Source organism: Periplaneta americana, chromosome 2 (assembly GCF_040183065.1).
Source record: "Periplaneta americana isolate PAMFEO1 chromosome 2, P.americana_PAMFEO1_priV1, whole genome shotgun sequence".
In the NCBI taxonomy this organism is placed as follows: Eukaryota; Metazoa; Arthropoda; class Insecta; order Blattodea; family Blattidae; genus Periplaneta; species Periplaneta americana.
In genome coordinates, this window is record NC_091118.1 from 59435476 (window position 1) to 59507564 (window position 72089).

Consider the following 72089-nt stretch of genomic DNA (forward strand, 5'->3'; position numbering starts at 1 on the left):
GAACAAGGGCAACAAAAGGAGAAAAAGAGCAACACGAGAAATATGAGCGTCAAAAAGGGAACAAGGAGAATAAGAGCAACACGAGGAATAGTAGAGTCCAAAGACAACAAGGGCAATGCTAGGAGAAAAAGAGCAACACGAGAAATAGGAGAGTCCAAAGAGCACAAGGAAAAAATGAGCAACACGAGAAATAGGAGAGTCCAAAGAGAACAAGTGGAATACAAGGAGAAAAAGAGCAACACGAGAAATAGGAGAGTCCAAAGAGCACAAAGAGAAAACTAGCAACACGAGAAATAGGAGAGTCCAAAGAGAACAAGGGGAATACAAGGAAAAAGGAGCAACACGAGAAATATGAGCGTGCAAAGAGAACAAGGAGAATAAGAGAAACACGAGGAATAGGAGAGTCCACAGAGAACAAGGGGAATACAAGCAGAAAAAGAGCAACACGAGTAATAGAGTCCAAAGAGAACAAGGAGAATAAGAGCAACACGAGAAGTAGGAGAGTCCAAAGAGAACAAGGTATAGGTGTAAGAATGGAATATAGACATATAGTGAAAATGAAATGATTGAAGATAAACAGAAAGTTAGGGATATTGTTAATGCAAAGATAGCAATGATAGTAGGAGGAGGATTAGCTACACATAGATGGTAGAAGAATTGTATAGATATCAGGAATAGGACAAAGGGATGACAAAAGAGGGTACTATTACTGACACTACTACTACCATTACTTACTACTACTTACTACTACTAAATACTACTAACTACTAACTTACTATTTACTACTACATTACTTCTAACTTACTACTTACTACTACTAACTTACTACTTAATAGTAACTTCCTACTTACTACTAACTTCCTACTTACTACTAACTTACTACTTCCTAACTTACTACTTACTACTAACTTACTACTTCCTAACTTACTACTTACTACTAACTTACTACTACTAACTACTTACTAATAACTTACTACTTACTAGTAACTTACTACTTACTAGTAACTTACTACTTACTACTAATTTCCTACTTACTACTAACTTACTACTTAATAGTAACTTCCTACTTACTACTAATTTCCTACTTACTACTAACTTACTACTTCCTAACTTACTACTTACTACTGACTTACTACTACTAACTACTAACTAATAACTTACTAATAACTTACTACTTACTAGTAACTTACTACTTACTACTAAATTACTACAAACTTATTACTAACTTTCTACTTACTACTAACATACTACTAACTTATTACTAAGTTAATAATTACTACTAACTTACTACTTACTACTAATTTACTATTTACTACTAACTTATTACTAACATACTACTAACTTACTAGTAGCATGTTACTAACTTATTACTGAATTACTACTCTCTTACTACTATCTCACTATTTATTACTAACTTATTACTAAATTACTGCTAACTTATTACTAACTTACTATTTACTACTAACTTACTACTTACTGCTAACTTACACCTAATTTACTACTTACTAATAACAAACAATATACTATTAACTTACTACTTACTACTAACTTACTAATAAGTTACTACTAACTTACTACTAACATTACTAACTAACTTACTAATAACTTACTACTTACTACTAACTTTCTACTAACGTATTACTAATTTACTACTAACTCATTACTAACTTATTACTTACTACTAAATTAGTGCTAACTTATTACTAACTTACTACTAACTTATTAATAACTTACTACTAAATTATTACTTCCTACTTTCTTACTCGTTACTACTAACATACTACTTTGTACTAACTTACTAAATACTACTAACTTAACACTTACCAGTAAATTACTACTAACTTTTTACTTACTATTAACTTACTACTTACTAGTAACTTACTACTAACTTATTACTAACATACTAATAACTTACTACTTACTACTAACTTAGTATTTACTGCTAACTTACTACTTACTAGTAACTTACTACTAACTTCTTACTAAATTACTACTTACCACAAACTTACTACTTGCTACTAACTTAGTAATAACTTACTGTATACTAGTAACTTACTACATAGTAGTAACTTACTACTTACTACTAAATTATTACTAAATTACTACTAACTTACTACTAACATATTACATGATTACTACTAAATTACTACTTACTATTAACTCTCTAATAACTTATTACTAACTTACTACTAACTTATTACTAACTTACTACTTACTACCAAATTACTACTTACTGCTAACTTACTACTTACTAGTAACTTACTACTAAACTATTACTAACTTAGTACTAACTTATTACTAACTTACTACTTACCATTAACTTATTACTTGCTACTAAATTACTACTTACTACTAACTTACTACTTACTGCTAACTTACTACTAACTTACTACTTACTAAAAACTTACTACTAACTTATTCCTAACTTATTACTAAATATTTTTTAATTTATCACTAACTTACCACTAACAAACTACTAACTTACTCCTCACTACTAATTTACTACTATTCTCCTACTAACTTACTACGAACTTAATACAAACTTATTTGAAACTTACTACTAAATTACTACTAACTTATTACTACCTTACTACTAACTTATTACTAACTTACTACTTACTACTAAATTACTACTAACTTACTAGTTACTAATAACTTACTGCTAATTTATTATCAACTTACTACTAACTTAATAATAACAACTAACTTACTACTTACTAGTAAATTACTACAAACTTATTACTAACTTACAACTAACATTACTAACTTACTATCGACTTGTTAGTAACTTACTAATTACTAGTAACTTACTACTTACTAGTAACTTAGTACTAACTTATTACTAACTTACTACTTACGTCTAACTTACTACTTACTACTAACTTACTAACTACTGCTAACTTACTACTTACTAGTATCTTACTACTTACTTATTACTAACTTACTTCTAACTTATTACTAACTTACTACTAACTTCTTACTAACTAACTCCTACTAACTTACTACTTACTAGTAACTAACTACTTATTACTAATTTATTTCTAACTTACTTCTAACTTACTACTAACTTAATACTAACTTACAACCAATTTATTACTAACTTACTAATTACTACAAACATAACATTACTACTAACGTACAGCATACTACTAACTTACTAACAAATTAATACTTACTTCTAAATTACTACTACATTATTACTAACTTACTAACGTATTACTAACTTTCTACTTACTACTAACTTACTACTTACTGCTAACTTACTACTCATTTACTGCATACTACTAATTTTCTACTTACTACTAACTTACTACTTACTATTACCTTACTACTTACTACTAATTTACTACTAACTTATTACTAAATTTCCACTAAATTACTACTAACTTATTACTAACTTACTAACTTACTACTTACTACTAAATTTTTACTAACTTCTTACTACTAACTTAGTGCTAACCTATTACTAACTGACTATTAACTTATTAATAACATACTACTAAATTATTACTTACTACTTTCTTACTCCTGAATACTAACATACTACTTAGTACTAACTTACTACTTATTACAAACTTACTACTTACTTGTAACTTACTACTAACTTATTAATTACTACTACCTTACTACTTACTAGTAACATACTACTAACTTCTTACTAACTTACTACTTACCACTAACATACTACTTGCTACTAACTTACTACTTGCTACTAACTTACTACTTGCTACTAATTACTAATAACTTACTACTTACTACTAACTTGTTACTAACTTACTACTAATATATTACATACTTCCTACTAATATATTACATACTTTCAACTAACTTACTACTTAATACTAACCTACTACTTACTAGTAAATTTCAAGTAACTGATTACTAACTTACTACTAAGTCATTAATAACTTACTACTTTCTACGAACTTACTACTTACTACTAACTTACTACTTACTTCTAACTTACTATTTACTAGTACCTTACTACTAAATTATTACTAACTTACTACTTACCACTAACTTCCTACTTGCTACTAACATCCTACTTTCTACTAACTTACTACTTGCTACTAACATCCTACTTGCTACTAACTTACTATAAATTAGTACTTACTAGTAACTTATTACTAACTTACTACTTTCCACTAACTTACTAGTTACTACTAACTTACAACTTATTATTAACTTACTAATTACTAGTAACTTAATACTATCATATTACTAACTTACTACTTAATAATAACTCACTAATTACTGCTAACTGACTACTAACTATTAACTTACTACTTACCACTAACTTATTACTAACTTACTACTAACTTACTACTTAGTACTAACTTACTACTTACTACTAACTCACTACTAGCTTACTACTAACTTATTACTAACTGATTACTAACTTACTACCAAATTAATACAAACTTATTACAAACTTACTACTAACTTACTACTAACTCACTACTAACTTACTACAAACTGACTACTAACTTATTACTAACATACTACTTACTTATTACAACCTTGCTACTAACTTATTACTAACATACTGCTAACTTAATACCTACTACTAACTTACTACCTTTTTACTACTAACTTATTAGTTATTTCTAACTTACTACTTACTACTAAATTTATACGACCTTACTACTAACTTACGAATTACTACTAATTACTACTTAGTACTAACTTATTACTTACTGCTAACTCACTACTAACTTACTACTATCTGATTACAAAATTACTACCAACTTAATACTAACTTATAAAAAACTTACCACTAACTTATTACTAACTTACTACCAACATACTACTTACTACTAACTGACTACTAACTTATTACTAACTTACTAGAAACTTATTACAAACTTACTACTAACTTGCTACTAACTTACTACTAACTTCTTACTAACTTACTACTAACTTACTACTAACTTATTACTAACTTACTACAAATTCATTACTAACATACTTCCAGCTTACTACTTACTACTAACTTATTACAAACTCACTACCAACTTATTACTTAGTACTAACTTACTAGTTACTAGTACCATACTACTTACAACTAACTTACTACTAACTTATTACCAACTTACTACCAACTTAATTAAATGTTATTACAAACTTACTACTAACACACTACTAACTTACTAGTTACTAATAACTTACTACCTACTGCTTACGTACTTCTTACTAGTAACTCACAACTAATTTATTACTAACTTACTACTAAATTATTACTAACTTTCTACTAACTTATTACTAACTTACTACTAACTTATTACTAACTAACTATTAATTTATTGCTAACTTACTAACTTGTTACTAACTACCTCCTACTAACTTACTACTATCTCACTACTTACTACTAACTTACTACTTACTAATATTTTATTACTAACTTAGGCCTATCTTACTACTAACTTTTTACTAACTTACTTCTATCTTACTACTTACTACTAACTTAATACCAACTTATTACTAACTTACTACTAACTTACTAATTACTACTATCATAATAATTACTACTAAATTAATACAAACTACTAACATACTACTAGCTTACTACTTACTACTAACTTATTACTAATTACTACAAAATTATTACTAACTTACTACTTACTACTAACTGCTAACTTACTACTAATTTACTACTTACTACTTACTATTAACTTACTACTCACTACTAACTTACTACTCACTACTTACTACTTATTACTAACTTACTTACTTGCTACTAACTTATTACTTACTACTAACGTATTACTGATTTACTACTGACTTATTACAAACTTACTACTTACTACTATCTTAGTGCTAACTTATTACTAACTTACTACTAACTTATTAATAACTTAATACTAAATTATTACTTACTAATTTCTTACTACTTACAAATAACTTACTACTTAGTACTAACTTACTTCTTACTACTAACTTACTACTTACTAGTAACTTCGAACTTATTACTTACTACTAACTACCTACTTACTACCATCTTACTACTAACTTTTTACCAACTTACTACTAACTTATTACTAAGATACTACTAACTTATTACTAAGTTACTACTAACTTATTACTAAGTTACTACTAACTAATTACTAACTTACCACTTACTACTAACTTACTACATATTACTAACTTACTACTTATTACTAACTTACTACTAACTTACTACTTGCTACTAACTTCCTACATACTAGTAACTTACTACTTACTAGTAACTTACTACTTACTTCTAGCTTATTATTAACTTACTACTAATTTATTACTTATTTACTACTAACTTACTACTTACTACTAACCTACTACTTAGTAGTAACTTTCTAGTGACTTATTACTACCTTACTACTAATTTATTACTAACTTACAACTTATTACTAACTTACTACTTATTACTAACTTACTACTTACTACTAAAGTACTACTTACTGCGAACTTACTACTTAATAGTAACTTACTTCTAACTTCTTACTAATTTACTACTAACTTATTACTAACTTACTACTTACCACTAACTTACTACTTGCTACTAACTTACTACTTACTTGTAACTTACTACTTACTACTATCTTATTACTAACTTAGGTCTATTTTACTACTAACTTATTACTAACTTACTACTATCTTACTACTTACTAACTTAATACCAACTTATGATTAACTATCTACTAACTTACTAATTACTACTATCTTAATTACTACTAACTTACTACTAGCTTACTACTTAATACTCACTTATTACTAACTTACTACTTATTACTAACTGCCAACTTACTACTAATTTACTACTTAATACTAATTTTCTACTTAGTACTTACTATTAACTTACTACTTATTACTAACTACTAACTTACTACTAACTGATAACTTACTTAATACTTATTACTAACTTACTTACTTACTACTAACTTACTACTTACTACTAACTTACTACTTGCGTATTACTGATTTACAACTGACTTATTACAAACTGACTACATACTACTAACTTAATGCTAACGTATTACTAACTTACTACTAACTTATTAACAACTTACTACTAAATTATTACTTACTAATTTCTTACTCCTTTCTACTAACATACTACTTAGCACTAACTTACTACTTACTAATAACTTACTTCGAACTTATTACTTACTACTGTCTTACTAACTACCAACTTACTACTTACTAGTAACTTAATACTAACTTTTTACCAACTTACTATTAACTTATTACTGATTTACTACTAACTTATTACTAACTTACCACTTACTACTAACTTACTACATACTACTAACTTACTACTTACTAGTAACTTCCTACTAACTTATTACTAACTTAATACTAACTAACTGCTTACTACTAACTTAATACTAACTAACTACTTACTACTAACTTAATACTAACTTACTACTTACGACTAATTGCTTACTTACTAGTAACTTACTGCTAACTTCTTACTAACTTACTAGTATCTTATTACTAACTTACTACATACTATTAACTTACTACTTACTACTGACTAATTAGTAACTTGCTACTAACTTACTACTAATTTATTACTAACATACTACTAAGTTACTACTTACTACTAACCTACAACTTACTAGTAACTTTCTAGTAACTTATTACTAACTTACTACAAACTTATTACGAACTTACTACTTATTACTAACTTACTACATTTTACTAACTTACTACTTTTTACTAACTTACTACTTATTACTAACTTACTACTTATTGCTAACTTACTACTTACTGCTTATTTACTACTATCTTACTACTTGCTACTTACTACTAACTTACTACTAACTTAGTGCTTACTACTACTACTACTACTACTACTACTACTACTACTACTACTACTACTACTACTACTACTACTACTACTACTACTACTACTACTACTACTGATACCATTGCTAGTACTGTTGCTGCTGCCACTACTACCACTACTATAAATTGTTGCTGCTTTCTATTGGTTTTTACATTAAAACGATTTTAGAGCCATAATCAGGTAGTTCCCCCTTCTCAATTCCCCCCCCCCAAAGAAAAACATATTAATTTTCATTAATATATTACCAAGTGCATTCAACTGAAATTTTTTGTGCGCTGAAATTTTTTGAAAAAATTTACACAACTACTCACCAACCGTGGGTTTAATAATGTTAAAAACAAGACCAAGAAAAAACGTGGACCCCATTCCTGTTGCTTGGCCATAAAAGTATTATTATTTAGTAAGATATAGCTCCAAACATTTCTAAGCGTGAGGAGAAAATAGGAGATTACAAGGAGAGTAGGGACCATGTAAAGAGAACAAGGAGAGTACATGGAGAACAAGGAGAATACATGGTGAACAAGGAGAATACGCGAAGAAAAGAGAGCATACGACTAGAATGCGGGATACTACGAGAACAGGAGGATATGAGGAAAATCAAGCTAACAAGGCGAATATAATGACAGCAAGCAGAATTCAAGGAAAACAAATGAAAGAAAAGCAAAACAAGAACAATACAATAATAAGAAGAGTAATACAAGCAGAAGGATAGGAAGACGAAGAAAATATTGGGAAGTTATGGTGAAAATTTTTAATACAAGGAGGAAAAATACATGCTATGATAACTTGGAGATGCTAGGAGAATAAGATGAATAAAAGAAGAAAGATGGGAATAGGGAGAGAAATGGAAAGAGACTAGTAAACAAAGAATAGAAGGTGAATAAGAGGAATTGAATGAGACAGAACGGAATGAATACATGCAGAACACGTGAAATACAAACAGAACCATGAGAGTGCAAGGAGAAAAAAGAGCGACACGAGAAATAGGAGAGTCCAGAGAGAACAAGGGGAAAACAAGCAGAACAAACAAGGAAAACAAGATAAAACCAGGAGAACACAGGAATAACAAGGGACATACAATGGCAACAAGCGGCATGCAGGAATAGCAGACGGAAAACAGGGAAATACTCGGAATTCTAAGAGAGCAACCTGGATACAAGGATAACATGGGAACTGCAAAAAGAAAAAGAGGAAGGCAGGAAAGCCAAGCGGTACACGAAGATAACTATGGGAATACAGGTCGAACAGAGGGAATGCAAGAGAATACAGGCAATTGAAGGAGATTAAGTTGAGTACAAGGAGAACAAGTTGAAATCTAAGCGAAGAAGGAACTAGAAGGAGAAGAAGGTAAATGCAAACAGAAATATCGAATACATGGAGAAAACGAGCAATATAAGAACATAGAACATACAGTGATAAAAAGGCAAATGGAAGGAAAACAATGGGAATACAAATACAGTCAGAATAATAATAATGAGATAGGAATGGGTATACAAGAACAACTGCTGGAATATCACTCGAATTGCAGGAATTCCAGGAGAACACGTGGATATGTAATAAAAGGTGAAGAAGGAAAATTCAAGAATAACAAGACGAATAGAAGGAGAAGAATTCGTTCAAAGGACAGCAAAGGGAATACAAGGAGTACAAGGGAAGACAATGAAAACAAAAGAGAACTCAATGAAAATAAGGGAAAGCCAGTAGAAGGAGAATGTAAGTGTAGGTGTCGGGTAACAGGGCAAATATGAGAAAAATGGAATACGTAGAGAATAAGAGAAATACAAGAAGAAAAACGAAGGGAATGCAAGGAGAACAAGACAAGTGAAAAGGAATAAAGGAAAAGGGAAGGATAAAAGGGAGAGACAGGAATAGGAACAGAAATGCAAAGCGAACAAGACTAATATAAAGACAATAAGGGATCTGCAAGAAAAACAAATGGAAGGAAAGGAAAACAAGAGGAATACAAGAAGGAAAATTTAATACAAGGAGAACGAGGGAAGACGAGGAGGAAAGGAGATGTGGATGAAGAGAGAAATTGAAGGAGGGAAAGGACATAGCCTACAATGAGAACAAGAACATGGGGAGAAAAAAGAGAAGGGGGACAGGAATACGAGCAGAACACTTACAATACAGGGAGCACCATGGGAGTACAAGGAGAGAAAAGGGAATAATGCAGGATAAGGGGAATCCATGGAAGTACAAAGAGAGAAAGGGAAATACAAGGAGGGAGTGCAAGGAGAGAAAGGCGAATACAAGCAGGAGAAGGGAAATCTATGGGAGTACTAGGAGACAAAGGGGAATACAAGCAGAAAAGTGGAATACAGAACGAAGGGGTATAAAATAGAGCACACAAGGAGAATACAAGCAGCATACAGGGAGAACAAGGAGAATACAGTGAGGAGAATCGCCATATAAGGATAACTATAGGTATAGAAAAGAACAAACGGGAGAATAGGAGACATACAAGGAGGAAAAGGGAATATCAAGAGAACAAGGAGACTCCGAGGACAACAGCGTAATACCAGGAAAGCAGGGGGGTATAAAGTACTCAAGATATAAGAGAAGAACAGGGGAATGCGAGGAGAATAACAGGATACAAGGAGAAAATTTCGGATAAGAGGAGAACAGGCCGAAACGAGGAGATTAGGGGGCTTATAAGGAGAACACGAGGATACGAGTAGAACGGGGGGTTACGAATAGAAGATGGGATATAGGCCTACGAGGGGAAAACGTGGAGGGTACGTGGAGAACAGGGGAAGACGAGGAGAGGAAGGAGAATTCGAGGAAAACAGGCGTGGGATTTGAGGGTAAGCAATAATGGCATGGAGGATACTAGGAGAACAAAGGGATATTTAGAGAAAAGGGATAAATACAAGGAGAACAAGGGGAATACTTGGAAAATAGGGGAGAATAAGAGGAGAACAACGGGGACACAAGGAGAACAAGTGGAATCCCTAACAACAAGTTAATAGCTGCTGCACAGGTGTAATATCAGGGGAACAAGGTTAATATCTGGGAATAAGGGTAACACCTGGAGATCAAGGAGGAATACCTGGGAATTAAAGGGAATACCTGGAGAACAGGCGAAGTATCTGGATAAGAAAGGAATTGCAAGAACAAAGGAAATACAAGGGAAATTTAAGGACAACTAAAGGAATACATAGAGAACAAGTGGAATACAAGGAAAAAAGTTTTAAATAAAGGCAAATGCGAGGAGAACAGGGAAACAATACACACTCAGACAACAACAAAATAGTGTAAAGAAAATAGCGCACTTCCCCTTCTTCTTCTCCTCCTTCTTTTTCTTCTTCTTCATCTTCTTCTTCAACTTCTCAATTTTCTCCTTCGTCTTCTTCCTCAGCCTCTTCTCCTCCTCCTCATCTACTCTGATTTCCTCACCTGTTTCGAAGTCCATAAACATTATTTCTGCAAAGAGCAAAATGAACTTGATCGTGAAGCATGCATTCACTGTCTTGCATTGAATGTCGTATTAATATTGAGAGGATTCGTAAGCTAGTCATGCAAAAACATTTTGTACATGTTCGAACGTCTGCAGTGACAAATAGTTAAAGTTACTCGTACATATGTTTGCACAAGTCAGGCGCTCCTCTATATAAACTGGATTCCTATGCATTAGTTTCTTCAGTGTTAAAGTCACGGCTTCACCCACGGTACTTGTTTCTGTAGAAGCGAGTCAATGACACCAATCACATCTTTCAGTTGTAGCGACGAAGATTCCAAGTACTCAGTATATTTTGGAAGGTCACAGAAATGTGCCTTGAGAAAAGCAAGGGAGCCATACATGTTGTCGCTGCTAAGTACAGATTTTGCCTTAGGGATTGAGGCAGCCTCCTCCATGTCGAGGGTGTTCTCTCTCTCTCTCTCTTGCTCTCGCTCTCTCTCTATCTCTATATCTCTCTCTGTCTCGCTCTCTCTCAATGTATTGATGTTTCTCTCAAAATTGAAAAAAAAAATCAATATATAACGCAGTAAATGCAAGATAATGCTTATCAAAAATGATTTAGGTTATTTTAGGTACTAAGGTCCGATTGAGTTCTTTTTTAGGTTCAACAGAATTCACATATGAAAAGTCCACTGCAATAATGATGGATGTCACTTTCTTGTCGAAAATGAACCAAGACTGTCAATGCTTAGCTTAAGATATATAGAATGTACATAGACAGTTACATGGCATTAACACTGATAGTCATTGTCCAGTAATGATCGGAAAATCACAGTTAAGCTTTGAGCGCTAAGCATTTCAAACTTTCAATTGCTTCTCCTGCAAAATTTATTCCAAATGACATCCATCATTCTTGCAGTGGACTCTTCATATACGACTCCTACTTTCACGAGTCGGAAAAGTATTAGAAATCAGGAGTTGAGAAGTAAGGAAAAAAAAAAAAAGATAAAACCTACAAATCCGATCCCTCTAAATTCCATTTTGTAGTTGGAAGTCCATTTGTTATTTTTAATTATGTTTTTGAATTAATTACTACGTTTCACCGTTGTGTATGCGGTATTATCTTTTAAAGTATAGGTGTAAACAACAGCCAAAAAAAAAAAAAAAAAAAACGCAAATGTGTTTCAAGGCTACATGCATTATGGGCTATCACATTCCTGCCCTCACTGCCTGGAGTCTTGGACAGAAAATGTAATAATAAATATCATTCGTTTCTAGTTGCATTTTCTCGTTTATTTTAGCATTATATTTACTACCATATTAAAAGCTAGAGAATTGCGTGTTAAATTAATGCTCTTCCTTTCTGTAAAAAACTTAATTCAAATATTTAACACCAGGTTCTACGAACTGCGACAAATTTAACAACCGGTTTTGGGCCTACTGGCTAAGTGGCACTACTCGATAAATCTGCTCTTCGCAACCAGCAATCGAACTTGTGCGCAGCTGAAAGCGGCACCGCTTGGATGTAAACAATAAAATTACTGGAGCCTACCTTCTTCACTGCTAAAAGTCATCGTGCTTGCATTTCTGCACAGATGGCGACCGCTGGACTTCGCGTTGGCTTCATCCTTTTGAATCCGTTTGGCCATATCTGAAATGCAACATAATTCTGATTTTAAATCGTCGTAATAAATTGAATGTTAGCTAATGTAAAGAACAGGTTAAATAGGTATCATATTAAGTAGACAGTATGTACGTTATCTATTAACTATAAGTAAATCATAAAAGTGAAGCTAGAAAAGGAATCAAGAGTTGAAGCGGGTACTAAAGTTACTTCTAACGCACATGTATGTATTTATTTACACTGCGAGTGGGCAAGCACCCGGTGGCAGTGGTATACACAATATAAACAATACACAAAAAAAATGACAAGCAATACACAATACATTTACAATACACAATGCAATTTAACACAATAATAATAAAACATAAATAAAATACCTAATTTTACATTACAACCTACATAATTATGTATAGGCCCTACGTAAGTTTCAATAGTCTTTCACTTTATTCTCATCTCACTCACTGTAGTGGCACTATGACGCATTTCACTGACACTATAGAACACATTTCATTGACGCTATAAATTATCACTGATCGGAACTATTCACTGCACTGTAAAACCATAACTCCACTGACTCACCTCGCTTCACTGATACAACAGTTCAAATAAGTCAAATAATTACACCCTTATGCATACTGTACTTATAAACGGAACTATATTTAAACTAAACATTTCTAGTCTAAGGCCCTCTTACACGCTATTTTTAAATAATTTACAATTCAAACCAAGGAAGTAACTCGTCAGGCTAAATAAATACAAGTCACCTTAAAAAATTAAATGTTAAATGTCACCTTAATTTTAATTTGCACTTGATACACAACTTTAAAAATGAGAATTTACCTACATCCGTTTTCTGTTTCCTACATTTGATTTTAAAATCATCATCGTTCCTACCATAGTACGTTGGCTTTTCTAACCGAGCCGTTATGTCTAACCATGCTTTCTGACCTAGATGTGCTCTATACAATGATGTTATTCTAGTTTTCCTACGTCTGTTTTCCAAAGTTTCCCATTTAAGTTCTTTTATCGTATCGTTTCCATCTTCTCTTTTACCTTTAACAAATTTAGCTGCCCTAAACTGGATTCTTTCTAAGGAATTTATCTGATATATTCTGTAAGGATCCCAACATATAGTTCCGTATTCCATTAACGGTCGCACTAACGTTAGATATGCTATTTCCCTCGATTTGAGGCTAGCCTTTGTCAAGATTCTTATAATAAAGTGAAGTGCCCTCCATGCTCTCCCCAAGAAAGTTTGGAGTTTAAATACACTCCTAGGTATTTACAACATTGTATTTGCGGAATTACAACACCACTGAATTCATAATTAAGACTAGTTTCCTCTCGGGTTTTACAAAATGTTATAGATTTACTTTTAGAACCATTTATTTTCATCCTATGCATTAACGCCCAGTTATAAATTTTATTCAAGTCTGTTTGAATAGCATCTACATCTGAATTATTTCTAATCTTTCTATAGATAATGCAGTCATCTGCAAATAGCCTCACATTTGATGTAATATTCTGGCATAGGTCATTTACATATATTATAAAGAGTAATGGACCCAGAACGCTGCCCTGTGGCACCCCTGAACTTATATTTCCAATTTCCGATATTTCATGACCTACTCTAACTCTCTAGGTTCTACCTTTTAAGAATTCTTGGATCCATAGCACCACTCTTTTATCTATTCCTAGCCTACTTAAATTATCTATTAACATGTCATGTGGCACCAAATCAAATGCTTCCGAAAAATCAATCACAACTGCATCGATTCTTCCGCCTCTATCTACCTCTTCAGCTAGATCCTGAACCAGCGAAGTAATTTGACTGTCACATGAGAAGCGTTCCCTAAAACCATGCTGGCGGTAGTAAAACCAGTCTTCGCAATTAGAACATGACGAATATATTCCGATATCAAATGCTCCATGACTTTACATACGACAGATGTAAGGCTAATCTGTCTGTAGTTTCCGACATCTAATTTATTTCCACCTTTATGTATCGGTACCACTATAGCTGATTTCCAGTCACATGGAATAGCTGCATTGTTTATGGAAACATGAAATATACGCATTAAGTATGGAATTATGGTCTCGGAACCTAATTTAAGAATCTCTGTAGCATTACTATCTGGTCCTCTAGACTTCCGAATTTTTAGTTTCGTTAGTCTCTCTCTAACCCCTTTGGAAGTTATTTTGAAAGTCGAATTTGGTTCACATTCACGGTCTGTGACACAACCACTTCTATCAACGGGATTATTATTATTATTATTATTATTATTATTATTATTATTATTATTATTATTATTATTATTATTATTGAAAACCGAAATGAAATAGGAAGTTAATAAGTCGGCCTTTTCTTTGTCATCAGTTATACTTTCTCCGTTTTGATTTCGTAAAAGCACTACTCCGTCATTTTTTTCCTTTTCTCCTGCGTACATAATTATAAAACTGTCTCCAATTGTTACTTTCATCTTCTAGCCTTAAAGAAAATAAATTGAATGAAATGAACTAAAAGTATTGGTAATTTTTTATTTCGTTTAAAGAATGAAATTAATTTATCCTTATTCTTTTATCTGCAGTAAAAATCGAAATTGTTCGTAGATTATAGCGCCACCAGTTCATGATGTAAACAATTACTGTACCTTCATAACGACTCATCTTGCTCCACAATGTGATTATCCTTCGTTGTATCTCGTCCTGGTCGTCACAGCTCGATGTCTCGCTGTCTTCGTGTCCACCTAAAATGCAATACAATTCTGAGTTTAAATCGTTGTAATAAACTGATTGTTAGTTAATGTAATGGACAGGATAAATAGGAGTATACTAAGTAAGTAGACAATATGTACGTCATCAAACTATTAACAATAACTAAATAATAAAAGTGAAGTTTGAAAAGGAATCAAAAGTTAAGCGCGTAGTAAAGTTATTTCTAATGCACTTCTAGCCTGTAACTCAATATAATATAATATTATTCCGAACGTTTTAGGTTCCCGAATAACAAACAAGTCATTACGAAGCTAACAGTGCAGAGTGATAATTCAAAATGTTTTCCATTTTCATTTTACTTCTAAACAAACTTTAAAAATGCTCTCCGCTAGAGAGAACCTTGTTGGTTTGAGCACTCGATTGTTCGGCTTGGTTAAGTGGTAATGATTTTACCGCCACACATTGAGTTGAGAAAAAAATATTTCGAACTTTTTATTATGTTTCCTTATTAAACGGCAAGATACGACGGAGTTGTTAATCTATTTTCAGACAAAGTACCACATAAGCTTTAAAAATTCTAGAACAATTGTAATTACTAACTACATTGAAGAAAACAAACAAATGCATGAGCTTAGCTTGCAGAAAGTCTTTTGCCGTTCACACATTAATTTCAGTGCAATCTAGTGCCAGCTAGAGGGAAAGAGATGTCTCGGGACTGAGGTGTGAAAAAAATACGAACCAAGAATAAACGTACATCCTTTCCCCTTGCACGACCATAAAAGCGATTAATTCATAATATTACAGCAACAAATATTTTTAAGCGTGATGTGTCTATCGGGATAGAAAGTGGAAAATGCGACCACACGCGCTTAATTATCGCCAAATTGAGTGGAGCCAAAGAACGGAGCGTGAGATTGAGACATATTTTTAGCATATAAAGAAAAGGCCTCCAATCAAAACGAAAGTTTTAATGGTTGGTAACATTAAGGAGGGCACATAATGTAGTACTACTGCAACAGAATTTCTTAACTATAAACAAGTGGGGAAGGAAACACAGAAACATGCGAGGGCGATCAACCTGAAACTGCCTCTTAGATCACAATTTGTAAATACTTACGTCTGAAAAGATGACGAAACCTACGGAATCCATTTCTTAAAAAGGGGCAGCAGCCACCCTTCGCACTTCTCTTATCTTTTTCTTCGACCAATGATAGTTCAATCATGGAATATTCCTCGATTTCTTCTTCTTTTCCGATTGGTGTCGCTGGCGTGGAAGCTGGTATGGGACCCATGGACGCTGCCATGGGAGGTCGAAAGGCCGCTGGGTTGTAGGCTTCAAGTAGAAAAACAAACTTGGTCGTTACACATGTGTCATTGCATTCACTGCTTTTCAGGGAATGACACAATTAATAGCGATAAAGACTCATATGCAACTGTATATTTTTTGCTGTTCATTTGCAAGACATACAAAATCTTTTCTTTTTTTTTTTTTTCTTTTTTTAATGCTTTGAACGAATGTAATGACGAATAGTCAAATTTAATTCAATTAATTTTTTTATGCTCGACCATGCCGAAATGTAGTAATTACACACCTGGTAGCAGTCGTTTAATGCATGTCATTAAAGTACATCTACGCTTTAAAGTACAGGTGTTCAGCCAATGACAACTCAGCTTACAGGTGTTCAGCCAATGACAACTCAGCTTACAGGTGTTCAGCCAATGACAAGTCACCTTTGTACCATTATAAAACCGCAAGTATCGATTATTCTCGGATATGCAATCGAAAGAGAATTTCCGAAAAGTCACGGAGGCTGGAAATTCAATACTGTCTCAGAAGGTTATGTTCTGTTACTATAATAATTAGCGTTAATTGTAAATAATATTCAAATAAATTCAATTTGTCATCTCGTTTTTCAATGTCGAATTCAATAATCAAAGTTATATCAAGTTTAACGGGATTACATCAAGGTCAATGACATTATTGTTCCTCAGAAAAAATCAATACTTACTTTCGCGTCTGCGCACATCTCACAATTCACGACCTAGAACAAGGTCACTTCCGATTTTGTCAGATACAAATAAAATGTATACATCTGAATAATTTCAAGTTAGAAATATGGTCGAGTATAAAAAGCCTATAATGGTAATTAAGACGCTCGTACGAATATTATGAAACTCTCTTGCGCTTGTTTCATAAACAACCATACTTGCGTCTTAATTACTATCATAATAGGCTCGTTGCATAATGTACTATTAATATTTCAGGCGATTCTGTATATAATAGACTATTGAGCCTGCAAAGTAGAATATTTTCAGTGTTTGTGTCATAAAGACCCAAATTAGCATATCGATGGCATTAGACTTAGTATCACGTATTTGATATTTCCAAAATGTTCACGAGACACATAAAACTATTACTATATAACTGTATCTAGTTGAACCACTGAAAATCACAATAATCAGTAAGAATACTATGTACGTCTGAAATTAAAGCTTCATGTTGCTCTGAAAATTCTAATTAACATACACGAATTTGAAACTTACGACAATATATTTAACTTTATTTCAATCGGTAATTATGTCTGGAATTATAGGATGGGGTAGCTAATTTAAATCTAATTTCAATCCACTTTATTTATTACAGAAGAAAATAATTAAAATATGTCTTCATAAAAGTACTGATTTTCCATCTCAAAATTTGTTTCTAGACTTTAATGTACTTAACGTAAGACAAATTTATTATATTGTATTAATAAAATTCATACATAAAAATCAAAATAATTTGAATTGTATTCTCATAGTAATGAAACAAAAGGTATGAATTCTTTAAGATTGTTTGAACCAAAATGCAACACTGTTACAGTATTTAATCATAGTAGTAATTTAGGCCAAAGAATATATAACAAATTTATATTTAAATATCCTAATCTTGTCAATTCTAATAGTTCTAGTATTAAATTTAAAAAGTTATGTACGGATTTTATAAAAATTGAAAAACTGTAAATTTAAATTTATATACTATTATTGCACAGTAGACATAAGAAATTGTATTGTATAATTATTAATTTCAATTCAGGAATCCGCCCCTGAGCACGAGTTCTACTCTTTCAGGTGCGAGCTAAAAATTTTTCTGTATATGTTATATTTTATTTTACAATTATTAGCAAAATAATAAATAAATAAATAAATAAATAAATAAATAAATAAATATATAAATAAATAAATATAAGACATGATTTTAATTTGAATTAAGTTCAACGATCCTTTGCATTTTCACAGCTACATAAAGCTTCAAAATGCAGGTTTCTCAAAACTTTACATTTTGAGTTGTTTCACTTTCGAACTGGGCCATCGATATTGTATTCCTCTTCTGCCTGTCTGCACACTTGGATAAGAAACAACTATTTAATAAAATTATATTATTTTGTTTACTATCATATCAAAATGCTAGAGAATTTCGTGTTAAAATGTTAAATTAATGTTCTTTCTTCCTGTCAAGAACCTAATTTGTTTTAACTTCAAACATTGCAGAACAGGTTCTACGATATGTAACAAATACAACAAGTGACTTGTACGACTGGTGAGTACTACTTTAATAACGTCACTAAATAAACACTCTTTTCTTTAGATCTACTAGTGACAACCTTTCTCAGATAATCAAAACAAAATAAGGCAGTTGCTTTTTTAATATGTGGTTTAGCGATTCCGATTGAAGTGATGAAGAATTTGTTGTGAGAAGAGCTAAAACTATATCGAGAATGAACAATTATTCCTTTACTGGAGCATTGTTTAAACATTATAATGAACGGTTTAGATAAAGAGCTGAAAAACTTGAAGTGTTGTTAAATATAGTGGGACCTGCTATAAAAAGACAAACAAATAGAAGTCATGCATTCTCAGCAAAGCTACAATTAGCCTACAAATTGCTCTACAAATTGGGATATTGATTATTTTCCAATGCCATCAGGTCTTTTTGTCCTAGACCAGCAAGACTAGCACAATTTTTACCTAATAATCCAAACCAATTCAACAACTGCAATAATTTTTGCTGGTTTTCCTCCGCCACTGCCATTTCGTCTGACATTGTCAACTTCAGCTTACAAATTAAATATAAAACCACACTAATTTATGGATAGATAAAATATAAAACTGTAAAAAAAAATTGGCGAATTCTTCATCAAATCATAAGTGGCATTCATTTCGGCAGTAGACCCACTAGCGACATATTAATATATTCATATTATGATACTATCTGTGAACTTGAATTCGTACTTATCAAAGTTGCTTTCTAATGTTGGGCCAGTAGGTGTTCCTAACGTATGCATAATCTTTGTTCTGCGGTATCAGTTCCACAGCCTCACACATTATAAATTATTTGTCTATTCGTTTACTTTATCATTTTTGTTAATAAACTTGAAAAAGCACACAACAATATATCTTCCGATTCATGAATCATATTGAGTGCGGCTAATTTGCTTTCAATTGATGGCATTTTAGCCGAAAAGAGAAAGCAAAGCCAAAACACAAACAACTTATTCTAATAACCCCAAATAACAATACCTACCAATGACTATAAAAAAAACAAGAACTCAATCAGCTGACTACAGTCTGTACAAAACTAGAAGGGTATTAACAGTTCAAGGCGTCAACATGGCAACCGCTCAAACCAGCCAACCAGAATCCATGGTGACAGGTCGGCGTTTCCTACTCTTTCACAGCGGGCACGTGGTAGCGAGCTGTTTTGTTCGGAAGAGTTTAATCTTCGCTAGTGTCACAGAAATATTGGTTCTATGGTGACTATTGTTTTCGTAGTTATTTATATTACTGACTATGTTAAAAATGATGTCAATTTCGCTACGAGAAGCGGAATCTTCCACTGCAGTGTTTCTTCTCTGCACACTATCGTAAAGAATTTACGTTTCACATCTTCAGTGGTCGGGCAAAAGGGCTTAAGTCATTATTCTTTGAGATATAAGGTTTCCTTCATTAAATTCGTTTCCTAAAATATATGCATTTAGCGATATGATTGCGAGGGGATTAGTTTATTATCCATCTTGTAGGATTGTCAGAAATAGAATCACTATTATCTTTCGCCCTAATTAAATCATATACATAATATGAAATAGACCTAATTTATTTTGCGTTATTATTACTGATACTAATATCTCAGACGATAGGCTGAGATAAACCGCTCACCCCCTATTTTCTCTACTGTTCGCTACATTATAAAATTCAAATTTATGTAGCCCGACACTTTTCCACGAGACATTATTAGCTGATGTAGGATGTTCCATGGAGTTAAAAACCAAGGACCCGGGTTCGATTTCCGACGCCGGAGCGAATTTTTTTCTCAAATATTAATTTAAAATATTGCAGAGATTATTCTGTAGGACAAATTAATAAAGAATCTTTAGTATTATCATAGCTAGCAGTGCATATTTCTGTACAGATTACTGTGCACTTAACTGCGGAATCCCGGCCAGACAGTCACTCAGCTGAGTGCACCCCTTATATGAGAGCAGTTGACTTTGACATATGACGTCAACATAGATCCATAAATTGGAATCAGGCCACAAAAGGGAAACATTGAAGGTGGAGAGTTCGATCCGGTGCTGTGGTTTGAAATCGGCGTAGCTCAGTGGTCAGAGTGCTTGGTACGTAGAACCAAGGACCCGGGTTCGAATCCCGGCGCCGCACAGTGGTCCAGAATGCAAATTTAGCGGGACACACTAATAACTTTTCAGCTACCTAACAGATTTTTATGAAATTTTACACAGTAGTTACAGGTAGCATATATGTTTTGTATACGAGCTCTGATTACGTTAGTGTAAGGGGAACTACCCCTTATAGGGGGCGCAATTAGACAAAATTAGTAACTGTCTCATACGTGACAAATTTTTTATGAAATTTTACACAGTAGTTACGTGTAGAATATATGTTTTGTATACAAGCTCTTACTACGTTGGCATAAAGGGAACTACCCCTTATATGGGGGCGCAATTAGACAAAATCAGTAACTTTCCTCCTATCTAACAGTCTTTTATGAAATTTTACACAGTAGTTACAATTAGCATATATGTTTTATATACAAACCCTGATTACGTTGGTATAAGGGAAACTACCCCTTATAGGGGGCGCAATTAGACAAAATTAGTAACTTTTCTTCTATCTAACATATTTTTATGAAATTTTACACAGTAGTTACAGGTAGCATATATGTTTTAAATACAAACTCTGATTACGTTGGTATAAGGGAACTACCCTTTATAGGGGGCGCAATTAGACAAAATGGGTAACTTTTCTTCTATCTAACATATTTTTATGAAATTTTACACAGTAGTTATGGGTAGCATATATATTTTGTGCACAAGCTTTCATTACGTTGCTCTAAGGGGATCTACCCCTTACAGGAGGGCGCAGTTAGACAAAATTAGTAACTTTTCTCTTATCTAACATATATTTATGAAATTATACACAGTAGTTACAGGTAGCATATATGTTTTGTATACGAGCTGTCATTACGTTGGTATAAGGGGAACTATCCCTTAAAGGGGGCGCAATTAGACAAAATTAGAAATTTCTCTCCTACCTAACATATTTTTATGACATTTTACACAGTAGTTACAGGTAGCATGTATGTTTTGTATATAAGCTCTCATTACGTTGGTCTAAGTGGAACTACCCCTTATAGGTGGGCGTAATTGGACAAAATTAGTACCTTTTCTCCTATCTAACAGATATTTATGAAGTTTTACACAGTAGTTACACGCAGTACAATGTTTTTGTGTACAAACTCGGATTACGTTGGTATAAGAGGAACTGCCCCTTATAGGGGGATGCATTTAGACAAAATTATTATTTTTTCTTCTGTCTCACAGATTTTCATGAAAATTTATACAGTAGTTACAGGTAGTAAACTTGTTTTGTACACAATCTCTAATTATCTGGATTGTTTTTGTTTCAACCTCATACTTGCTATAATGGCAAACCTTTCTTGGGCAACCACCACTTTTTCCAAACGTAAGTTTTCTCTAAATTTTCATTATTATCACTATGAGAACTTAATTTAATAAGTAGTTCGCTAAGACAATGTTCATTTCATTAAAACGAAAACTCATATTCTTTATCCTCTTGCTTTCCAACGATAAATTATCTAATGGGAAAAATGCATCATTTTAGGTACAGTTGCACTTTTTGGGCACCCGGGAAGCTTATTTGATACATAATTAACAAGCTGCCACCTTGAATTCCCTAAATTTTACTTCGGAAGCAGATTCAGTTCACAGATATTTAAATAACTGTAGCCCGAATCGAGAAAAATTGCACTCCTGCACCTGGAAAGAAGAGTGCGCATAATTTATTACTTCCGCAAATCTGAGCACCTTAAGACTGCATTTAAAATAGAGTTAAATACTCGAGGAAGTGAAAAAAAAAATCATTTTGGGACAGAATAAAGGGTGTTTTTTTTTTCTACCTTAGTCAAGTCTGCACTCAATGGTTACATTTATATTTTGTCCCGTGTCCATTCATGCTAATGTGACATGTTATAATAACATTAAATGTAACAAAAACAAACAGTGTTACATACCTAAAGAACTACGTGACATGTTGATACCAAATATGAATGGAATCGACCACTTACAACAGAGTTACAGCACAAAGAAAACGGCAGACTCGCGGCACTTGCTGAGTAAGAATGCTGGGTGGCGAAGTGTGGCATGTTACCGGCCTCTTATCTCGCTCTGCAGCCACCTCCGCTGATTAAGATTATCAATTCAGTATTTCTCAGTTATATACGAAAAATAATTTAAGGGTTTTATTTCATTTTTTTACATGTCATTTTTCTACTTTTGTCCTCCTAAATATATGGATTCTGGACCACTGTGGGACGTAACAATTTTTTAGAAAAGAGGGAAATTTACTGGCTATCTCATCTTCCTTAATTTGAGGAACTGTCGATGTTATGAAGTCCACCATTTGCTTCTTTACAACAATAGTATTTGCTAGAGAAAGAAGACTTCCGTTGAAAAGGAATTCGAACATGTCCATTCCATCTGACTCATGTCTGGCAACGTAAAACATAAAAAATAGTTAACTTCCGCAGACCCACTCACATTAAGAGGGTCTTATTACATAGATATGGGTGTAACGAACAATATTAAACAATTCTTAGTCCGAAAGAAAGGGGGTCATTTTTTTCCCATCCTGTTGAATTTAGTTCTAAGCTCGCTGAGACGCATTTTCTCTCTTAATCCAAAAATGAATTGTATTATAGTGATAGAATCAAACGATGTTGATAAAAATAGTACATAATTTAGCTGAAGGATCAGCAGCCATGATGACACTCAAATATTCACAATATACTACAGTGAGCACTTGCTATAAGAAAACGAGAAACCAACTGAAAGCGCTGACAATCAGGGACTGACGGCTGTGTATATTTTGTTCCGTTTAACGTGTTATTGCTTTTATCTCCGCTGATTTTATTAAAAGATGCTTAGAAGTGATACGCAACTATCTGGCTATATTTCTACCTCAGTGTTTTACAATTTGAGCAGGTTGAGTTTTAGGGCAAATGTCCCCGTAAAAGGGAGAAATAGACCACTGTGCGCCGGAGCGAATTTTTCTCCTCAATTAATGTTAGTCGATATTACAGATATTATTCTGTAGGACAAATTAATAAAAGATCTTTCATATTCTCATAGCCAGCAATGCATATTTCTGTGCACTTAACTGCGCAATTCCGGCCAAACAGTCACTCAGCTGAGTGCGCCCCTTGTATAATGGCAGTTGACTTTACCATATAACGTCAACAGAGATCCCTAACTTGGAGTCAGGCCACGAAGGGAAACATTGAAGATGGAGAGATCTATCCGGTGCTGTGGATTGAATTCGGCATAGCTCAGTGGTCAGAGCGCTTGGAATGTAGAAGCAAGGACCCGAGTTCGATCTCCGGCGTCGGAGCGAATTTTTCTCCTCAAATGTTAAGAATCTACGTCGATCCGGTGCTGTGGATTGAATTCGGGGTAGCTCAGTAGTCAGAGCGCTTGCAACGTAGAACCAAGGAACCGAGTTTGATCTCCGGCGCCGGAGCGAATTTTTCTCCTCAAATATTAAGAATCTACGTGGATACGGTGCTGTGGCTTGAATTCGGCGTAGCTCAGTGGTCAGAGCGCTTGGAACGTAGAATCAAAAACCCGAGTTCGATCTCCGGCGCCGGAGCGAATTTTTCTCCTCAAATATTAAGAAACTACGTCACCAAACTACTGACAATAACTGAATCATAAAAGTAAAGTCTGAAAATCAATCAAAAGAAGAAGCACGTAGTGACGGTTACTTATAATATAGATACAACCCCAAGCATTTGTTCTCTATGGACTGTATTTAGTTACTTCTTACCTACTTTGAAATACTACTGATATAAACAATTACTGTACCTTCAGAAGTGCTATATTCTGTTGTTTGTGTGGACGCCTGCGTCAACACAATAACTACAGGCTCCATGTACAAGTTCTGGCAGCTGGTCTGAGTGGCTGCTTCTGTCATTGTCTCTGCCGGTCCAGCTGAAGAGCCTCCATCGTCTTCAACTAAGCTGGTACCGGCACTGTTGTAGTTGGTCGTCGTCGTCGTCGTCTCTGGAGCCGTCTGGATGGTAATGGGGCTCTTGGTCTTCATCGAATCTGTTAAGTAAAGCAAAATCAACATAACATTGAACAACAGAACTAAATTGCAAACTTCAAGGTTTGCTTTCCTCAAATATTTTACTATGTTCTAATTTAACACTTTAAAATCCAGGAGTACAAGGGGAACAAGTTCAAAGCAAAGGAAACTTGTTGAATACAACGAGAACGCGTCAATACAAATAGAAAAAGGGCAATACGTAGAGAAAACGTGGCAATACGTGGAGAAAACGGGGTGTACAAAGAGAACAAGGGCAATTCAAGAAATAATAAGACATCCAAAGAGAAAAAGTGTACTGGAAGAATCGTATCATGTACAATATTATCGCATGATATGTATGTATATATATATATATATATATATATATATATATATCGTGTCATGTCATATATAATATGAATAGTATAGGAAAAAAATCTGATAAGTCACGTTTTACTGTTTTTACAACATAGCATGTTAAAAGTTTCAAGATCCATTATATTCTATTATCTTTGGGTGAGTGAGTGAATTGTTGAAATTTGGGTAAGGAAGATTAACTAGCTGTGGCCTGCACTGCTGTGGTCAAAGTGTGTGAACATACACTAACAATTCCTACCACCACTTCCTCTCTATTCTAAAGAGGGTAAAGGCATTTGTCAGAAACTCCATAGACCATGAACGAATATCAGAGTTGGCAGTTTTGAAACTGAAAAATCTTTTATTAAGGAACTGTCACAACAACTTCGATTTTACGATGTCGTCATAGTCGAGTTTGACAAACAAAACGGGAGAATCGTTCTGCAGTTTCAATGACAGATGGGTATTTAACTTATTTCCTAATTATGTATTGTATTTAGTTACTGCTTCCCTACTCTGAAATATTACTACAGCCATTGATGTAAACCATTACTGCACCTTCAGAAATGCTGGATTCTCCTGTCTGTGTGGTTGCGTCGATCTTCTGCACCACTTCGGGGGCTTGCGTGGCTGCGTCCGTCCATCTTCTCTCTTCCTGACTGTTGGCTTGGGCGATGACATGTCCTTCCCCAGTATCCCCCTCCCGGACATCCGAGTGGGGGGATAGTTTACGTCCGGAATTTTTTACCAGGGAAAGACTCATCATGCCATTTAGAATCATATCTTCTGGGATATAAAAATGCGGCAGCTTCCCATTGCTGTCCGCACACCACTCTCTCTTTCGCATCTTAAAAGATCCCAGGGGGCCCCAGCGTGGAGGTGAGGAGAGTGGATTTGACTAATTAGGCCCTCCGGACTTCACCGAAATTCGCCGCAAGGGTTAAATATCAGTTCCATCAGGGTTTTTGACCCGATCAGAGACCGGGAAATCCCAATTAGCCTTTGCCCCCCTTTTTGAGTCTAAAACATTATAAAGGTCATCATTGTGAAAAGACCAACTAAGATGCTTATCGAACATGACACGAAGAAACTTAGTCTTTGATGATGATTTAAGCCATGTAATGTGGGTCCCTATTACCACGGCATGGCGCGTCCTAAGATTGCGGATAGAGGAGACGGCCTCCAGATATGGAGGGTAGCTGCGGATATTTTGACTAAGCAGTCGTGGACAACCGATAAGGAGTGGTCCTCCAGATTGTAGGTTGGACGAAGAGCTAACAACCCATCACCGTAAAAAAAACAGCTTGTTACGAATCTATACTATAAGCCTCGGAATGGGACTGATTCCCTGGCACGATCAGAGGAAAGTCTTTCACAGGATAGGGACCGTTGGCGGGCTTATGTGAGGGCGAGAATGAACCTGCGGATTCCTTAAAAGCCATTTGTAAGTATGTAAGTAAGGATGATTTAAGATTGAAGTTCTGTCATTGATTCACTCTATATGTAAAATTAACAGCATTACTAAAGAATAAATATGATATTCTGTCTACATTAATAATGAGATTGCTACAACGACATAATTTTTTATTTCATGAATACCATTAATTAATATTCAGTTTGCGCAAAACCTAGATGCGAAACGAGAACAGGACGAAGTTAACCTTCTATAAAGATTAAGCAAACTAGCACTTCAATATCTTAATTTATATGCAGTGATAAGAAAATTAGTGAAAAAATACGAAGGAAAAATCGCGACCTTAACATAAATTATTAAAGTAATAATTATATGATTGGTAGAAATAAAAAAAGTTTTAACTTCAATTTTTATATTCTTGTGGAGTGGGGGCACACAGGTAGGCATGGGGTAATTTTGATTGTGCTATGAAAGCCCCTTGGGTCTTGGTGTCCCTGAGTGAATATATGTCCAGCAGATCTCACATTTGACGAAAACGCCATTTCGTGGCACTCCGTTTTCTTAACTATTAGGATGCAGCGGTCATCAGCAGAGTGCACCTCGGGCTAGCGTCCCTTACTCGCGAATAAGAGACTGCACCATGGTGCATCCGTGGCTGCTCGCAGGAATGCTCTCTCCCTCGTCCTGCTGCACGACGAGGCATATTACGATGCACTGCATACCCGTTATCCATTTCAGCGAGTGCTGACGACTACTGACCGCGTAGGTTGGGAAAATTGCACACTGTGTGACCTAGAGAATGGAAAAGTGCAGCTCTAATAGATCCACGGTAAAATGCTAATTTTTAATTAATTTGTATTTTATAATTTGGTTCAGGGAAAATACTCATCCTTCACAACATTCGCAAAATTACGATTAATACTATTAGTATTATTATTATTATTATTATTATTATCATTATTATTATTATTATTATTATTACACATTTATTGAAGTGGGTGTAACTGTAGAATTGAAACTATGTTAATAATGCACATACTTTGTCAAAAACTTGCATTTAGAATTTACTTCACAGTGCTCATTCGCTATAGACCTACTATGAACTTTTATAAGATCTTCACGCTATACTTCGGAATACCGCGTAAGTACCTTCGTACAAAGACTGTGCAAATTAAAAATAATTAAAACACATGTTTTTATTGATGGCGCAAGTGTAGATAAATAAATAAACAAATAAATAAATAAATGCATAAAAATATGTCCCCTGGACCAAAAATAAATTATTGAATAAGCAAAACCGACATACCTATGTACTTGGGCCTACGCGGTATTCTGAATTCGTTCCGAACTCTAAAAGAATAAAGAAAAAAGAAAATTATGCTTACGATGCAAATGTTATTATACTTATATATTATTTAATAAATAATACACGTAATTACAGACTGTAAATATTAGTACTTTATAGTTCTGTTGAGATAAGTGATGTTTCATGTTTCCATTGATTCGTATTTTCGTGACTTTGTACACATTTACAGTATTATCTAAATTTCAAATGCTATTTAAATAAAATTTACGATTCACAGAATTGAAAATTATTATGCCTATCTAATCGTAGCTAAGTTATCAGCCCTCAATACAGACATTTAATCTTAGAATCGCCATTGATGCCACAAAACGTAAATGTTTTTATTCACTACTTATTGTTGCAATTTTCAAGGATAATTCGTAATGTAACATAGAAAGCTTACCTCAGTGTGAAGAGGTTTATCCTAGTTGTCCTATGAGAATCGAACCGAGCTCCTCAATGCACGTACTCTCCATAAGGCGCTATCTTTGCTTACTTTAACTGAAATCGAAACTCATAATGGCGGTTCAATATGTTATTTGCATTGTTGTAGACGGCGTTGTTACGCATTCAGCGATGAACGCGAATTCCATAGAGAATTAAAAAATGGAACTAGCATCAATGAGTAGAACCTGTAGATAAGAAAACTGATAATGCTTGGGTTGAGAACTTTCGATCTGATTTTAAATGTAGTCAATCGGCGCAAGAGAATTTAAATATTATCGTTTTCATTTGTTATATTTAAATCGAATTTTTTAAGTTTTCTGAAGGAATTTACGTAATGTACATTTTTATCTGTATAAAAATCACAAATTTCTACTACTTTTTTGAGAATATTACTTTCAAGACTCTTTGGCTTAGAGACTTTCTTTTTCTTTTTCCTCTTATTAATTTTGTAACTGAAACTTCTTTCTATAATATGTTGGCTGCGTTTTCGTAATAGGAGATGAACTTTAATGTTGCGAAGGTGCAGTGAAGGAAACGCATTCTTCTCACGTTCATGTGTGTATTTGGTTTTCAAAAAATTACATTTATTTGCATGTGTCCCCATTTCCTCTGCAATAAGTGAAAGTAGACAATTGAAATTTCACCGTTTTTTAACTTACTACAGTCTGTCAGTCATGTGGTAATTAACGTAACGAATAGTGGCCGACTGATTGAAAATATAAATTAGAAACTTCTGTAGCAGTCAGAACGTTTTCAAGTATTAATGTAATACTAATAGGTTAATTCGGTATTGGATAATTCGAATTGATGTTTATTACTACAACTGCATTACTACAAAAATATAGATTTCCAGTTTGACTGAACTGTATATATTTGCATACTTGACATAAAATATTGGTTTTTGAACAAACAGTATCTCTGTCTTTCTGTGTCCTCTTTGTGAATAGGCAATTCGTGCATGTTATTGAACGAATACTGTTACTCAGTAATCTACAGTTTATATACAAGGCCATCTTGAACAGTGCATTATACTATTTACAGATGAACAGAGATTGGATTTTTTCGAATGCTGACCAAAATATAAAACACGTATTTTCGAAAGTTAGATCTGCCTTGCTTCCTGCGATGGCTGCGTAATATAGACCATCAGTTTGTCGTGCAGGCGGTCTTGGTTTGAGTCTCGGAAATTCTAAGATTTTCCATTCAAAAATTCATATTGACACTTGAGGCGGACAAGATCGCAATTAGGGTTTTTCTCGATATTCTTCCGTTTCCCCGTATTACTTACTTACTTACTTACAAATGGCTTTTAAGGAACCCGAAGGTTAATTGCCGCCCTCACATAAGCCTGCCATCGGTCCCTATCCTGTGCAAGATTAACCCAGTCTCTATCATCTTACCCCACCTCCCCCAACTCCATTTTAATATTATCCTCCCACCTACGTCTCAGCCTCCCTAAAGGTCTTTTTCCCTCCGGTCTCCCAACTAACACTCTATATGGATTTCTGGATTCGCCCATACGTGCTACATGCCCTGCCCATCTCAAACGTCTGGATTTAATGTTCCTAATTATGTCAGGTGAAGAATACAATGCGTGCAGTTCTGTGTTTCCCCGTATTAGGCCGTAATATTTTTCTGGCCGCCCTCTATTCCGTTATCATATTCATCACACTTCTCTGATCACTGACATATAGAGAAGGCCGGCTGGACTGCGGACATGAAACTGGTATGTCTATATGCAGCTAACCTTAGCGTAGTCAACTGGTTTTGGTGAAAACGCGCCTCACCAGGGGCTGACGTATTGGTTCATTATGACGTAAATTTAGGTGTTCGCCCTCCTCTTTCAAGGTGTTATCATGTGAGTTATTTTATAAAAAAAAAGTAGAATGGATAAATGGATTTATTCAGCAATACAGCGTGATTCAAAAGTCACGCGACATAGACAAACTCCGTTTTTAGTGGAGATAGTGAAATTTGGAAAGAGGGGAAACTTGTTTGTCCCGTCTAATGTGCTTGAATTTTCAACGTAGCATACACTGTTCTGGCAGTACGCTAGTTCGACACTCCCGCCAGTCCAAAAGTGTTGAAATTAGTGGATTTTCCGCTAGTTTTACCTGATTTTAGATACGTAGTGTCTGGGGTAAATTACGAAATGATGACGATGATTAGCAGTGTTGCCAGTACAAGTTCAGGGAAAACCGCCACGCGAGAATGAAATTAGTCTGAATTCTTACGCTATCAATGTAAAGAAATGCTTCTTTGCACTATGAGAAGCTAAATAACAGCTACATTCCGCATGTCAGCTATTGTTCTCCGTTAAATAACACATACAGTATCTAACATCCGGTAGAACTAGCCGAAAAGTAACTAATAATGCAGCATTTGGACTGGTTAGGTGTGTATACTAATGTACAACCTCAACGGTGCATTCTACGTTGAAAATTCAACCATATTAGATTCAAAAACTACCTCTTCCAACAACTTTCTCCTCTTTTCATTTTTCACCATCTGCATTAATAAATGGAGTTTGCCTGCCGATCCGGTGTTGCACTCGGGCGCGGGTTCGATTCGTGCTTGGGGTGATTACCTAGTTATGTTTTTACCGAGATTTTCCACAACCGTAATGCAAATATCAGGTAAGTACGGAGAATTCTCGCCCTCATCTCGCCAAATTCCATCCCACTATCATCAAACCCCTTCGACGCTATATAACCTGGTAATTGTTACAGCGTTGTTAAATAAGCCATTAAAACACGTTTGTTCTTGTCTACACAGCGCTAGGGTCGCAGTTGTAATAAGTATTTTGCAGATTATAACAACCGCTAAGGTTAGGACGTGTTCTCGATGATTACGCCGTTTCCATAGGAAACACACTTACTAGGATTATCAAAGCGTGTTCTATGATTCGAGGCAGGCCCTTGTTAATGATAAATCTCGTTATTAGAGTATATTTAGAGGGCTGTAATGCTCATACTGCACGGTATGTGTTGTATGACAATTAAGGATTAAGAGTAAAGTTGTAAATGCTGCATAAATGGCTGATTTGCTTCAAATTTTTGCATTTGACCCATTAAAATTTGATGATAGACCCATGGTTGGTAGGTGAGAACGATTTGTATTTAAATGATCTATTATGCCTTGTGATGTCTGTGTTCACCATTTTTTCACTCTGTATATAATCTATAGCTCCAGGAGCTACCACTTTTTTTTTCAACGAAACGAATGGGAGCTCAGTTGCAGTTCCACTATAACTTCCTGCCAAATGCTCGCAATCACACCATTCTTGCACTAAAATATCGCGCATATTTTTTAACGTATGAAACAAGCAAAACATTAATTTGACCAAAAAGTGAAAATACACCCTTTTCGCAGGGAGTCCAGAACTACGATAATTTTCATAAGTTGCTACAATTATTACGTTTCTTTAATCTCGCAAGTAATTTCAGAATCAGGAAGATGGAATCATGCTCAACATCACACAATTGACTGAGCAGACGAGGATTTAATTGACCAATTTATTTCGCTTTCATAAATTATAACAAGGCTTTTGATGATAGAGTTGATCATAATAAATTATGGAAAATAGCCATAAATCATGGGTTCTCACCTCAATTAATGTTATATAGTCTTTACTAAAATAATGAAACAGTGGTTAAAAATCTCAACGGTAAAAGTGAGATAATAGAAATGAACAATGAATTGAATTAAAAGTGGTCTCTTTTTTTTTGCTGTTATTTCTACTCGATTTAGCATCTCTGATCTAATCGCGAGTTAATCTTTTGGGTGAAATCCGAAGGCCTGTGTACTACTGTTGAGACTGATTCTATTGTTGTGAACTAGATGGCGACTGTAGATGTATTATTTACTTGCTATGAATATGATATTGGTGAATAATGAAACCGGTGAGATTCAGGGATGTTGTGGCCTGAATTTCATGGCATTTGTCTTACGGTTGAGGGAAAACCGTGAAAAACATCAACCAGGAAATTCAACCCGATCGGGAATCGAACCCGGTTCCTTTGCGTAAGAGACCAGCATGCTGAACCATATACCACAGAAATGGTCAAAGATGTCTTCTTTGACACAATATTTTAACATAATCTGGACGAAGAAGTATTTCAGTCATAACCCCTGATGTGCAGGCAAATTCTCTACATAGGGTGTATAGCGAGACGATATACTCTACAGGCGAAAGTTGCAGATTCTTACTGCACCGGGAGGGGATTTTTGATGTTATGACTATGGTTTAAAAGTTAGTGTCCGATAGAATAATTTAACTGCAACGATACTATAGAGATATTGTATGGAAGTTTGATCTTAGGAGAAGAGTAATGAATGGTACGTGACAACAAATTGGAATAGAGGTATACAATACAGAGATTTAATTATGCGATTTATGGCGACACTAATGTTTCAGTATTTCCGCTTATGTTGATTGCTAGATAACATCAAGTTGTGTAAACTGAATATAATCTATTACACTTCCTTAAGTACATTAATATTATATAATACATTGCATCATAACCTTATTAAAATATAAGCTAAAATTGGTGCAACCTACTTCTGCGAATTTTTTGTGGGATTTCTGTATTTGGACGTTTTTGGTAGGCCTCATTTCATGGTCAATCAAGTAGTGAATATAAAATAATAGACACATAATTTTTGGATATCACCAAGTGTCTGTGTTCCAAGCTTTGAAATAAGCAACCCACAATGCCATAGACACTACGTTTCAAGGAAGTAAATTTTTATGAGCAAAATTACATCTATTTTCTTTGCATATTTTCCCAGAATCACAAGAAAGACACCTCTCACTAAGACAAGCCAGATAGTCACGAACCTTAGTAAACGGCATTCCTTTATTATAGGATGGGAAACTTCTGACATAAACACAATATTGTTAAGTCTGAGGCAACCACCCAAGGAACTTGTATAGGGTCCGGCAGAAACAATAAAGCTATCTCAATACATTATATTTTCAAATTACGCGGGAGTATTGTTCTGTATGTGTGGCAGCCTTGTAATGTTGACCTTGGAGATATGTTTAGCAATCTGCTTCTCTCTCTCAGACCGATTAGTGAGCCATGGAGCGTTGGACAATAGAGGAGCGCATTTGTGCTGTTGAGTGGTTCATTAGAACAGGTTCCATAATAGAGACGCAACGAGGGCAGCTGGGAAACCATGTGTCTTGCATCAGCGTCCTCTCTTCATGGCCCTAAAGTGACAATAATCGGGCCGTATTTCTTCGAGGACGAAGTGTTGGACCCCGGACTCATTTCACCGGCATTATCACCTTCATCTCATTCAGACGCTAAATAAACTAAAATTTTGATGAGCGTCGTAAAATAACCTAATAAAATAAAATAAAAATAAAATATATACCTGTCTTCGGAGAGTTGACTAAACACACAACAATACAAGTGCATGTTAATTTATTTACATGTACCTACTGAAAACTTGCTATGAATTATTCAAAATAAATGATTAATTTTGTGATTACCAGTATTTGAGAATATGAACTTTCATTCTACGATTTGAATACTTACTAAAATTATTATGTATTTACATATATCTCTCGTATGCTAGTGCAAAACATAAAGTATAAATGGTAACATCATTTTGATTAGAAGTGTGACAAATAATAGGCCTATGCATTTTTGTAAAGTATTTAAACATTCGGTCAGAATGTATGTTTCGATTTAAAGTGACGCTGGTTTGTTTATAATAATAACAAGCAGTAAAATTTAACGAAAAGTTAAAGAACAGAATAATAACATATTACAAGAAATAATACCATAACAAAATCGACAATAAACAAATATGAAAATATTACAATAGTAGAAAAAAATTAAATTTTGATCTAAAGATTGGAATATAATAAAGACTACTCAGTTACTACAAATAGTTAACAGGAAAACGTAAGGAAGAATACAACAAATGGAATGCAATAAAGGCTGTGATAATGATTTCATCTACTGATCAAGAGACCAAAAAAACAAGGGAGAAAAATATTGCAGATAAAAGGGCTTATAATTGAAAGGAATCTGAATTTTAAAAAGTACAATTTTGACTTATTTTTGAAACAAGATAATGTCCGACAGTCTATGACATGATGGAGTAGAGAGTTCCAGACATGAGCTGCAGAGATGAAGAGTAGGAGATTGTTCTGTGTTTAGGAATGGAGAGCATGATATGGTGTTGTGAGCGAGTATCTATTTCGTGATATAAGGACAAATATTGAAAACGAAAAACTAATTACAGTACGATTGTCTAGTCCTGACAGTCGCCGGAGATGTGCGCTTGGGTCAGGCGAGAGGTATTTCGATTAGTCACAGCTTGCCTATGTTTCTAGTACAGTTAGGCTGTACTACATTCCTTCACCGACCTCTCGCTCTTATCTCTACTCCAGAGCTCTCCCCACTACTCCTATTACTTCTCCTCTTTCGCGTCGCTGCGCTGTCAGGACTAAATAATCGGTCTGTAGCTAGGGTCGAGTTCTGAAGAATATGGTAGAGTAACGTTAGAGAGTGAATAATTTCTTCACTCTTTGAGACGGACCGAGGACAGCATATTTCCAGCCTTGGCAATACATACCTCTGTATGTTGTAGTACATAGTTCCTTTTTTCCCCGCTGTGGCGCTGATCACCGACTGTTCCACCTCGCTGTCTGCTGCTATAAACGTAACACTTTGCGACCAAGAGGTTTTGAGTTTAAAAATTTTGGTCTTTCAAGAGCTTCAGTTTGAACAAATGCCACACGTTTTAACACTGTATGCAAAAAGTATTTACACACGCCACTTGCTAGAATTGTTGAATGGTCTTGCGATTCACAGTGTTCACACGCAGCAGTAAAAAACTTATTTAGTTGTGGTATTAAATATGATTGTAATTTTTTCCTCACACCACTCGACGGTAAGTATATATTTGTAGTAAAAATGCAGCTCTTAGCTTGTTTCTTTCACTATGGACTGAAACAACCCAGAACTCACCACGAGGAGGTGGCTGCATGTCGAGTTCCGCCCTGCCCAACCCAACCTCCCTACCTTCTGGACAAGGGCTCTTCATTGTTATTTACTCGTGTATAATTTTCAGTTAAATGTCTTCAGAATGTTTCAAATGTAACAATGGCAGTCTTGTATTTATATTAGCGTTCCATTTTAGAACTCTTTATGTGAAGCTTTGAAGGGATCCATCATCTTCTTGTAGTACAATACATAATAATAATATTACACTAATCAAATACATCACATTCTTAATTACATTTCTTTGTTTCTATATCATTTGTTCTTTGCTTCCAAAGACCATTTGTCATTAGTAAGAACTTGGTAGTATCTTAAGATTGAGTTCACATAACATCGATGGCTAAGAAGTAATACCTCGTATCTGTGAATTTGCAGGTGAATCAGAAAATTGTTTTAAAGATTGAAGACTTCGGGGGTAAATAATGATAACCCACATACACACATTGCATACATTTTAATTTTTACTGCAAATAAAAGAGGATTTTCATATTTTTCAAGCAGCATATTCCAATGATTTAACATATTTACGTGATTATTTAATCAAATCAAATCAAATATTATGTGTCTTAGAGCGTGTTAATAACCAGAAAAATGTCTACCACAATTTTGAGGGTTATCATTATTTACCCCCGAGGTCTTCAATTAGTTTCTCTCAAAATAGACAAACGTTTTATAATTATATGCTTCTGCTTTGCAAGGTGTTGTACTCGAGGACAAAATATTAGTTAACTGTCCAGTTTTCTAAATATAATGATAAAGTAGTTATTCTAAATAATACAATGCAGATTAACTAAATAACCATTTTTGTAGATACGACGTATCACTTCTTAGCCATCGATATAAAATAATCCTCTTTTCTTTGTACATTTCTTTCGTATCGTAGGGTATTGTAATTCTGTAGTTTAGTAATTTTGTATCTCTTTATATATTTTTCTGCATTTATTTTTTTTTTTCAATTTCTCTTTGCGTGATTATTCTTACTCTCCATATTTCCTTCATTTTTTGTTCAGTTCCTCTTCCCATTATTTAGTTGGTAGTATCTTTCCATAACAAAAAATGAATTGGCCCATGAAAATTTAATTAAAACATTAATTTTTTCCAGATCACTCGTAATTATCGCATTATTCTATTACAAAGGTAAGAACTTATTGTGGAATTCATAGTATTATCACAGTCTAGTATATACAGTCAAGAATCTTGAGTTGTGAGGGTGCTTGGAACAATAGACTGTGCCGGTACTATTTTGCATTGTCTGTAATGCGGCGATATTAGCAATCTTAATGGTTAGCAACTATCTATGGATGCATATTTACTACATATTGAGCTTCATGAATGAATATATTACACTGCAGTACTATTATGCCCTTTATTTCTTACCTTCCCGTGTCTCGCTTTTCCTTATTCTTTTCTGCCATAAGTTCGATTTCCTATTGTCTTCAATTCATTCATAACTTCTTCTTTTATTTAAATTTAATATATTAAGGCAATAATGAATAATTTACATGGTCTTCTATTTATAAAGGCGCCTGCGTTTATCATATGAAAATAGCCGAAGTTGAAGTGAAGTGGTAAATTAAACAATAATTTACTGTAAAAAAAACTCCTTTCGATGTCACGAAAAGTGATAAAACATAATAATATCAATGATAATTTTGCTGCTTTTCTACTGTCATAGTGTAATTCCCTTGCTTCAGTAACACATCACGCACATCACATGTGATAGAGAACTGGTATTTTTGTCTCGAATACACTTTAGCTTCCTTTTCATCTTTTCAGTAACTGTTCCAGGTTTTGCAGGGCTAATCATTCTAGATGAATGCCTGGTCCAAAAGGCAATCGGAGTGTGGTGTTGACCATACCACCTCGTTCTAGTGTCGCGATTTGGACGGTATGATCTTCTTCCATGTCTCTGAAGTATCATCATGGCGTAGTATTAATATGATTTGGCATTATCTGATTATCACAGTTGCACGTCCAGCAAAAGTTGTCTCCATGTTTGTCCATTTAGTGACCGCTGTGGTAGAATCAAGATGAACTGAAAGAACTTAGAACTGATGCCACCCAGTAGCTTTGCTGCCACAACTTGAAATGATTACTATGTTAATATAGAAAATATGTAGTGGAATAAAGAATATTGATTAAGGGGAAAAAGAGTCATAGAAATAAAAATTAAATTTCTACACTAATTTACGTGACAGAACTAAATCAATATGCAGAATTCTTCCCCTATTCATTGAGAAGTCACAGTCAAATGCACAAAGTCAAAAAGTAAAAAATGATAATTAAAAGTGATATTTCAATTAATGTTTTATTAAAAATTGAAATATTTTTTTTTATTTTGAAAAGTATTGGATCTAATGAGCTGAAATTTTGCATGTTACTATCCGTGTGTATATTAAACTTTTTCTCCAAATTTGAAAAAAGGTGGTCAAATAGGAAAAAAGGCCCCAAATTTTTGTTGAGTGTCCCCTTAAAGATCGACTTATTGGTATCTTGTAATTTTGAATTAAGACCACAATTTATTTTTAAATCGATAAAACTGAATACAAGGAAAACAAGGGAAATACAAGGATAACATGGGGAATACAAGAAGAAAAGGCAAATACAAGAAGAAGGGGAATATAAGTAGAACCAGGGGAATACAAGGGGAAGAAGGGAAATATAGGAAGAAGAAGAGAAATACAAGAAACAAGGGAAATACAAGGAGAAGATGGGGAATACAAGGAGAACTAGGGAATTACAAGAACAACATGTGGAAAGCAAGTAGAACTAGGGAATAGAAGAGGAACAAGAAAATGAAAGGAGAACATAGGATATACAAGGAGAGCATGGGGAATACGAAGAGAGCAAGAGGATTACGAGCCGAAGAAGGAGATTACTGGAATAATACGGCAAATGCGAGGAGAATGGGAAAATACGAGAGAATACGGGGGATACGAGGAGACACGGGAGATACAAGGATAACATGGAGAATTCGAAGAGAATATGGGAAATTTGAAAAGAAGTAGGTGGTTACGGGAAGAATAGGGGGAATGCGAGAAGAGGAAAAATACGAGAACAGGAAGATATAAGAAGAATGGGAAGATCCAAGAAGAAAGGGAAAATACAAGGAGAATTTGGGGAATTCGAGGTCAACAAAGGAATTAGGAGAAGAACGTTGGGAGGGAGGAATGGTAGGAGAACGCGAGAGTATACAATGAGAACAGAGGAAATACAAGGAGAATACGGGGTATACGAAGAGTACAGAGAAAACACGAGGATACCAGGAGAACAAGGGAAATACGAGGAGAATACTTGGATACGAGGAGAAAATGGGAGACACAAGGAGAATAGGGACGATGTAATGAGAACAAGGAGAATACAGGAAGAACATGGGGATACGAGAAATAAAGCGGGATACTAGGAGAACCGGAGGATATAAGGCAAATCAGGCGAACAAGGCGATTATGACGACAGCAAGGGGGATGCAAGGAGAACAAAAGAAAAGAAGCAAAACAACAACAATAGAAGAACGAGAAGAGTAATACAAGCAGAAGGAGGGGAAGACGAAGACATAATGGGGAAGATATGGAGAAAATTATAATACAATGAGGAAAGAGACATGCAATGATAACTTGGGGATGCTAGGCGAATAAGATGAATAAAAGAAGAAAGATGGGAATAGGGGAGAGAAAAGGGAATAGAGGAGTAAATGAGAATAGAAGGTGAAGAAGAGGAATGGAAAGAGAACGAAGGGAATGAATACAAGCAGAACCAAGGGAATACAAGGAGAAAAAGAGCAACAAGAGAAATGGGAGAGTCCAAAGAGAACAAGGGGAATACAAGGAGAAAAGAGCAACACGAGAAATATGAGAGTCCAAAGAGTACAAGAAGAATAAGAGCAACACGAGAAATAGGAGAGTCGAAAGAGAACAAGGGAAATACAAGGAGAAAAAGAGCAACACGAGAAATATCAGCTTGCAAAGAGAACAAGGAGAATAAGAGCAACACGAGAAATAGGAGAGTCCAAAGAGAACAAGGGGAATACAAGGAGAAAAAGAGCAACACGAGAAATATGAGCTTGCAAAGAGAACAAGGAGAATAAGAGCAACACTAGAAATAGCAGAGTCCAAAGAGAACAAGAGGAATACAAGGAGAAAAAGAGCAACACGAGAAATATGAGAGTCCAAAGAGTACAAGAAGAATAAGAGCAACACGAGAAATAGGAGAGTCCAAAGAGAACAAGGGGAATACAAGGAGAAAAAGAGCCACACGAGAAATATGAGCGTGCAAAGAGAACAAGGAGAAAAAGAGCAATACGAGAAATAGGAGAGTCCAAAGAGAACAAGGGGAATAAGAGCAACACCAGGAATAGGAGAGTCCAAAGAGAACAAGGAGAAAAAGAGTAACACGAGATATAGGAGAGTCCAAAGAGAACAAGGGCAATAAAAGGAGAAAAAGAGCAACACGAGAAATATGAGCGTCAAAAAGGGAACAAGGAGAATAAGAGCAACACGAGGAATAGTAGAGTCCAAAGACAACAAGGGCAATGCTAGGAGAAAAAGAGCAACACGAGAAATAGGAGAGTCCAAAGAGCACAAGGAAAAAATGAGCAACACGAGAAATAGGAGAGTCCAAAGAGAACAAGTGGAATACAAGGAGAAAAAGAGCAACACGAGAAATAGGAGAGTCCAAAGAGAACAAGGGGAATACAAGGAAAAAGGAGCAACACGAGAAATATGAGCGTGCAAAGAGAACAAGGAGAATAAGAGAAACACGAGGAATAGGAGAGTCCAAAAAGAACAAGGGGAATAAGAGCAACACGACAAATAGGAGAGTCCACAGAGAACAAGGGGAATACAAGCAGAAAAAGAGCAACACGAGTAATAGAGTCCAAAGAGAACAAGGAGAATAAGAGCAACACGAGAAGTAGGAGAGTCCAAAGAGAACAAGGTATAGGTGTAAGAATGGAATATAGACATATAGTGAAAATGAAATGATTGAAGATAAACAGAAAGTTAGGGATATTGTTAATGCAAAGATAGCAATGATAGTAGGAGGAGGATTAGCTACACATAGATGGTAGAAGAATTGTATAGATATCAGGAATAGGATAAAGGGATGACAAAAGAGGGTACTATTACTGACACTACTACTACCATTACTTACTACTACTTACTACTACTAAATACTACTAACTACTAACTTACTATTTACTACTACATTACTTCTAACTTACTACTTACTACTACTAACTTACTACTAACTTACTACTTAATAGTAACTTCCTACTTACTACTAACTTCCTACTTACTACTAACTTACTACTTCCTAACTTACTACTTCCTAACTTACTACTTACTACTAACTTACTACTACTAACTACTTACTAATAACTTACTACTTACTAGTAACTTACTACTTACTAGTAACTTACTACTTACTACTAATTTCCTACTTACTACTAACTTACTACTTAATAGTAACTTCCTACTTACTACTAATTTCCTACTTACTACTAACTTACTACTTCCTAACTTACTACTTACTACTAACTTACTACTACTAACTACTAACTAATAACTTACTAATAACTTACTACTTACTAGTAACTTACTACTTACTACTAAATTACTACAAACTTATTACTAACTTTCTACTTACTACTAACATACTACTAACTTATTACTAACTTAATAATTACTACTAACTTACTACTTACTACTAATTTACTACTTACTACTAACTTATTACTAACATACTACTAACTTACTAGTAGCATGTTACTAACTTATTACTGAATTACTACTCTCTTACTACTATCTCACTATTTATTACTAACTTATTACTAAATTACTGCTAACTTATTACTAACTTACTATTTACTACTAACTTACTACTTACTGCTAACTTACACCTAATTTACTACTTACTAATAACAAACAATATACTATTAACTTACTACTTACTATTAACTTACTACTTACTACTAACTTACTAATAAGTTACTACTAACTTACTACTAACATTACTAACTAACTTACTAATAACTTACTACTTACTACTAACTTTCTACTAACGTATTACTAATTTACTACTAACTCATTACTAACTTATTACTTACTACTGAATTAGTGCTAACTTATTACTAACTTACTACTAACTTATTAATAACTTACTACTAAATTATTACTTACTACTTTCTTACTCGTTACTACTAACATACTACTTTGTACTAACTTACTAAATACTACTAACTTAACACTTACCAGTAAATTACTACTAACTTTTTACTTACTATTAACTTACTACTTACTAGTAACTTACTACTAACTTATTACTAACATACTAATAACTTACTACTTACTACTAACTTAGTATTTACTGCTAACTTACTACTTACTAGTAACTTACTACTAACTTCTTACTAAATTACTACTTACCACAAACTTACTACTTGCTACTAACTTAGTAATAACTTACTGTATACTAGTAACTTACTACATAGTAGTAACTTACTACTTACTACTAAATTATTACTAAATTACTACTAACTTACTACTAACATATTACATGATTACTACTAAATTACTACTTACTATTAACTCTCTAATAACTTATTACTAACTTACTACTAACTTATTACTAACTTACTACTTACTACCAAATTACTACTTACTGCTAACTTACTACTTACTAGTAACTTACTACTAAACTATTACTAACTTAGTACTAACTTATTACTAAGTTACTACTTACCATTAACTTATTACTTGCTACTAAATTACTACTTACTACTAACTTACTACTTACTGCTAACTTACTACTAACTTACTACTTACTAAAAACTTACTACTAACTTATTCCTAACTTATTACTAAATATTTTTTAATTTATCACTAACTTACCACTAACAAACTACTAACTTACTCCTCACTACTAATTTACTACTATTCTCCTACTAACTTACTACGAACTTAATACAAACTTATTTGAAACTTACTACTAAATTACTACTAACTTATTACTACCTTACTACTAATTTATTAATAACTTACTACTTACTACTAAATTACTACTAACTTACTAGTTACTAATAACTTACTGCTAATTTATTATCAACTTACTACTAACTTAATAATAACAACTAACTTACTACTTACTAGTAAATTACTACAAACTTATTACTAACTTACTACTAACATTACTAACTTACTATCGACTTGTTAGTAACTTACTAATTACTAGTAACTTACTACTTACTAGTAACTTAGTACTAACTTATTACTAACTTACTACTTACGTCTAACTTACTACTTACTACTAACTTACTAACTACTGCTAACTTACTACTTACTAGTATCTTACTACTTACTTATTACTAACTTACTTCTAACTTATTACTAACTTACTACTAACTTCTTACTAACTAACTCCTACTAACTTACTACTTACTAGTAACTAACTACTTATTACTAATTTATTTCTAACTTACTTCTAACTTACTACTAACTTCATACTAACTTACAACCAATTTATTACTAACTTACTAATTACTACAAACATAACATTACTACTAACGTACAGCATACTACTAACTTACTAACAAATTAATACTTACTTCTAAATTACTACTACATTATTACTAACTTACTAACTTATTACTAACTTTCTACTTACTACTAACTTACTACTTACTGCTAACTTACTACTCATTTACTGCATACTACTAATTTTCTACTTACTACTAACTTACTACTTACTATTACCTTACTACTTACTACTAATTTACTACTAACTTATTACTAAATTTCCACTAAATTACTACTAACTTATTACTAACTTACTAACTTACTACTAAATTTTTACTAACTTCTTACTACTAACTTAGTGCTAACCTATTACTAACTGATTATTAACTTATTAATAACATACTACTAAATTATTACTTACTACTTTCTTACTCCTGAATACTAACATACTACTTAGTACTAACTTACTACTTATTACAAACTTACTACTTACTTGTAACTTACTACTAACTTATTAATTACTACTACCTTACTACTTACTAGTAACATACTACTAACTTCTTACTAACTTACTACTTACCACTAACATACTACTTGCTACTAACTTACTACTTGCTACTAACTTACTACTTGCTACTAATTACTAATAACTTACTACTTACTACTAACTTGTTACTAACTTACTACTAATATATTACATACTTCCTACTAATATATTACATACTTTCAACTAACTTACTACTTAATACTAACCTACTACTTACTAGTAAATTTCAAGTAACTGATTACTAACTTACTACTAAGTCATTAATAACTTACTACTTTCTACGAACTTACTACTTACTACTAACTTACTACTTACTTCTAACTTACTATTTACTAGTACCTTACTACTAAATTATTACTAACTTACTACTTACCACTAACTTCCTACTTGCTACTAACATCCTACTTTCTACTAACTTACTACTTGCTACTAACATCCTACTTGCTACTAACTTACTATAAATTAGTACTTACTAGTAACTTATTACTAACTTACTACTTTCCACTAACTTACTAGTTACTACTAACTTACAACTTATTATTAACTTACTAATTACTAGTAACTTAATACTATCATATTACTAACTTACTACTTAATAATAACTCACTAATTACTGCTAACTGACTACTAACTATTAACTTACTACTTACCACTAACTTATTACTAACTTACTACTAACTTACTACTTAGTACTAACTTACTACTTACTACTAACTCACTACTAGCTTACTACTAACTTATTACTAACTGATTACTAACTTACTACCAAATTAATACAAACTTATTACAAACTTACTACTAACTTACTACTAACTCACTACTAACTTACTACAAACTGACTACTAACTTATTACTAACATACTACTTACTTATTACAACCTTGCTACTAACTTATTACTAACATACTGCTAACTTACTACCTACTACTAACTTACTACCTTTTTACTACTAACTTATTAGTTATTTCTAACTTACTACTTACTACTAAATTTATACGACCTTACTACTAACTTACGAATTACTACTAATTACTACTTAGTACTAACTTATTACTTACTGCTAACTCACTACTAACTTACTACTATCTGATTACAAAATTACTACCAACTTAATACAAACTTATAAAAAACTTACCACTAACTTATTACTAACTTACTACCAACATACTACTTACTACTAACTGACTACTAACTTATTACTAACTTACTAGAAACTTATTACAAACTTACTACTAACTTGCTACTAACTTACTACTAACTTCTTACTAACTTACTACTATCTTACTACTAACTTATTACTAACTTACTACAAATTCATTACTAACATACTTCCAGCTTACTACTTACTACTAACTTATTACAAACTCACTACCAACTTATTACTTAGTACTAACTTACTAGTTACTAGTACCATACTACTTACAACTAACTTACTACTAACTTATTACCAACTTACTACCAACTTAATTAAATGTTATTACAAACTTACTACTAACACACTACTAACTTACTACTAACTTATTACTAACTTACTACAAACATACTTCTTACTACTAACTGACTACTAACTTATTACTAACATACTACTGACTTATTACAAACTTGCTACATACTTATTACTAACATACTGCTAACTTACTACCTACTACTAACTTACTACTCCTTTACTACTAACTTACTAGTTACTTCTAACTTACTACTTAATACTAACTTTCTAAAACATTACTATTAACCTACGAATTTCTACTAACTTACTACTTACTACTAACTTATTACTTACTACTAACTTACTACTAATTTACTACTTAATACTAACTTATTATTAATTGATTACTAACTTACTACCAACTTAATACAAACTTATAACAAACTTTCTACTAACTTATTACTAACATACTACTTACCACTAACTGACTACTAAGAACTTATTACTAACTTCCTAGAGACTTATTACAAACTTACTATTAACTTGCTACTAACTTACTACTAACTTATTACTAACTTACTACTAACATACTACATACTACTAACTGACTACTAACTTATTAATCACTTACAACTAACTTATTACAAACTTGCTTCTAACTTATTAATAACTTACTACTAACTTACTACTTACTACTAACTTACTACCTACTTACTAATAACTTATTACAAACATACTACTAACATATTACTAACTTACTACTTACTTCTAAATTACTACTAAGTTATTTTAACTTACTTTTAAGTTATTACTATCTTACTACTAACTTACTACTTACTACTAACTTACTAATAACTTATTTCTAACTTACTACTAAATTATTACTAACTTACAAAATACTCCTATCTCACTACTTACTACTAACTACTTACTAGTAATTTACTAACTTACCACTAACTTACTCTTTACTACTAACTTAATACTTACTGCTAACTTAGCACTAACTTATACATACTACTATCTTACTACTAACTTACTACTTGCTACTAACTTTCTAAGAACTTACTACTAATTTACGAATTACTACTATCTTACTACTTACTACTAACTTATTACTTACTACTAACTTATAATTAGTACTAAATTACTTCTTACTAGGAACTTACTAAAAACCTTTTGCTAACTTACAAACTTATTAATAACTTACTGACTTATTACTAACTTTCTACTTAATACTAATTTACTACTTAATAATAAGTTACTACATACTAGTAACGTACTACTAACTTATTACTAAATTACTACTTATGACTATCTTACTACTTACTACTAACTTACTACTTACTACTAACTTACTACTAACATACTACTAACTTATTACTAACTTACTACTTGCTACTAACTTGCAACTAACTTACTACTTCCTAGAAATTTTCTTGTTACTACTAAATTACTACTATCGTACTACTAACTTCCTATTAACTTGCTACTGATTTATTATTAACATACTACTAACTTACTACTTACTACTAACGTACTACTAACTTAATACTGACTTTCTACATACTACTACATTACTACTAACTTACTAATTACTACTAACTTACTACTTACCAGTAAATTACTACTAACTTATTGCTAACTTACTAACTTGTTATTAACATACTACTGAATTATTACTAACTTACTAGTTAATACTAACTTACTACTTACTAGTAACTTACAACTAACTTATTACTAAGTTATTACTTACGACTAACTTACTAATTACTTCTAACTTACTACTTACTGCTAACTTACTACTTACTAGTAAATTACTACTAACTTATTACTAATTTACTAGTAACTTATTACTAACTTACTACCTGCTACAAACTTGCTACTAACTTACTATTTACTAGAAAATATCTTGTTACTACTAACTTATTACTACCTTACTATTAACTTACTACTAACTTATTACTAACTTATTACTAATTTACTACTAATATTAGGAACATAATACTAACTTACTACTTACTACTAACCTACAACTAACTTATTACTAACTTACTACTAACTTCCTACTTACTACTAACTTAACTACTAACATATTACTAACTTACCACTACTAACTTATTACTAACTTACTACTAACATATTACTTAGTACTATCTTACTACTTACTACTAAGTTACTACTTACAACTAACTTACTACTTACTAGTAAATTACTACTCACTTTTTACCAACTTACTACTAACTTACTAATTTCTACTAATATACTACAAACTTATTACTAATTTACTACTAACTTATTACTAACTTACTAGTTACTTGTAACTAACTTCTTACTACTAACTTACTACTTACAAGTAACTTACTAGTAACTTATTACTAACTACTTAGTCTCACTTACTAGTTACTACTAACTTACTACCTACTGCTTACGTACTTCTTACTAGTAACTCACTACTAATTTATTACTAACTTACTACTAACTTATTACTAACTAACTATTAATTTATTACTAACTTACTAACTTGTTACTAACTACCTCCTACTAACTTACTACTATCTTACTACTTACTACTAACTTACTACTTACTAATATTTTATTACTAACTTAGGCCTATCTTACTACTAACTTTTTACTAACTTACTTCTATCTTACTACTTACTACTAACTTAATACCAACTTATTACTAACTTACTACTAACTTACTAATTACTACTATCATAATAATTACTACTAAATTAATACAAACTACTAACATACTACTAGCTTACTACTTACTACTAACTTATTACTAATTACTACAAAATTATTACTAACTTACTACTTACTACTAACTGCTAACTTACTACTAATTTACTACTTACTACTTACTATTAACTTACTACTCACTACTAACTTACTACTCACTACTTACTACTTATTACTAACTTACTTACTTGCTACTAACTTATTACTTACTACTAACGTATTACTGATTTACTACTGACTTATTACAAACTTACTACTTACTACTATCTTAGTGCTAACTTATTACTAACTTACTACTAACTTATTAATAACTTAATACTAAATTATTACTTACTAATTTCTTACTACTTACAAATAACTTACTACTTAGTACTAACTTACTTCTTACTACTAACTTACTACTTACTAGTAACTTCGAACTTATTACTTACTACTAACTACCTACTTACTACCATCTTACTACTAACTTTTTACCAACTTACTACTAACTTATTACTAAGATACTACTAACTTATTACTAAGTTACTACTAACTTATTACTAAGTTACTACTAACTAATTACTAACTTACCACTTACTACTAACTTACTACATATTACTAACTTACTACTTATTACTAACTTACTACTAACTTACTACTTGCTACTAACTTCCTACATACTAGTAACTTACTACTTACTAGTAACTTACTACTTACTTCTAGCTTATTATTAACTTACTACTAATTTATTACTTATTTACTACTAACTTACTACTTACTACTAACCTACTACTTAGTAGTAACTTTCTAGTGACTTATTACTACCTTACTACTAATTTATTACTAACTTACAACTTATTACTAACTTACTACTTACTACTAAAGTACTACTTACTGCGAACTTACTACTTACTAGTAACTTACTTCTAACTTCTTACTAATTTACTACTAACTTATTACTAACTTACTACTTACCACTAACTTACTACTTGCTACTAACTTACTACTTACTTGTAACTTACTACTTACTACTATCTTATTACTAACTTAGGTCTATTTTACTACTAACTTATTACTAACTTACTACTATCTTACTACTTACTAACTTAATACCAACTTATGATTAACTATCTACTAACTTACTAATTACTACTATCTTAATTACTACTAACTTACTACTAGCTTACTACTTAATACTCACTTATTACTAACTTACTACTTATTACTAACTGCCAACTTACTACTAATTTACTACTTAATACTAATTTTCTACTTAGTACTTACTATTAACTTACTACTTATTACTAACTACTAACTTACTACTAACTGATAACTTACTTAATACTTATTACTAACTTACTTACTTACTACTAACTTACTACTTACTACTAACTTACTACTTGCGTATTACTGATTTACAACTGACTTATTACAAACTGACTACATACTACTAACTTAATGCTAACGTATTACTAACTTACTACTAACTTATTAACAACTTACTACTAAATTATTACTTACTAATTTCTTACTCCTTTCTACTAAGATACTACTTAGCACTAACTTACTACTTACTAATAACTTACTTCGAACTTATTACTTACTACTGTCTTACTAACTACCAACTTACTACTTACTAGTAACTTACTACTAACTTTTTACCAACTTACTATTAACTTATTACTGATTTACTACTAACTTATTACTAACTTACCACTTACTACTAACTTACTACATACTACTAACTTACTACTTACTAGTAACTTACTACTAACTTATTACTAACTTAATACTAACTAACTACTTACTACTAACTTAATACTAACTAACTACTTACTACTAATTTAATACTAACTTACTACTTACGACTAATTGCTTACTTACTAGTAACTTACTACTAACTTCTTACTAACTTACTAGTATCTTATTACTAACTTACTACATACTATTAACTTACTACTTACTACTGACTAATTAGTAACTTGCTACTAACTTACTACTAATTTATTACTAACATACTACTAAGTTACTACTTACTACTAACCTACAACTTACTAGTAACTTTCTAGTAACTTATTACTAACTTACTACTAACTTATTACGAACTTACTACTTATTACTAACTTACTACATTTTACTAACTTACTACTTTTTACTAACTTACTACTTATTACTAACTTACTACTGACTTACTACTTATTGCTAACTTACTACTTACTGCTTATTTACTACTATCTTACTACTTGCTACTTACTACTAACTTACTACTAACTTGGTGCTTATTACTACTACTACTACTACTACTACTACTACTACTACTACTACTACTACTACTACTACTGATACCATTGCTAGTACTGTTGCTGCTGCCACTACTACCACTACTATAAATTGTTGCTGCTTTCTATTGGTTTTTACATTAAAACGATTTTAGAGCCATAATCAGGTAGTTCCCCCTTCTCAATTCCCCCCCCCCCAAAGAAAAACATATTAATTTTCATTAATATATTACCAAGTGCATTCAACTGAAATTTTTTGTGCGCTGAAATTTTTTGAAAAAATTTACACAACTACTCACCAACCGTGGGTTTAATAATGTTAAAAACAAGACCAAGAAAAACGTGGACCCCATTCCTGTTGCTTGGCCATAAAAGTATTATTATTTAGTAAGATATAGCTCCAAACATTTCTAAGCGTGAGGAGAAAATAGGAGATTACAAGGAGAGTAGGGACCATGTAAAGAGAACAAGGAGAGTACATGGAGAACAAGGAGAATACATGGTGAACAAGGAGAATACGCGAAGAAAAGAGAGCATACGACTAGAAATGCGGGATACTACGAGAACAGGAGGATATGAGGAAAATCAAGCTAACAAGGCGAATATAATGACAGCAAGCAGAATTCAAGGAAAACAAATGAAAGAAAAGCAAAACAAGAACAATACAATAATAAGAAGAGTAATACAAGCAGAAGGATAGGAAGACGAAGAAAATATTGGGAAGTTATGGTGAAAATTTTTAATACAATAAGGAAAAATACATGCTATGATAACTTGGAGATGCTAGGAGAATAAGATGAATAAAAGAAGAAAGATGGGAATAGGGGAGAGAAATGGAAAGAGACTAGTAAACAAAGAATAGAAGGTGAATAAGAGGAATTGAATGAGACAGAACGGAATGAATACATGCAGAACACGTGAAATACAAACAGAACCATGAGAGTGCAAGGAGAAAAAAGAGCGACACGAGAAATAGGAGAGTCCAGAGAGAACAAGGGGAAAACAAGCAGAACAAACAAGGAAAACAAGATAAAAACCAGGAGAACACAGGAATAACAAGGGACATACAATGGCAACAAGCGGCATGCAGGAATAGCAGACGGAAAACAGGGAAATACTCGGAATTCTAAGAGAGCAACCTGGATACAAGGATAACATGGGAACTGCAAAAAGAAAAAGAGGAAGGCAGGAAAGCCAAGCGGTACACGAAGATAACTATGGGAATACAGGTCGAACAGAGGGAATGCAAGAGAATACAGGCAATTGAAGGAGATTAAGTTGAGTACAAGGAGAACAAGTTGAAATCTAAGCGAAGAAGGAACTAGAAGGAGAAGAAGGTGAATGCAAACAGAAATATCGAATACATGGAGAAAACGAGCAATATAAGAACATAGAACATACAGTGATAAAAAGGCAAATGGAAGGAAAACAATGGGAATACAAATACAGTCAGAATAATAATAATGAGATAGGAATGGGTATACAAGAACAACTGCTGGAATATCACTCGAATTGCAGAAATTCCAGGAGAACACGTGGATATGTAATAAAAGGTGAAGAAGGAAAATTCAAGAATAACAAGACGAATAGAAGGAGAAGAATTCGTTCAAAGGACAGCAAAGGGAATACAAGGAGTACAAGGGAAGACAATGAAAACAAAGAGAACTCAATGAAAATAAGGGAAAGCCAGTAGAAGGAAAATGTAAGTGTAGGTGTCGGGTAACAGGGCAAATATGAGAAAAATGGAATACGTAGAGAATAAGAGAAATACAAGAAGAAAAACGAAGGGAATGCAAGGAGAACAAGACAAGTGAAAAGGAATAAAGGAAAAGGGAAGGATAAAAGGGAGAGACAGGAATAGGAACAGAAATGCAAAGCGAACAAGACTAATATAAAGACAATAAGGGATCTGCAAGAAAAACAAATGGAAGGAAAGGAAAACAAGAGGAATACAAGAAGGAAAATTTAATACAAGGAGAACGAGGGAAGACGAGGAGGAAAGGAGATGTGGATGAAGAGAGAAATTGAAGGAGGGAAAGGACATAGCCTACAATGAGAACAAGAACATGGGGAGAAAAAAGAGAAGGGGGACAGGAATACGAGCAGAACACTTACAATACAGGGAGCACCATGGGAGTACAAGGAGAGAAAAGGGAATAATGCAGGATAAGGGGAATCCATGGAAGTACAAAGAGAGAAAGGGAAATACAAGGAGGGAGTGCAAGGAGAGAAAGGCGAATACAAGCAGGAGAAGGGAAATCTATGGGAGTACTAGGAGACAAAGGGGAATACAAGCAGAAAAGTGGAATACAGAACGAAGGGGTATAAAATAGAGCACACAAGGAGAATACAAGCAGCATACAGGGAGAACAAGGAGAATACAGTGAGGAGAATCGCCATATAAGGATAACTATAGGTATAGAAAAGAACAAACGGGAGAATAGGAGACATACAAGGAGGAAAAGGGAATATCAAGAGAACAAGGAGACTCCGAGGACAACAGCGTAATAGCAGGAAAGCAGGGGGGTATAAAGTACTCAAGATATACGAGAAGAACAGGGGAATGCGAGGAGAATAACAGGATACAAGGAGAAAATTTCGGATAAGAGGAGAACAGGCCGAAACGAGGAGATTAGGGGGCTTATAAGGAGAACACGAGGATACGAGTAGAACGGGGGGTTACGAATAGAAGATGGGATATAGGCCTACGAGGGGAAAACGTGGAGGGTACGTGGAGAACAGGGGAAGACGAGGAGAGGAAGGAGAATTCGAGGAAAACAGGCGTGGGATTTGAGGGTAAGCAATAATGGCATGGAGGATACTAGGAGAACAAAGGGATATTTAGAGAAAAGGGATAAATACAAGGAGAACAAGGGGAATACTTGGAAAATAGGGGAGAATAAGAGGAGAACAACGGGGACACAAGGAGAACAAGTGGAATCCCTAACAACAAGTTAATAGCTGCTGCACAGGTGTAATATCAGGGGAACAAGGTTAATATCTTGGAATAAGGGTAACACCTGGAGATCAAGGAGGAATACCTGGGAATTAAAGGGAATACCTGGAGAACAGGCGAAGTATCTGGATAAGAAAGGAATTGCAAGAACAAAGGAAATACAAGGGAAATTTAAGGACAACTAAAGGAATACATAGAGAACAAGTGGAATACAAGGAAAAAAGTTTTAAATAAAGGCAAATGCGAGGAGAACAGGGAAACAATACACACTCAGACAACAACAAAATAGTGTAAAGAAAATAGCGCACTTCCCCTTCTTCTTCTCCTCCTTCTTTTTCTTCTTCTTCATCTTCTTCTTCAACTTCTCAATTTTCTCCTTCGTCTTCTTCCTCAGCCTCTTCTCCTCCTCCTCATCTACTCTGATTTCCTCACCTGTTTCGAAGTCCATAAACATTATTTCTGCAAAGAGCAAAATGAACTTGATCGTGAAGCATGCATTCACTGTCTTGCATTGAATGTCGTATTAATATTGAGAGGATTCGTAAGCTAGTCATGCAAAAACATTTTGTACATGTTCGAACGTCTGCAGTGACAAATAGTTAAAGTTACTCGTACATATGTTTGCACAAGTCAGGCGCTCCTCTATATAAACTGGATTCCTATGCATTAGTTTCTTCAGTGTTAAAGTCACGGCTTCACCCACGGTACTTGTTTCTGTAGAAGCGAGTCAATGACACCAATCACATCTTTCAGTTGTAGCGACGAAGATTCCAAGTACTCAGTATATTTTGGAAGGTCACAGAAATGTGCCTTGAGAAAAGCAAGGGAGCCATACATGTTGTCGCTGCTAAGTACAGATTTTGCCTTAGGGATTGAGGCAGCCTCCTCCATGTCGAGGGTGTTCTCTCTCTCTCTCTCTCTTGCTCTCGCTCTCTCTCTATCTCTATATCTCTCTCTGTCTCGCTCTCTCTCAATGTATTGATGTTTCTCTCAAAATTGAAAAAAAAAAAATCAATATATAACGCAGTAAATGCAAGATAATGCTTATCAAAAATGATTTAGGTTATTTTAGGTACTAAGGTCCGATTGAGTTCTTTTTTAGGTTCAACAGAATTCACATATGAAAAGTCCACTGCAATAATGATGGATGTCACTTTCTTGTCGAAAATGAACCAAGACTGTCAATGCTTAGCTTAAGATATATAGAATGTACATAGACAGTTACATGGCATTAACACTGATAGTCATTGTCCAGTAATGATCGGAAAATCACAGTTAAGCTTTGAGCGCTAAGCATTTCAAACTTTCAATTGCTTCTCCTGCAAAATTTATTCCAAATGACATCCATCATTCTTGCAGTGGACTCTTCATATACGACTCCTACTTTCACGAGTCGGAAAAGTATTAGAAATCAGGAGTTGAGAAGTAAGGAAAAAAAAAAAAGATAAAACCTACAAATCCGATCCCTCTAAATTCCATTTTGTAGTTGGAAGTCCATTTGTTATTTTTAATTATGTTTTTGAATTAATTACTACGTTTCACCGTTGTGTATGCGGTATTATCTTTTAAAGTATAGGTGTAAACAACAGCCAAAAAAAAAAAAAAAAAAAAAAAAACGCAAATGTGTTTCAAGGCTACATGCATTATGGGCATTCACATTCCTGCCCTCACTGCCTGGAGTCTTGGACAGAAAATGTAATAATAAATATCATTCGTTTCTAGTTGCATTTTCTCGTTTATTTTAGCATTATATTTACTACCATATTAAAAGCTAGAGAATTGCGTGTTAAATTAATGCTCTTCCTTTCTGTAAAAAACTTAATTCAAATATTTAACACCAGGTTCTACGAACTGCGACAAATTTAACAACCGGTTTTGGGCCTACTGGCTAAGTGGCACTACTCGATAAATCTGCTCTTCGCAACCAGCAATCGAACTTGTGCGCAGCTGAAAGCGGCACCGCTTGGATGTAAACAATAAAATTACTGGAGCCTACCTTCTTCACTGCTAAAAGTCATCGTGCTTGCATTTCTGCACAGATGGCGACCGCTGGACTTCGCGTTGGCTTCATCCTTTTGAATCCGTTTGGCCATATCTGAAATGCAACATAATTCTGATTTTAAATCGTCGTAATAAATTGAATGTTAGCTAATGTAAAGAACAGGTTAAATAGGTATCATATTAAGTAGACAGTATGTACGTTATCTATTAACTATAAGTAAATCATAAAAGTGAAGCTAGAAAAGGAATCAAGAGTTGAAGCGGGTACTAAAGTTACTTCTAACGCACATGTATGTATTTATTTACACTGCGAGTGGGCAAGCACCCGGTGGCAGTGGTATACACAATATAAACAATACACAAAAAAATGACAAGCAATACACAATACATTTACAATACACAATGCAATTTAACACAATAATAATAAAACATAAATAAAATACCTAATTTTACATTACAACCTACATAATTATGTATAGGCCCTACGTAAGTTTCAATAGTCTTTCACTTTATTCTCATCTCACTCACTGTAGTGGCACTATGACGCATTTCACTGACACTATAGAACACATTTCATTGACGCTATAAATTATCACTGATCGGAACTATTCACTGCACTGTAAAACCATAACTCCACTGACTCACCTCGCTTCACTGATACAACAGTTCAAATAAGTCAAATAATTACACCCTTATGCATACTGTACTTATAAACGGAACTATATTTAAACTAAACATTTCTAGTCTAAGGCCCTCTTACACGCTATTTTTAAATAATTTACAATTCAAACCAAGGAAGTAACTCGTCAGGCTAAATAAATACAAGTCACCTTAAAAAATTAAATGTTAAATGTCACCTTAATTTTAATTTGCACTTGATACACAACTTTAAAAATGAGAATTTACCTACATCCGTTTTCTGTTTCCTACATTTGATTTTAAAATCATCATCGTTCCTACCATAGTACGTTGGCTTTTCTAACCGAGCCGTTATGTCTAACCATGCTTTCTGACCTAGATGTGCTCTATACAATGATGTTATTCTAGTTTTCCTACGTCTGTTTTCCAAAGTTTCCCATTTAAGTTCTTTTATCGTATCGTTTCCATCTTCTCTTTTACCTTTAACAAATTTAGCTGCCCTATACTGGATTCTTTCTAAGGAATTTATCTGATATATTCTGTAAGGATCCCAACATATAGTTCCGTATTCCATTAACGGTCGCACTAACGTTAGATATGCTATTTCCCTCGATTTGAGGCTAGCCTTTGTCAAGATTCTTATAATAAAGTGAAGTGCCCTCCATGCTCTCCCCAAGAAAGTTTGGAGTTTAAATACACTCCTAGGTATTTACAACATTGTATTTGCGGAATTACAACACCACTGAATTCATAATTAAGACTAGTTTCCTCTCGGGTTTTACAAAATGTTATAGATTTACTTTTAGAACCATTTATTTTTATCCTATGCATTAACGCCCAGTTATAAATTTTATTCAAGTCTGTTTGAATAGCATCTACATCTGAATTATTTCTAATCTTTTTATAGATAATGCAGTCATCTGCAAATAGCCTCACATTTGATGTAATATTCTGGCATAGGTCATTTACATATATTATAAAGAGTAATGGACCCAGAACGCTGCCCTGTGGCACCCCTGAACTTATATTTCCAATTTCCGATATTTCATGACCTACTCTAACTCTCTAGGTTCTACCTTTTAAGAATTCTTGGATCCATAGCACCACTCTTTTATCTATTCCTAGCCTACTTAAATTATCTATTAACATGTCATGTGGCACCAAATCAAATGCTTCCGAAAAATCAATCACAACTGCATCGATTCTTCCGCCTCTATCTACCTCTTCAGCTAGATCCTGAACCAGCGAAGTAATTTGACTGTCACATGAGAAGCGTTCCCTAAAACCATGCTGGCGGTAGTAAAACCAGTCTTCGCAATTAGAACATGACGAATATATTCCGATATCAAATGCTCCATGACTTTACATACGACAGATGTAAGGCTAATCTGTCTGTAGTTTCCGACATCTAATTTATTTCCACCTTAATGTATCGGTACCACTATAGCTGATTTCCAGTCACATGGAATAGCTGCATTGTTTATGGAAACATGAAATATACGCATTAAGTATGGAATTATGGTCTCGGAACCTAATTTAAGAATCTCTGTAGCATTACTATCTGGTCCTCTAGACTTCCGAATTTTTAGTTTCGTTAGTCTCTCTCTAACCCCTTTGGAAGTTATTTTGAAAGTCGAATTTGGTTCACATTCACGGTCTGTGACACAACCACTTCTATCAACGGTATTATTATTATTATTATTATTATTATTATTATTATTATTATTATTATTATTATTATTATTGAAAACCGAAATGAAATAGGAAGTTAATAAGTCGGCCTTTTCTTTGTCATCAGTTATACTTTCTCCGTTTTGATTTCGTAAAAGCACTACTCCGTCATTTTTTTCCTTTTCTCCTGCGTACATAATTATAAAACTGTCTCCAATTGTTACTTTCATCTTCTAGCCTTAAAGAAAATAAATTGAATGAAATGAACTAAAAGTATTGGTAATTTTTTTATTTCGTTTAAAGAATGAAATTAATTTATCCTTATTCTTTTATCTGCAGTAAAAATCGAAATTGTTCGTAGATTATAGCGCCACCAGTTCATGATGTAAACAATTACTGTACCTTCATAACGACTCATCTTGCTCCACAATGTGATTATCCTTCGTTGTATCTCGTCCTGGTCGTCACAGCTCGATGTCTCGCTGTCTTCGTGTCCACCTAAAATGCAATACAATTCTGAGTTTAAATCGTTGTAATAAACTGATTGTTAGTTAATGTAATGGACAGGATAAATAGGAGTATACTAAGTAAGTAGACAATATGTACGTCATCAAACTATTAACAATAACTAAATAATAAAAGTGAAGTTTGAAAAGGAATCAAAAGTTAAGCGCGTAGTAAAGTTATTTCTAATGCACTTCTAGCCTGTAACTCAATATAATATAATATTATTCCGAACGTTTTAGGTTCCCGAATAACAAACAAGTCATTACGAAGCTAACAGTGCAGAGTGATAATTCAAAATGTTTTCCATTTTCATTTTACTTCTAAACAAACTTTAAAAATGCTCTCCGCTAGATAGAACCTTGTTGGTTTGAGCACTCGATTGTTCGGCTTGGTTAAGTGGTAATGATTTTACCGCCACACATTGAGTTGAGAAAAAAATATTTCGAACTTTTTATTATGTTTCCTTATTAAACGGCAAGATACGACGGAGTTGTTAATCTATTTTCAGACAAAGTACCACATAAGCTTTAAAAATTCTAGAACAATTGTAATTACTAACTACATTGAAGAAAACAAACAAATGCATGAGCTTAGCTTGCAGAAAGTCTTTTGCCGTTCACACATTAATTTCAGTGCAATCTAGTGCCAGCTAGAGGGAAAGAGATGTCTCGGGACTGAGGTGTGAAAAAAATACGAACCAAGAATAAACGTACATCCTTTCCCCTTGCACGACCATAAAAGCGATTAATTCATAATATTACAGCAACAAATATTTTTAAGCGTGATGTGTCTATCGGGATAGAAAGTGGAAAATGCGACCACACGCGCTTAATTATCGCCAAATTGAGTGGAGCCAAAGAACGGAGCGTGAGATTGAGACATATTTTTAGCATATAAAGAAAAGGCCTCCAATCAAAACGAAAGTTTTAATGGTTGGTAACATTAAGGAGGGCACATAATGTAGTACTACTGCAACAGAATTTCTTAACTATAAACAAGTGGGGAAGGAAACACAGAAACATGCGAGGGCGATCAACCTGAAACTGCCTCTTAGATCACAATTTGTAAATACTTACGTCTGAAAAGATGACGAAACCTACGGAATCCATTTCTTAAAAAGGGGCAGCAGCCACCCTTCGCACTTCTCTTATCTTTTTCTTCGACCAATGATAGTTCAATCATGGAATATTCCTCGATTTCTTCTTCTTTTCCGATTGGTGTCGCTGGCGTGGAAGCTGGTATGGGACCCATGGACGCTGCCATGGGAGGTCGAAAGGCCGCTGGGTTGTAGGCTTCAAGTAGAAAAACAAACTTGGTCGTTACACATGTGTCATTGCATTCACTGCTTTTCAGGGAATGACACAATTAATAGCGATAAAGACTCATATGCAACTGTATATTTTTTGCTGTTCATTTGCAAGACATACAAAATCTTTTCTTTTTTTTTTTTTTTTCTTTTTTTAATGCTTTGAACGAATGTAATGATGAATAGTCAAATTTAATTCAATTAATTTTTTTATGCTCGACCATGCCGAAATGTAGTAATTACACACCTGGTAGCAGTCGTTTAATGCATGTCATTAAAGTACATCTACGCTTTAAAGTACAGGTGTTCAGCCAATGACAACTCAGCTTACAGGTGTTCAGCCAATGACAACTCAGCTTACAGGTGTTCAGCCAATGACAAGTCACCTTTGTACCATTATAAAACCGCAAGTATCGATTATTCTCGGATATGCAATCGAAAGAGAATTTCCGAAAAGTCACGGAGGCTGGAAATTCAATACTGTCTCAGAAGGTTATGTTCTGTTACTATAATAATTAGCGTTAATTGTAAATAATATTCAAATAAATTCAATTTGTCATCTCGTTTTTCAATGTCGAATTCAATAATCAAAGTTATATCAAGTTTAACGGGATTACATCAAGGTCAATGACATTATTGTTCCTCGGAAAAAATCAATACTTACTTTCGCGTCTGCGTACATCTCACAATTCACGACCTAGAACAAGGTCACTTCCGATCTTGTCAGATACAAATAAAATGTATACATCTGAATAATTTCAAGTTAGAAATATGGTCGAGTATAAAAAGCCTATAATGGTAATTAAGACGCTCGTACGAATATTATGAAACTCTCTTGCGCTTGTTTCATAAACAACCATACTTGCGTCTTAATTACTATCATAATAGGCTCGTTGCATAATGTACTATTAATATTTCAGGCGATTCTGTATATAATAGACTATTGAGCCTGCAAAGTAGAATATTTTCAGTGTTTGTGTCATAAAGACCCAAATTAGCATATCGATGGCATTAGACTTAGTATCACGTATTTGATATTTCCAAAATGTTCACGAGACACATAAAACTATTACTATATAACTGTATCTAGTTGAACCACTGAAAATCACAATAATCAGTAAGAATACTATGTACGTCTGAAATTAAAGCTTCATGTTGCTCTGAAAATTCTAATTAACATACACGAATTTGAAACTTACGACAATATATTTAACTTTATTTCAATCGGTAATTATGTCTGGAATTATAGGATGGGGTAGCTAATTTAAATCTAATTTCAATCCACTTTATTTATTACAGAAGAAAATAATTAAAATATGTCTTCATAAAAGTACTGATTTTCCATTTCAAAATTTGTTTCTAGACTTTAATGTACTTAACGTAAGACAAATTTATTATATTGTATTAATAAAATTCATACATAAAAATCAAAATAATTTGAATTGTATTCTCATAGTAATGAAACAAAAGGTATGAATTCTTTAAGATTGTTTGAACCAAAATGCAACACTGTTACAGTATTTAATCATAGTAGTAATTTAGGCCAAAGAATATATAACAAATTTATATTTAAATATCCTAATCTTGTCAATTCTAATAGTTCTAGTATTAAATTTAAAAAGTTATGTACGGATTTTATAAAAATTGAAAAACTGTAAATTTAAATTTATATACTATTATTGCACAGTAGACATAAGAAATTGTATTGTATAATTATTAATTTCAATTCAGGAATCCGCCCCTGAGCACGAGTTCTACTCTTTCAGGTGCGAGCTAAAAATTTTTCTGTATATGTTATATTTTATTTTACAATTATTAGCAAAATAATAAATAAATAAATAAATAAATAAATAAATAAATAAATAAATAAATAAATAAATAAATAAATAAATAAATATAAGACATTATTTTAATTTGAATTAAGTTCAACGATCCTTTGCATTTTCACAGCTACATAAAGCTTCAAAATGCAGGTTTCTCAAAACTTTACATTTTGAGTTGTTTCACTTTCGAACTGGGCCATCGATATTGTATTCCTCTTCTGCCTGTCTGCACACTTGGATAAGAAACAACTATTTAATAAAATTATATTATTTTGTTTACTATCATATCAAAATGCTAGAGAATTTCGTGTTAAAATGTTAAATTAATGTTCTTTCTTCCTGTCAAGAACCTAATTTGTTTTAACTTCAAACATTGCAGAACAGGTTCTACGATATGTAACAAATACAACAAGTGACTTGTACGACTGGTGAGTACTACTTTAATAACGTCACTAAATAAACGCTCTTTTCTTTAGATCTACTAGTGACAACCTTTCTCAGATAATCAAAACAAAATAAGGCAGTTGCTTTTTTAATATGTGGTTTAGCGATTCCGATTGAAGTGATGAAGAATTTGTTGTGAGAAGAGCTAAAACTATATCGAGAATGAACAATTATTCCTTTACTGGAGCATTGTTTAAACATTATAATGAACGGTTTAGATAAAGAGCTGAAAAACTTGAAGTGTCGTTAAATATAGTGGGACCTGCTATAAAAAGACAAACAAATAGAAGTCATGCATTCTCAGCAAAGCTACAATTAGCCTACAAATTGCTCTACAAATTGGGATATTGATTATTTTCCAATGCCATCAGGTCTTTTTGTCCTAGACCAGCAAGACTAGCACAATTTTTACCTAATAATCCAAACCAATTCAACAACTGCAATAATTTTTGCTGGTTTTCCTCCGCCACTGCCATTTCGTCTGACATTGTCAACTTCAGCTTACAAATTAAATATAAAACCACACTAATTTATGGATAGATAAAATATAAAACTGTAAAAAAAAATTGGCGAATTCTTCATCTAATCATAAGTGGCATTCATTTCGGCAGTAGACCCACTAGCGACATATTAATATATTCATATTATGATACTATCTGTGAACTTGAATTCGTACTTATCAAAGTTGCTTTCTAATGTTGGGCCAGTAGGTGTTCCTAACGTATGCATAATCTTTCTTCTGCGGTATCAGTTCCACAGCCTCACACATTATAAATTATTTGTCTATTCGTTTACTTTATCATTTTTGTTAATAAACTTGAAAAAGCACACAACAATATATCTTCCGATTCATGAATCATATTGAGTGCGGCTAATTTGCTTTCAATTGATGGCATTTTAGCCGAAAAGAGAAAGCAAAGCCAAAACACAAACAACTTATTCTAATAACCCCAAATAACAATACCTACCAATGACTATATAAAGAAAAGAAGAACTCAATCAGCTGACTACAGTCTGTACAAAACTAGAAGGGTATTAACAGTTCAAGGCGTCAACATGGCAACCGCTCAAACCAGCCAACCAGAATCCATGGTGACAGGTCGGCGTTTCCTACTCTTTCACAGCGGGCACGTGGTAGCGAGCTGTTTTGTTCGGAAGAGTTTAATCTTCGCTAGTGTCACAGAAATATTGGTTCTATGGTGACTATTGTTTTCGTAGTTATTTATATTACTGACTATGTTAAAAATGATGTCAATTTCGCTACGAGAAGCGGAATCTTCCACTGCAGTGTTTCTTCTCTGCACACTATCGTAAAGAATTTACGTTTCACATCTTCAGTGGTCGGGCAAAAGGGCTTAAGTCATTATTCTTTGAGATATAAGGTTTCCTTCATTAAATTCGTTTCCTAAAATATATGCATTTAGCGATATGATTGCGAGGGGATTAGTTTATTATCCATCTTGTAGGATTGTCAGAAATAGAATCACTATTATCTTTCGCCCTAATTAAATCATAGACATAATATGAAATAGACCTAATTTATTTTGCGTTATTATTACTGATACTAATATCTCAGACGATAGGCTGAGATAAACCGCTCACCCCCTATTTTCTCTACTGTTCGCTACATTATAAAATTCAAATTTATGTAGCCCGACACTTTTCCACGAGACATTATTAGCTGATGTAGGATGTTCCATGGAGTTAAAAACCAAGGACCCGGGTTCAATTTCCGGCGCCGGAGCGAATTTTTTTCTCAAATATTAATTTAAAATATTGCAGAGATTATTCTGTAGGACAAATTAATAAAGAATCTTTAGTATTATCATAGCTAGCAGTGCATATTTCTGTACAGATTACTGTGCACTTAACTGCGGAATCCCGGCCAGACAGTCACTCAGCTGAGTGCACCCCTTATATGAGAGCAGTTGACTTTGACATATGACGTCAACATAGATCCATAAATTGGAATCAGGCCACAAAAGGGAAACATTGAAGGTGGAGAGTTCGATCCGGTGCTGTGGTTTGAAATCGGCGTAGCTCAGTGGTCAGAGTGCTTGGTACGTAGAACCAAGGACCCGGGTTCGAATCCCGGCGCCGCACAGTGGTCCAGAATGCAAATTTAGCGGGACACACTAATAACTTTTCAGCTACCTAACAGATTTTTATGAAATTTTACACAGTAGTTACAGGTAGCATATATGTTTTGTATACGAGCTCTGATTACGTTAGTGTAAGGGGAACTACCCCTTATAGGGGGCGCAATTAGACAAAATTAGTAACAGTCTCATACGTGACAAATTTTTTATGAAATTTTACACAGTAGTTACGTGTAGAATATATGTTTTGTATACAAGCTCTTACTACGTTGGCATAAAGGGAACTACCCCTTATATGGGGGCGCAATTAGACAAAATCAGTAACTTTCCTCCTATCTAACAGTCTTTTATGAAATTTTACACAGTAGTTACAATTAGCATATATGTTTTATATACAAACCCTGATTACGTTGGTATAAGGGAAACTATCCCTTATAGGGGGCGCAATTAGACAAAATTAGTAACTTTTCTTCTATCTAACATATTTTTATGAAATTTTACACTGTAGTTACAGGTAGCATATATGTTTTAAATACAAACTCTGATTACGTTGGTATAAGGGAACTACCCTTTATAGGGGGCGCAATTAGACAAAATGGGTAACTTTTCTGCTATCTAACATATTTTTATGAAATTTTACACAGTAGTTATGGGTAGCATATATATTTTGTGCACAAGCTTTCATTACGTTGCTCTAAGGGGATCTACCCCTTACAGGAGGGCGCAGTTAGACAAAATTAGTAACTTTTCTCTTATCTAACATATATTTATGAAATTATACACAGTAGTTACAGGTAGCATATATGTTTTGTATACGAGCTGTCATTACGTTGGTATAAGGGGAACTATCCCTTAAAGGGGGCGCAATTAGACAAAATTAGAAATTTCTCTCCTACCTAACATATTTTTATGACATTTTACACAGTAGTTACAGGTAGCATGTATGTTTTGTATATAAGCTCTCATTACGTTGGTCTAAGTGGAACTACCCCTTATAGGTGGGCGTAATTGGACAAAATTAGTACCTTTTCTCCTATCTAACAGATATTTATGAAGTTTTACACAGTAGTTACACGCAGTACAATGTTTTTGTGTACAAACTCGGATTACGTTGGTATAAGAGGAACTGCCCCTTATAGGGGGATGCATTTAGACAAAATTATTATTTTTTCTTCTGTCTCACAGATTTTCATGAAAATTTATACAGTAGTTACAGGTAGTAAACTTGTTTTGTACACAATCTCTAATTATCTGGATTGTTTTTGTTTCAACCTCATACTTGCTATAATGGCAAACCTTTCTTGGGCAACCACCACTTTTTCCAAACGTAAGTTTTCTCTAAATTTTCATTATTATCACTATGAGAACTTAATTTAATAAGTAGTTCGCTAAGACAATGTTCATTTCATTAAAACGAAAACTCATATTCTTTATCCTCTTGCTTTCCAACGATAAATTATCTAATGGGAAAAATGCATCATTTTAGGTACAGTTGCACTTTTTGGGCACCCGGGAAGCTTATTTGATACATAATTAACAAGCTGCCACCTTGAATTCCCTAAATTTTACTTCGGAAGCAGATTCAGTTCACAGATATTTAAATAACTGTAGCCCGAATCGAGAAAAATTGCACTCCTGCACCTGGAAAGAAGAGTGCGCATAATTTATTACTTCCGCAAATCTGAGCACCTTCAGACTGCATTTAAAATAGAGTTAAATACTCGAGGAAGTGAAAAAAAAAAATCATTTTGGGACAGAATAAAGGGTGTTTTTTTTTTCTACCTTAGTCAAGTCTGCACTCAATGGTTACATTTATATTTTGTCCCGTGTCCATTCATGCTAATGTGACATGTTATAATAACATTAAATGTAACAAAAACAAACAGTGTTACATACCTAAAGAACTACGTGACATGTTGATACCAAATATGAATGGAATCGACCACTTACAACAGAGTTACAGCACAAAGAAAACGGCAGACTCGCGGCACTTGCTGAGTAAGAATGCTGGGTGGCGAAGTGTGGTATGTTACCGGCCTCTTATCTCGCTTTGCAGCCACCTCCGCTGATTAAGATTATCAATTCAGTATTTCTCAGTTATATACGAAAAATAATTTAAGGGTTTTATTTCATTTTTTTACATGTCATTTTTCTACTTTTGTCCTCCTAAATGTATGGATTCTGGACCACTGTGGGACGTAACAATTTTTTAGAAAAGAGGGAAATTTACTGGCTATCTCATCTTCCTTAATTTGAGGAACTGTCGATGTTATGAAGTCCACCATTTGCTTCTTTACAACAATAGTATTTGCTAGAGAAAGAAGACTTCCGTTGAAAAGGAATTCGAACATGTCCATTCCATCTGACTCATGTCTGGCAACGTAAAACATAAAAAATAGTTAACTTCCGCAGACCCACTCACATTAAGAGGGTCTTATTACATAGATATGGGTGTAACGAACAATATTAAACAATTCTTAGTCCGAAAGAAAGGGGGTCATTTTTTTCCCATCCTGTTGAATTTAGTTCTAAGCTCGCTGAGACGCATTTTCTCTCTTAATCCAAAAATGAATTGTATTATAGTGATAGAATCAAACGATGTTGATAAAAATAGTACATAATTTAGCTGAAGGATCAGCAGCCATGATGACACTCAAATATTCACAATATACTACAGTGAGCACTTGCTATAAGAAAACGAGAAACCAACTGAAAGCGCTGACAATCAGGGACTGACGGCTGTGTATATTTTGTTCCGTTTAACGTGTTATTGCTTTTATCTCCGCTGATTTTATTAAAAGATGCTTAGAAGTGATACGCAACTATCTGGCTATATTTCTACCTCAGTGTTTTACAATTTGAGCAGGTTGAGTTTTAGGGCAAATGTCCCCGTAAAAGGGAGAAATAGACCACTGTGCGCCGGAGCGGATTTTTCTCCTCAATTAATATTAGTCGATATTACAGATATTATTCTGTAGGACAAATTAATAAAAGATCTTTAATATTCTCATAGCCAGCAATGCATATTTCTGTGCACTTAACTGCGGAATCCCGGCCAAACAGTCACTCAGCTGAGTGCGCCCCTTGTATAATGGCAGTTGACTTTACCATATAACGTCAACAGAGATCCCTAACTTGGAGTCAGGCCACGAAGGGAAACATTGAAGATGGAGAGATCTATCCGATGCTGTGGATTGAATTCGGCATAGCTCAGTGGTCAGAGCGCTTGGAATGTAGAAGCAAGGACCCGAGTTCGATCTCCGGCGTCGGAGCGAATTTTTCTCCTCAAATGTTAAGAATCTACGTCGATCCGGTGCTGTGGATTGAATTCGGGGTAGCTCAGTAGTCAGAGCGCTTGCAACGTAGAACCAAGGAACCGAGTTTGATCTCCGGCGCCGGAGCGAATTTTTCTCCTCAAATATTAAGAATCTACGTGGATACGGTGCTGTGGCTTGAATTCGGCGTAGCTCAGTGGTCAGAGCGCTTGGAACGTAGAATCAAAAACCCGAGTTCGATCTCCGGCGCCGGAGCGAATTTTTCTCCTCAAATATTAAGAAACTACGTCACCAAACTACTGACAATAACTGAATCATAACAGTAAAGTCTGAAAATCAATCAAAAGAAGAAGCACGTAGTGACGGTTACTTATAATATAGATACAACCCCAAGCATTTGTTCTCTATGGACTGTATTTAGTTACTTCTTACCTACTTTGAAATACTACTGATATAAACAATTACTGTACCTTCAGAAGTGCTATATTCTGTTGTTTGTGTGGACGCCTGCGTCAACACAATAACTACAGGCTCCATGTACAAGTTCTGGCAGCTGGTCTGAGTGGCTGCTTCTGTCATTGTCTCTGCCGGTCCAGCTGAAGAGCCTCCATCGTCTTCAACTAAGCTGGTACCGGCACTGTTGTAGTTGGTCGTCGTCGTCGTCGTCTCTGGAGCCGTCTGGATGGTAATGGGGCTCTTGGTCTTCATCGAATCTGTTAAGTAAAGCAAAATCAACATAACATTGAACAACAGAACTAAATTGCAAACTTCAAGGTTTGCTTTCCTCAAATATTTTACTATGTTCTAATTTAACACTTTAAAATCCAGGAGTACAAGGGGAACAAGTTCAAAGCAAAGGAAACTTGTTGAATACAACGAGAACGCGTCAATACAAATAGAAAAAGGGCAATACGTAGAGAAAACGTGGCAATACGTGGAGAAAACGGGGTGTACAAAGAGAACAAGGGCAATTCAAGAAATAATAAGACATCCAAAGAGAAAAAGTGTACTGGAAGAATCGTATCATGTACAATATTATCGCATGATATATATATATATATATATATATATATATATATATATATATATATATATATATATATATATCGTGTCATGTCATATATAATATGAATAGTATAGGAAAAAAATCTGATAAGTCACGTTTTACTGTTTTTACAACATAGCATGTTAAAAGTTTCAAGATCCATTATATTCTATTATCTTTGGGTGAGTGAGTGAATTGTTGAAATTTGGGTAAGGAAGATTAACTAGCTGTGGCCTGCACTGCTGTGGTCAAAGTGTGTGAACATACACTAACAATTCCTACCACCACTTCCTCTCTATTCTAAAGAGGGTAAAGGCATTTGTCAGAAACTCCATAGACCATGAACGAATATCAGAGTTGGCAGTTTTGAAACTGAAAAATCTTTTATTAAGGAACTGTCACAACAACTTCGATTTTACGATGTCGTCATAGTCGAGTTTGACAAACAAAACGGGAGAATCGTTCTGCAGTTTCAATGACAGATGGGTATTTAACTTATTTCCTAATTATGTATTGTATTTAGTTACTGCTTCCCTACTCTGAAATATTACTACAGCCATTGATGTAAACCATTACTGCACCTTCAGAAATGCTGGATTCTCCTGTCTGTGTGGTTGCGTCGATCTTCTGCACCACTTCGGGGGCTTGCGTGGCTGCGTCCGTCCATCTTCTCTCTTCCTGACTGTTGGCTTGGGCGATGACATGTCCTTCCCCAGTATCCCCCTCCCGGACATCCGAGTGGGGGGATAGTTTACGTCCGGAATTTTTTACCAGGGAAAGACTCATCATGCCATTTAGAATCATATCTTCTGGGATATAAAAATGCGGCAGCTTCCCATTGCTGTCCGCACACCACTCTCTCTTTCGCATCTTAAAAGATCCCAGGGGGCCCCAGCGTGGAGGTGAGGAGAGTGGATTTGACTAATTAGGCCCTCCGGACTTCACCGAAATTCGCCGCAAGGGTTAAATATCAGTTCCATCAGGGTTTTTGACCCGATCAGAGACCGGGAAATCCCAATTAGCCTTTGCCCCCCTTTTTGAGTCTAAAACATTATAAAGGTCATCATTGTGAAAAGACCAACTAAGATGCTTATCGAACATGACACGAAGAAACTTAGTCTTTGATGATGATTTAAGCCATGTAATGTGGGTCCCTATTACCACGGCATGGCGCGTCCTAAGATTGCGGATAGAGGAGACGGCCTCCAGATATGGAGGGTAGCTGCGGATATTTTGACTAAGCAGTCGTGGACAACCGATAAGGAGTGGTCCTCCAGATTGTAGGTTGGACGAAGAGCTAACAACCCATCACCGTAAAAAAACAGCTTGTTACGAATCTATACTATAAGCCTCGGAATGGGACTGATTCCCTGGCACGATCAGAGGAAAGTCTTTCACAGGATAGGGACCGTTGGCGGGCTTATGTGAGGGCGAGAATGAACCTGCGGATTCCTTAAAAGCCATTTGTAAGTATGTAAGTAAGGATGATTTAAGATTGAAGTTCTGTCATTGATTCACTCTATATGTAAAATTAACAGCATTACTAAAGAATAAATATGATATTCTGTCTACATTAATAATGAGATTGCTACAACGACATAATTTTTTATTTCATGAATACCATTAATTAATATTCAGTTTGCGCAAAACCTAGATGCGAAACGAGAACAGGACGAAGTTAACCTTCTATAAAGATTAACCAAACTAGCACTTCAATATCTTAATTTATATGCAGTGATAAGAAAATTAGTGAAAAAATACGAAGGAAAAATCGCGACCTTAACATAAATTATTAAAGTAATAATTATATGATTGGTAGAAATAAAAAAAGTTTTAACTTCAATTTTTATATTCTTGTGGAGTGGGGGCACACAGGTAGGCATGGGGTAATTTTGATTGTGCTATGAAAGCCCCTTGGGTCTTGGTGTCCCTGAGTGAATATATGTCCAGCAGATCTCACATTTGACGAAAACGCCATTTCGTGGCACTCCGTTTTCTTAACTATTAGGATGCAGCGGTCATCAGCAGAGTGCACCTCGGGCTAGCGTCCCTTACTCGCGAATAAGAGACTGCACCATGGTGCATCCGTGGCTGCTCGCAGGAATGCTCTCTCCCTCGTCCTGCTGCACGACGAGGCATATTACGATGCACTGCATACCCGTTATCCATTTCAGCGAGTGCTGACGACTACTGACCGCGTAGGTTGGGAAAATTGCACACTGTGTGACCTAGAGAATGGAAAAGTGCAGCTCTAATAGATCCACGGTAAAATGCTAATTTTTAATTAATTTGTATTTTATAATTTGGTTCAGGGAAAATACTCATCCTTCACAACATTCGCAAAATTACGATTAATACTATTAGTATTATTATTATTATTATTATTATTATTATCATTATTATTATTATTATTATTATTACACATTTATTGAAGTGGGTGTAACTGTAGAATTGAAACTATGTTAATAATGCACATACTTTGTCAAAAACTTGCATTTAGAATTTACTTCACAGTGCTCATTCGCTATAGACCTACTATGAACTTTTATAAGATCTTCACGCTATACTTCGGAATACCGCGTAAGTACCTTCGTACAAAGACTGTGCAAATTAAAAATAATTAAAACACATGTTTTTATTGATGGCGCAAGTGTAGATAAATAAATAAACAAATAAATAAATAAATGCATAAAAATATGTCCCCTGGACCAAAAATAAATTATTGAATAAGCAAAACCGACATACCTATGTACTTGGGCCTACGCGGTATTCTGAATTCGTTCCGAACTCTAAAAGAATAAAGAAAAAAGAAAATTATGCTTACGATGCAAATGTTATTATACTTTTATATTATTTAATAAATAATACACGCAATTACAGACTGTAAATATTAGTACTTTATAGTTCTGTTGAGATAAGTGATGTTTCATGTTTCCATTGATTCGTATTTTCGTGACTTTGTACACATTTACAGTATTATCTAAATTTCAAATGCTATTTAAATAAAATTTACGATTCACAGAATTGAAAATTATTATGCCTATCTAATCGTAGCTAAGTTATCAGCCCTCAATACAGACATTTAATCTTAGAATCGCCATTGATGCCACAAAACGTAAATGTTTTTATTCACTACTTATTGTTGCAATTTTCAAGGATAATTCGTAATGTAACATAGAAAGCTTACCTCAGTGTGAAGAGGTTTATCCTAGTTGTCCTATGAGAATCGAACCGAGCTCCTCAATGCACGTACTCTCCATAAGGCGCTATCTTTGCTTGCTTTAACTGGAATCGAAACTCATAATGGCGGTCCAATATGTTATTTGCATTGTTGTAGACGGCGTTGTTACGCATTCAGCGATGAACGCGAATTCCATAGAGAATTAAAAAATGGAACTAGCATCAATGAGTAGAACCTGTAGATAAGAAAACTGATAATGCTTGGGTTGAGAACTTTCGATCTGATTTTAAATGTAGTCAATCGGCGCAAGAGAACTTAAATATTATCGTTTTCATTTGTTATATTTAAATCGAATTTTTTAAGTTTTCTGAAGGAATTTACGTAATGTACATTTTTATCTGTATAAAAATCACAAATTTCTACTACTTTTTTGAGAATATTACTTTCAAGACTCTTTGGCTTAGAGACTTTCTTTTTCTTTTTCCTCTTATTAATTTTGTAACTGAAACTTCTTTCTATAATATGTTGGCTGCGTTTTCGTAATAGGAGATGAACTTTAATGTTGCGAAGGTGCAGTGAAGGAAACGCATTCTTCCCACGTTCATGTGTGTATTTGGTTTTCAAAAAATTACATTTATTTGCATGTGTCCCCATTTCCTCTGCAATAAGTGAAAGTAGACAATTGAAATTTCACCGTTTTTTAACTTACTACAGTCTGTCAGTCATGTGGTAATTAACGTAACGAATAGTGGCCGACTGATTGAAAATATAAATTAGAAACTTCTGTAGCAGTCAGAACGTTTTCAAGTATTAATGTAATACTAATAGGTTAATTCGGTATTGG